General features: G+C 49.0%; 1 protein-coding gene across 1 annotated transcript; it reads left to right on the top strand.

Annotated features, from left to right (window-relative positions):
• Nucleotides 1-14,878: 14,878 nt before the first annotated feature.
• Nucleotides 14,879-60,748, top strand: slc28a1 (solute carrier family 28 member 1). The gene is made up of 18 exons (XM_078429849.1): nt 14,879-15,047; nt 16,319-16,407; nt 17,733-17,809; nt 20,237-20,328; nt 29,252-29,441; nt 32,065-32,206; nt 33,269-33,382; nt 35,962-36,039; nt 39,825-39,905; nt 41,950-42,030; nt 45,298-45,423; nt 49,092-49,222; nt 50,294-50,462; nt 53,969-54,166; nt 56,389-56,470; nt 57,035-57,133; nt 58,639-58,750; nt 60,619-60,748. The coding sequence occupies exons 2-18, from the start codon at nt 16,339-16,341 to the stop codon at nt 60,746-60,748; spliced, it is 1,971 nt and encodes a 656-aa protein (XP_078285975.1). The 5' UTR covers nt 14,879-15,047; nt 16,319-16,338.
• Nucleotides 60,749-60,948: the final 200 nt, after the last annotated feature.

The following is a 60,948-nucleotide window of genomic DNA, read 5'->3' on the forward strand; positions in this document are numbered from 1 at the left end:
ACCCGTAGTCGGGATGGAACCCGGGTCTCCGGCGCTGCATTCGCTGTAAGGCAGCAACTCTACCGCTGCGCCACCATGCTGCACTTTTGGTGTTTATGTACCTGGAGTATCACCTGGAATTACTGGAAGGCTCAAAGCCACCTCCACTGCCAAGCTGCCCAGGAGACAGCAGTGATCTTACTGCACTGTTGTACAATCATCTTCCCCATCCACCTTGAGGGCGGGAGATGACAGGAGGAGTACACTTGCATTGATAGACACAAAATGCTGGGGTAACTCAGCGGGACAGGCAGCATCTCCGGAGAGAAGGAATGGGTGACGTTTCAGGTCGACACCCTTCTTCAGTCACCCATTCCTTCTGCCCAGAGATGCTGCCTGTCCCGCTGAGTTACTCCAGCATTTTGTGTCTATCTTCGGTTTAAACCAGAATCCGCTGTTCCTTCCTACACACTTTCCTTAAGTTGGATAGGACAGGTTTGGAGGGATATGGACCAAACGCAGGCAGGTGGGACTAGTGTAGCTGGGACATGTTGGCCGGTGTGGGTAAGTTGGGCTGAAGGGCCTGTTTCCGCACTGGATGACTCTATGACCCTGACTCTGATAGGAGCAGAATTAGACCATTCGGCCCATCAAGTCTACTCTGCCATTGAATCATAGCTGATCTATCTCTCCCTCCTAACCCCATTCTCCTGCCTTCTCCCCATAACATCTGACACCCGTACTAATCAAGAATCTATCTATCTCCACCTTAAAAATATCACTGACTTGGCCTCCACAGCCTTCTGCAGCAATAAATTCCACAGATTCACCACCCTGTGACTAAAGAAATTCCTACTCACCTCCTTCCCAAAGGAACGACCTTTAATTCTGAGGCTGTGACCTCTCGTGCTAGACTCGTCTACTAGTGGAAACGTCCTCTCCACATCCACTCTACCCAGGCCCTTGTCGTTGACTGGGAAACAACAAAACAAATAATGAGCTTAACTTCTAACTCACCGTAATACATCACGGAAACTGGCCCTTCGGCCCAAATTGCCCATGCCAACCAGGACGCCCCATCTGCACTAGTCCCACCAGCCTGCGTTTGGCCCATATCCTTCTAAATCTTTCCTATCCATGTCTTTGAAATGTTGTTATAGTCCCTGCCTCAATTACCTCCTCCAGCTTGTTCCATACAGCTGTGTGAAAAAGTTGCCCCTCACGTTCCTATTAAATCTTTCTCCTCTCACATTAAACCATGTCCTTTGGTTCTTGATTTACCCTAGTCTGGGTAAAAGACTCTATGTAAAACTATTGATTTACCTTACTATTGGGTAAAAGACTCTGGGTAAAATTGATTTACCCTATTGATTTACCTTATTGATTTACCCTATTGATTTACCCTATTTACCCTATTGATTTACCCTACTCTGGGTAAAAGACGCTATGTAAACCTATGTCCTTTGGTTCTTGATTCCCCTACTCTGGGTAAAGACTCTGTGTATCTACCCTATCTATTCCCCTCATGATCTTACACACCCCCGTAAGATCACTCCTCATCCTCCTGTGCTCCAAGGAATAAAGTCCTAGCTTGCTCGACCTTTCATTATAGCTCAGGGCCTCGAGTCCTGGCAACATCCTTGTAAATCTTCTCTGCACCCTTTCCAGCTTAACAATATCTTTCCTGTGATCAACACAAGATGCTGGAGTAACTCAGCGGGACAGGCAGCACCTCTGGAGAGAAGGGATGGGTGACGTTTTGGGTCGAGACCCTTCTTCGGATTGATGTCAGGGGGCAACAGACAATAGACAATAGGTGCAGGAGTAGGCCATTCAGCCCTTCGAGCCAGCACTATCATTCAATGTGATCATGGCTGATCATCCACAATCAGTACCCCGTTCCTGCCCTCTCCCCATACCCCCCTGACTCCGCTACCATCAAGAGCTCTATCTAACTCTCTCTTGAAAGCATCCAGAGAAATTGGCCTCCACTGCCTTCTGAGGCAGAGAATTCCACAGATTTACAACTCTCTGAGTGAAAAAGTTTTTCCTCATCTCCATTCTAAATGGCCTACCCCTTATTCTGGGTGGAACAGAGATAAAATGTAGCCGGAGACAGTAAGACTGTGGGAGAACTGGGAAGGAGGAGGGGATGGAGAGAGAGGGAGCAGGATTACTTGAAGTTGGAGAAGTCAATGTTCATACCGCTGGGGTGTAAGCTGCCCAAGCGAAATATGAGTTGCTGTTCCTCCAATTTGCGCTGGGCCTCACTCTGACAATGGAGGAGGCCCAAGACAGAAAGGTCAGTATGGGAGTGGGAGGGGTAGTTAAAATGTTGAGCAACCGAAATCTATAATTTGCGCTGGTGCGTTGAAATATCTTTCCTGTAACAGTGTGACAAAAACTGACACAATACTCCAAACGTGGCCTCATTAATGTCTTGTTCAACTGGAACAAAACATCCCAACTTCTACTCGTCCACTCGTCCCTTCCTACCCAAACCACCCCATCCCCGGGCACTTTCCCCTGCAACCGCACGAGATGCAACACCTGTCCCTTTACCTCCCCCCTCAACTCCATCCAAGGATACCAACAGTCTTTCCAGGTGAGACAGAGGTTCATCTGCACCTCCTCCAACCTCATCTATTGCATCCACTGCTCCAGATGTCAACTTCTTTACATCGGCGAAACCAAGCGCAGACTCGGCGATCATTTCACTCAACACCTTCGCTCAGTCCGCCTTAACCAACCTGATCTCCCGGTGGCTGAGCACCTCAACTAACCCTCCCACTCCCAGTCTGACCTTTCTGTCGTGGGCCTCCTCCAGTGCCATAGTGAGGCACACCACAAATTGGAGGAACAGCACCTCATATTTCGCCTGGGCAGCTTGCAGCCCAGCGGTATGAACATTGACTTCTCCAACTTTAGATAGTTCCTCTGTCCCTCTCTTCCCCTCCCCCTTCCCAGTTCTCCCTCTATCTTCCTGTCTCCACCTATATCCTTCCTTTGTCCCGCCCCCCTGACATCAGTCTGAAGAAGGGTCTCGACCCGAAACGTCACCCATTCCTTCTCTCCTGAGATGCTGCCTGACCTGCTGAGTTACTCCAGCATTTTGTGAATAAATACCTTCGATTTGTACCAGCTTCTGCAGTTATTTTCCTACATCCCAACTTCTACACTCAGTACTTCTTTTCCAGTAGGAAATGCTGGCAGGTTTACAAAGAATCAGTCTTTATGACTTCATTATCAAACATTACTTGGAAGAATCCTGCACTGCACTTGCAAGGTTGATTGGCCACGGTATGTTGCCTTCAGTGGAGGTGGGTGCGAAGAGAGTAAGGGGCAGTGAATGGGAAAGTGGGGCAGAATAGCTTACAGAAATGTATGTGGGGGAATGGGGCTGATGAGATGGCTCTGTGCTAGTATAGGCTCAATGGGCCAAATGGCCTCCTTCTATCTTGTGAGGAAAGATGAAAAGTATTGGATCAAGTGACCAAGTGGACCACTAGACCAAGTGGACCTGTTGGGCCCAAACCTCTCCTGCATTAGTGCAGCTCCCTCCCCTCCCCTCACCCCCTGCCTTCCATCCACTCCCCCATCCCTTCCTCCCTCCCCTCCCCTTCCTCCCCCCACCCCTCCTCCCTCCCCTCCTCCCTCCCCTCCCTGCCCTCCACCCCCTCCCCCTCCACCCCCCCTCCCCCCACCCCCCACCCCCCACCCCCCCCCACACCCCCCACCCCCCCCCCTCCCCCTCCACCTCCCCCTCCCCCCCTTTCCCCTCCCCACTCCATCCCCCTCAACCCCCCCTTATCCTCCCTCCCCTCCTCCCTGCCCCCCTCCTCCTCCCTCCACCCCCTCCCCCCTTCCCCTCCCCTCCCCTCCCCCCTTTCCCTACCCTCCTCCACTGCCCTCCCCCCTTCCCCTCCCCCACTCCATCCCCCTCACTGCTCCCTTATCCTCCCTCCACCTATCCATGTCACCTATCGTCACCAAAACATAGGTTGGGCGACGTTTCGTGTCGAGACCATTCCTTCTCTCCCGAGATGGTGCCTGACTTGTCCCAGGGACATGTTGTGGCCAAGAGGTTGCGGCTATCTGCGGGGGTTGCCTTTTGTGCAGACTATTGCAACAGTATCTCTCTCCACCCCTGGTTGCTGTAACGCACAAGACCGTGAAAGCAGAGACTTAATTTCAAAACTCCTTCCCTCAGCTCGTGGTGTGTTTTCCCCTGGTCACACAGGCAGGCAGACGGTCGGACCTGTTCACTTATTTGCCTGTGTAGTCATTGCCAGGCTCTGCATCAAGCAGGTGAATTACTCGATTTGCTGGATCAGAGAGAGGTGGGGCTGGCTCCAAGCCACACAAAAGGCGGCTGTTTCACATCATTTCCACGGCCGCAGCCAAGTTATAACGTAAGTACAACCTTGCCCTTGTGTTTATGTACCTGCTTGTACCACGACCCAGCCCAATCTTGTCCAATCTGTGCAGGAAGCAACTGCAGATGCTGGTTTATAGACAATAGACAATAGGTGCAGGAGGAGGCCATTCGGCCCTTCGAGCCAGCACCGCCATTCAATGTGATCATGGCTGATCATTCTCAATCAGTACCCCGTTCCTGCCTTCTCCCCATACCCCCTGACTCCGCTATCCTTAAGAGCTCTATCTAGCTCTCTCTTGAATGCATTCAGAGAATTTGCCTCCACTGCCTTCTGAGGAAGAGAATTCCACAGATTCACAACTCTCTGACTGAAAAATGTTTTTCCTCATCTCAGTTCTAAATGGCCTACCCCTTATTCTTAAACTGTGGCCCCTTGTTCTGGACTCCCCCAACACTGGGAACATGTTTCCTGCCTCTAACGTGTCCAACCCCTTAATAATCTTATACGTTTCGATAAGATCTCCTCTCATCCTTCTAAATTCCAGTGTATGCAAGCCTAGTCGCTCCAGTCGTTTAAATGGAAGATAGAAACAAAAAGCTGGGGCAGTGTTAATGTGCGGGGATCACTGAAGGACGTTTCCACGGCTGTATCTCTAAACTATCTCTAAACTGTATCTCTAAACTGTATCTCTAAACTAAACTCAACTCAACTAAATTTCAACCGGGTTTTGGAATATGCAAAAAAAGACACAAAGTGCTGGAGTAACTCAGCGGGTCAGGCAGCATCTCTGGAGGTCGGGGAGAGGAGGAGAACTTCTTCAAAGTAAGCATACCCTTGAGGCCATTTCGACGAGAAGCAGTCAAGATGTGGAAGAAGGAACTGCAGACGCTGGTTTACACCGGAGTAACTCAGCAGGACAGGCAGCATCTCTGGAGAGAAGGAACGGGTGACGTTTCGGGTCGAGACAACACCCCAAAGACGTGTGGGTTTGCAGGTTAATTGGCTTGGTGAAAGTGCCACAAAAATTGTCCCTGGTGTGTGTGTAGGATAGCGATAATGTGTGGGGATCGCTGGTCGGTGCAGACTCAGTGGGCCGAAGGGCCTGTTTCCGAGTTGTATCTAAACTAAACTAAGACTTTGATGGGAGGACATTCTAGGTGAGCATAGGTGAACATTATCTGATACAACAACAGGCTGCTTAAACTGAGCCCCATAGATAGTTGCTATGCCTTCTTGGTTTGGAGTTCAAAAGGTCATAAGTGATAGGAGCAGAATCAGACCGTTCGGCCCATCGAGTCTACTCCACCAATCATGGCTGATCTATCTCAACCTCCTAACCCCATTCTCCTGCCTTCCCCCCCATGACCCCTAATCAAGAATCGATCTATCTCTGCCTTAAAAATATCCATTGACTTGGCCTCCACAGCCGTCTGTGGCAATGAGTTCCACAGATTCACTACCCTCTGACTAAAGAAATTCTTCTTCATCTCCTTCCTAAAGTGGCGTCCTTTAATTCTGAGGCTGTGACCTCTGGTATTAGACTCTCCCACCAGTGGAAACATCCTCTCCACATCCACTCTATCCAGGACTTGCAAGAGGTTGTAGGTGCTGGAAACCCGAGCAAACATATAAGCCTTCGGACTCTACAATTGAGACCATTAAAACATTTAAAAGGCTATCGACAGACTCTGGAGAAGGGTCCCCAACCCGAAACATCACCTATCCATGTTCTGCGCAGATGCTGCCTGACTCGCTGAGTAAATGCTTAGAGGGTCAAATGTGGGCAAGTGGGACGGGTTTTGGTGGGGCATCTTGGCAGGCAAGGGCAAGTAGGTGGGACTAGCTTAGATGGGCATCTTTGGTCAGCCTTGGGGGGAGTTGGGCTGAAGGGCCTGTTTCCAAACTGTATGACACTAATGGACTTTAGCCTGACAATAGAGTCTTGGCCTCAGTTATTTGACCTGCCCTTAAAAACCATGCAGAGTTGCTGTAGGTTCTTTGCCCAGAAATTCCACACAGTAATACAACGTTTGTCATTTTATCAACAGCCTAATCATGTTATTTGTGTGTGTGTGTGCGTGTTGAGAGTGCCAGAATTCTCGTCAGAATTCTCTTCGCGTGTACGATGACCATTAGCAGAGAGGTCTGCGCGCACAGAACGTCTTGCAGGATTTTGAAGGTGACCACAAATAAAGGCAGGCATAGCTGGGGCCAAAGATACTAGAGGAACAAGATAGACCACTCGACCCTAAAAACCGTAGTACGTCACGGCGGCCATTTTAGTAGGCAGAAATTTGCAGAAACATTTAAAAAGAAAAACAACAACAATCTGTGAGTTGATAGACGAGATATATTCTGCATTTTAACGGTATCATCACACAAACTGTTCCCCCAAAACACTGCGAGAGGCATAGCGAACGGCGGGTTTTGCCTACTAAAATGGCGGACGTTACGCTCCTTTGCGTACTACACTTCAGTATAGGCGATTTCAACAGAGTGATCCATCCTGCTCCTCTAGTATCTCTGGCCAGGGCCCCATGTGAGTGCCCGTGGCTACACCTTTGATTTGGAGAAAAGGAGAGGAATCAAAGAGGAAAGGACAGAGATCAAAGGTGGCGCAGCGGTAGAGTTGCTGCCTCACAGCGCCAGAGACCCCGGTTCAATCCTGACTACAGGTGCTGACTGTACGGAGTTTGTATGTTCTTCCCGAGACCGCGTGGGTTTTCTCCGGGTGCTCCGGTTTCCTCCCGCACTCCAATGACGTACTGGTTTGTAGGTGAAGTGGCTTCGGTAAAATTGTGAACTGTGCGCAGGGTAGTGCTGGTGTCAGTCGGCACGGACTCGGTGGGCCGATGGGCCTGTTTCTGTGCTGTATCTCTAAAGTCAAGGTCCTCTGAGTTACTCCGGCACTTTGTGTCTATCTTAGGCACGAGTTGTTCTTCAGCCTCTGAGAAATAACCGGGTTGATCCAACGACAAGGGTATCTTATTAATGGAAAGAAAGCGCACATTGTCAAGGGTACCCTTGAATCTGTGCCTTTGTGTATCGAGACTGTGTTCAGTTAACTGTCACGTGTACAGTGAAGAGATTTTAGTTGCGTGCTGACCAGTCAACAGAAGGACATTACATGACTACAATCGCGCCATTTACAGTGTGTAGATACATAAGGGAATAACGTTTAGTGCAAGGTAAAGCCAGCAAAGTCTGATCAAGGATAGTCCGAGGGTCACCAATGAGGTAGATAGTAGTTCAGCACTGCTCTCTGGTTGTGGTGACATCCACCAGATCTGACCATCAAACAGAACCTATTCCCCCCCATTGTTTTTCCCTACGGATGTCAAAAGAGGGGATCTTATAGAAACTTACAAAATGGGGATCTTATAGAAACTTACAAAATTCTTAAGGGGTTGGACAGGCTAGATGCAGGAAGATTGTTCCCAATGTTGGGGAAGTCCAGAACAAGAAGTCACAGTTTAAGGATAAGGGGGAAGTCTTTTAGGACCGTGATGAGAACGTTTTTTTTCACACAGAGAGTGGTGAATCTGTGGAATTCTCTGCCACAGAAGGTAGTTGAGGCCAGTTCATTGGCTATATTTAAGAGGGAGTTAGATGTGGCCCTTGTGGCTAAAGGGACCAGGGGGTATGGAGAGAAGGCAGGTACGGGATACTGAGTTTGATGATCAGCCATGATCATATTGAATGGCGGTGCAGACTCAAAGGGCCGAATGGCCTACTCCTGCACCTATTTTCTATGTTTCCATGTTTCTATTCCAGAGAAAACTTACGAGGATGTTGCCAGCACCTCAGAGCCTGAGCTCTAGGGAGAGGTAGAGCAGGCTAGGACTACATTCCTCGGGGTGCAGGAGCACCCTGAGGCGTGATCTTCAGGAGGCGTACAAGATCATGACGAGAATAGATAGATAGAATTCACTTGCACCTCCTCCAACCTCGTCTACTGCATCCGCTGTTCCAGGTGTCAACGTCTGTACATCGGCGAGACCAAGCGCAGGCTCGGTGATCGTTTCGCTCAACACCTCCGCTCAGTCCGCCTTAACCTGCCTGATCTCCCGGTGGCTCAACACTTCAACTCTCCCTCCCATTCCCACACTGACCATTCTGTCCTGGGCCTCCTCCATTGTCAGAGTGAGGCCCAGCGCAAATTGGAGGAACAGCACCTCATATTTCGCTTGGGTAGACTACACCCCAGCGGTATGAACATTGACTTCTCTAACTTCAAATAGCCCTTGCTTTCCCTCTCTCTCCACCCCCTCCCCCTTCCTAGTTCTCCCGCCAGTCTTACTGTCTCTGACTACATTCTATCTCACTCCCTTGACATCAGTCTGAGGAAGGGTCTCGACCTAAAAACATCACCCATTCCTTCTCTCCAGAGATGGCTGCCTGACCCGCTGAGTTTCTCCAGCATTTTGTGTCGACCCATGGGAATAGATAGGCTAGATGCACAAAGTCTTTTACCTAGAGTAGGGGAATCAAGAAACACAGGACATAGCATTAAGGTGAGAGGGTGGTGGTAAGGTCATAGGAACCTGAGGGGCAACCTTTTCACACCAAGGGTGGTTGGTGTATGGAACAAGCTGCCAGAGGAGGGAGTTGCGGCAAGTACCATCACAACATTGAAAAGGACATTTGGACAGATATATGGATTGGATAGGTTTAGATGGGATATGGGCCGAACGTGAGCTGGTGGGACTAGTGCAGATGGGGCATCTTGGTCAGCATAGGAAAGTTGGGCCGGTTTCCTTGACTCTATGACTCCATGGTCACCTTCTGACCGCCCGCACACCCTCATGTTGCCATGACAACATAGAACATTGTTGTAGTCTCCAACTACATTCCATCTCTGTCCCGCCCAAAGATACTAGAGGAACAAGATAGACCACTCAACCCTAAAAACCGTAGTGTGTCATGACGCCATTTTAGTAGGCAGAAACTTGCAGAAACATTTTAAAAGAAAAATAACAACAATCTGTGAATTGATAGATGAGATATATTCTGCATTTTAATGGCATCATCACACATACTGTTCCCCCAAAACACTGATTACACTGCGAGAGGCATCGCGAATGGCGTGTTTTGCTTACTAAAATGGCGGACGTTACGCTCCTTTGCGTACTACACTTCAGTTTAGGCGATTACAATGGACTGGTCCTTCTTGTTCCTCAAGTATCTTTGGTCCCGCCCACTCCCCTGACATCAGTCTGAGGAAGGGTCTCGACCCGAAACGTCACTCATTCCTTCTCTCCAGAGATGCTGCCTGTCCCGCTGAGTTACTCCAGCATTTTGTGCCTAGCCAGGAGAACAGATAGGCTAGATGCACGGGGGAAAAGTCCTTCGGCCCACAATGCCTGGGCCAAACACGATGCAAGGACCCACTCCATCCTGCCTGCAAATGGTCCACATCCCTCCATTCCCAGCAAAACATCTGCCTTTCCAAACGCCTCTTAAATGCCACTATCATATCTATCTCCAAAGGTGGAGGTTTTGCATGGGGTGGTGGAGGAAGCAGATACAATGGTAGCGTTTAAGAGACATTTAGATAAGCACACGGACAAGGTGGGAATGGTGGAACATGGATAACATGCAGGCAGATGTGTAGGAAAATAACTGCAGATGCTGGTACAAATTGAAGGTATCACAAAAAGCTGGAGTAACTCAGCGGGTCAGACAGCATCTCGGGAGAGAAGGAATGGGTGACGTTTCGGGTTGAGACCCTTCTTGTGGAATTACAGATGCTGGTTTATACCGAAGATAGACACAAAGTGGTGGCGTAGCGGTAGAGTTGCTGCCTCACAGCGCCAGAGACCCGGGTTCAAACCTGACCATGGGTGCTGTCTGCATGGAGTTTGTATGTTCTCCCCATGACCTGCGTGGGTTTTCTCCGGGTGCTCCGGTTTCCTCCCACACTCCAAAGACGTACAGGTTTGAAGGTAAATTGGCTTTGATAAAATTGTACATTGCCACCAGTGCGCAGGGCAGTGCTAATGTACAGGAGTTCGCTGGTCGGCATGGACTCGGTAGGCCGGAGCGCCTGTATCTCGAAACTAAAACGAAACTAAACAGGTCAGGCAGCATCTCTGGAGAAAATGGACGGGTGACGTTTCGGGTCAGGACCCTGCTCCAGACTGAACATAGAGAGGAGGGAACAGGAGGTAGGAAAAGGCCGGAACAAAGCAGGGCCGGCAACAGATGACCAAAGGTTGGAGCCCACAATGGCCCATGGATAGAACTTAATGTTGACTTAAGTAATGAAGGCACACAAAGCTAAATAAATATTGCCATACTCCCGGCAAGATAGTGAATTTTCTTTAATGGAATTTAAGCAAAATAGGGTTGAATGATACAATCTTATCTTATCGAAACGTATAAGATTATTAAGGGGTTGGACAGGTTAGAGGCAGGAAACATGTTCCCAATGTTGGGGGAGTCCAGAACAAGGGGCCACAGTTTAAGAATAAGGGGTAGGCCATTTAGAACTGAGATGAGGAAAAACTTTTTCAGTCAGAGAGTTGTGAATCTGTGGAATTCTCTGCCTCAGAAGGCAGTGGAGGCCAATTCTCTGAATGCATTCAAGAGAGAGCTAGATAGAGCTCTTAAGGACAGCGGAGTCAGGGGGTATGAGGAGAAGACAGGAATGGGGTACTGATTGAGAATGATCAGCCATGATCACATTGAATGGCCGTGCTGGCTCGAAGGGCCGAATGGCCTCCTCCTGCATCTATTGTCTATTGTCTATTGTCAAAGATGGATGATTGAGTTATGGTGGGCCATTAGCACATCAAGCAGTGACTCTCTCTCGCCCCGAGAATGCCCAAGTTAGAACATTTTGGATCTCCTAACATTTTGGATATGTGAAGTTAGGAAATGAGGATAAAACTTAGTGTAGAACTTTCACCAAAACCTTCGGGTTCAGAAACGTCACCCATTCCTTCTCTCCAGAGATGCTGCCTGGCCCGCTGAGTTACTCCAGCATTCTGTGTCCATGCTGAACATGATGCCAAGATAACCTGATCTCACTTGTGTTCACAATGATCCATATCACCTCCCATTCAGTTAAATGCCATTGGATTGAAGCCACTCTTAGTTAGTTTTTGCACTGAATGAGGGTGGATATTGATTTCTCTCACCTCAGGTAGCCCCGGCATTCCCTCGCTCTCTATCCCTCCCCCAGGCATGTAAATCTTCCGCGTTTCCACGGATTTCCGCGTCTTTAAAATCCGCGCTTTTTGCATGGTTTCCGCGTTTTTCACCTTGCCAAATAAACGGAGAAATCGGATCGAAAAAAAGAGAAAGAAAAACGATGTATAGACTTGTCATGAACACTAGGGTTCCGCTGGAGGTCGCGAGGGGTTCCATGGGAAATCCCAACCCCCCCCCCCCCCCCGGAGGTCTCCCCGAAAATGTGGCATCTAGGCTGGGCGAGGCAGCCAATCTCGACCTCATCGGGACTTCATGCCACAGAAGGTAGTTGAGGCCAGTTCATTGGCTATATTTAAGAGGGAGTTAGATGTGGCCCTTGTGGCTAAAGGGATCAGGGGGTATGGAGAGAAGGCAGGTACGGGATACTGAGTTAGATGATCAGCCATGATCATATTGAATGGCAGTGCAGGCTCGAAGGGCCGAATGGCCTACTCCTGCACCTATTTTCTATGTTTCTATGTTTCTTTGTTTCCATGGCCAATTTGTCAATTCGGCCACTAGAGGTCACTAGGGGTTCCATGAGAAATCCCCCGCGCCCTGGAAGTCTCCCCGAAAATGTGGCACCTAGGCTGGGCAAGGCAGCCAATCTCGACCTCATCGGGACTTCCACGGCCGATCGGTGGGTTGAATTTGCAACCTGTGGCCGGGGCTCTGGAACTCCAGCCCAGCTGGAGCCAGCACATCTATCCCCATAGCCGACTTCCTTGGCCGGCTGGATAAACCAGCAAAGCTCTGGAACCAAGAATGCCAGAAAATCAGTGGTGGAACTGTAATGAGTAAATATTAAATTTAAGTGCAAGATTATATAACTATATTAATTAATTAAGACAGGGTTAAAATATAAAACACAGCAGAAAAGCCAATTACCACCTTTTTGGGCTGATTATCAATTAATGTGCAAATATATTTCAAAATGTTATTAGTGTACAGTGACATATTCACATTATTTTGTAATGTCTGTTTTTACGTAGAAATGAACTAAAAGAGGCTAGAAACTGGTAATTTTGTGTGTAAATTTTCAAAAATTGTCCAATTTTTTGACCCCCATTGCACGCCACACACAAACGCTCAGCTCTTTTCCTTCTTTTTTGACCTCACCCACATGCCTGCTCCCCCACCCAAGTCGCACTAGCTTCTCATAGAAACATAGAAACATAGAAAATAGGTGCAGGAGTAGGACATTCGGCCCTTCGAGCCTGCACCGCCATTCAATGTGATCATGGCTGATCATCCAGCTCAGTAACCTGTACCTGCCTTCTCTCCATACCCCCTGATCCCTTTAGCCACAAGGGCCACATCTAACTCCCTCTTAAATATAGCCAATGAACTGGCCTCAACTACCTTCTGTGGCAGAGAATTCCACAGACTCACCACTCTCTGTGTGAAGAAATGTTTTCTCATCTCGGTCCTAAAAGACTTCCCCCTTATCCTTAGGCTGTGACCCCTGGTTCTCGTTTTCACCCTACAAACATCTAACGATGGCCCGTTTCCTTTATCATCGGATCAGACAAAAAGACCCAGGGAACACTCTGTGTCGGACACAACTTGTCACCAAGTTAAATATCTTTAAATCAGCAACTTGTGTGACCTTGTTTCGCGGGGAGAGACTAATGTGTCAACTATGTTTCGCGTTTTCTATGCCGGGGCGGTGAGCATACAAGAAAAGTTGCGGAGATAAGGAATCGCGATCATTTTGTTTCCGTTTTTAGTTTCAGAGACAAGGCGCGTAAACCAGCGATTCCCCCTTGCACCAGTCCAGTTTAAAGACACCAGAGAAGGAGAGTTGGGGGGGAGAGGGGAAAAGTTGGAGGGGTTTCTTCCCGTCGGTGTTGTGAACGGCAGAGTTACTGCACAACTCCTGGTTCCAGCTCCATGCAGATGTGAAGATCAGACAAGGGAATATTATAATTGTAAGAAAAACACATCGTTAACCCTCTCTCCGAATGATGTGGAACTTTAATGACTTGGATGAAGGGATTTATACATTAATGACTTGGATGAAGAGACTAAAGTACCATTATCAAATTTGCAGATGGTACAAAGCTGGGTGGTAGTGTGAACTGTGAGGAAGATGCTATGAGGTTGTAGGGTGACTTGGACAGGTTGTGTGAAGTGGGCGGATGCATGGCAGATGCAGTTGAATGTGGATAAGTGTGAGGTTATCCACTTTGGTGGTAAGAATAGGAAGGCAGAGTATTATCCGAATGGTGTAATTCAGGCGTACAACGAGATCTGGGTGTCCTAGTGCATCAGTCATTGAAAGGAAGTATGCAGGTACAGCAGGCAGTGAAGAAAGCCAATGGAATGTTGGCCATAACAAGAGGAGTTGAATATAGGAGCAAAGAGGTCCTTCTGCAGTTGTACAGGGCCCTAGTGAGACCGCACCTGGAGTATTGTGTGCAGTTTTGGTCTCCAAATTTGAGGAAGGATATTCTTGCTATTGAGGGCGTGCAGCGCAGGTTTACTAGGTTAATTCCCGGAATGGCGGGACTATCATATGTTGAAAGACTGGAGCAACTAGGCTTTTATACACTGGAATTTAGAAGGATGAGAGGAGATCTTATCAAAACCTATACGATTATTAAGGGGTTGGACACGTTAGAGGCAGGAAACATGTTCCCAATGTTGGGGGAGTCCAGAACAAGGGGCCACAGTTTAAGAATAAGGGGTAGGCCATTTAGAACTGAGACGAGGAAAAACTTTTTCAGTCAGAGAGTTGTGAATCTGTGGAATTCTCTGCCTCAGAAGGCAGTGGAGGCCAATTCTCTGAATGCATTCAAGAGAGAGCTAGATAGAGCTCTTGAGGACAGCGGAGTCAGGGGGTGTGGGGAAGGCAGGAACGGGGTACTGATTGAGAATGATCAGCCATGATCACATTGAATGGCGGTGGTGGCTCGAAGGGCCGAATGGCCTCCTCCTGCACCTATTGTCTGTTAAGCATTGGATTCTGATCGAATGCAGGAACAAACAAACAAATGAGAGTCTTAGTAGAGAGATGTGCAGGACAACATTTTTTACAGAGAGTAGAGAGGGTCAGAGGTAGTGGTGTAGGGCAGATACAATACTGTTGTTTGAGATGATTATAGATAGACATATAGAAATGCAGGAAGAGGAGCGATCTGGATCACGTCCAAGCAAAGAAGATGAGTTTCTCTTGGCATCATGTTCAGCACAGACAGGGTTAGGCCAATGAGTCCGTTCCTGTTCTGTATTGTTCTGTACAATGATGCAATAAACTCCTATATTTAATGCGCAGAGAACACAATCGGCAACAAAACATGTTGTCCAACAATAAATAATCTATTTTCGGAAATTGGCTTGAATGAAGTATTGTGCCAACCAGAGAGAGGACAGACACAGAGTGCTGGAGTAACTCAGCGGGTCAGGCAGCACCTCTGGAGAACACGGACAGGGTGACGTTTCGGGTCGGAACCCTTCTTCACACTGAAAGTAGAAGGCCGAGGAGTACTGGAGGTAGGAAAAACCAGAACAAAGCAGGGCGGGCAACAGGTGACCAAGGCAGGCTGGAGCCCACAATGGTCCATTGTTGGCTGGGGTAGAGGTGAGAATGAAGGGATACAGTGGAACTAGTAGGAGGTCAGGGCTGGGGTGGGGGGGGGGGGGGGGAGAGAGGGGATGCAGGGGTTACTTGAAATTAGAGAAATCAATGTTCATACCACTGGGGTGTAAGCTGCCCAAGCGAAATATGAGGTGCTGTTCCTCCAATTTGCGCTGGGCCTCACTCTGACAATGGAGGAGGCCCAGGACAGAAAGGTCAGTGTGGGAATGGGAGGGGAAGTTATAATCTCTGGCAACCGGGAGATCAGGCAGGCTGAGGCGGACTGAGCGGAAGCTTATCACTGATTAGCTCAATGTAGTTTTGTTTATTGTCACATGCACCGAGGTACAGTGAGAAGCTTCTTTGTTGCGTGCTATCCAGTGAGCGGAAAGACAAAACACACAATTACAATCAAGCCATCCGCAGAGCAGAGATGCAGGATAAAGGGAATAATATTTAGTGCAAGATAGAATCCTGCAATGTGCATTAGCTGGTTCAGAGTTGAGAGAAGGTATCACAAAAAGCTGGAGTAACTCAGCGGGCCAGGCAGCATCTCAGGAGCGAAGGAATGGGTGACGTTTCGGGTCGAAACGTCACCCATTCCTTCTCTCCTGAGATGCAGCCTGACCCGCTGAGTTACTCCAGCTTTTTGTGATACCTTCGATTTGTACCAGCATCTGCAGTTATTTTATATAACCATATATATCCATATAACAACTACAGCACGGAAACAGGCCCGTTCGGCCCTTCCAGTCCACGCTGACCACTCTCCCTGACCTAGTCTCATCTACCTGCACTCAGACCATAACCCTCTAATCCCCTCTTATCCATATACTTATCCAATTTACTCTTAAATAATCAAATCGAGCCAGCCTCCACCACTTCCACCGGAAGCCCATTCCATACAGCCACCACCCTCTGAGTAAAGAAGTTACCCCTCATGTTACCCCTAAACTTTTGTCCCTCAATTCTGAAGCTATGTCCCCTTGTTGGAATCTTCCCCACTCTCAAAGGGAAAAGCCTACCCACGTCAACTCTGTCCGTCCCTCTCAAAATTTAAAAAACCTCTATCAAGTTTTCCTACGCAGAGTTGCGAGGACGGAGGTCAGTGACTTCAACTTACTGTTAACTGTTTACATTCTGAAATATGACTGTTCTAATCACAGACTGCCTTTTGTTGTACAAGCATCGAAGTGAATACAAGAAATGGAGAAAATGGATTTGCCCGACAATAACCACATCTACTGTGCGGACAACGCAGGATTTGAAATGGAGGTAATTTTCCAGATGTCTTGTATACAAAAACAGGGATGTAATGCTGAGGCTCTACAAGGCGCTGGTAAGGCCGCATTTTGAATATCGTGAGCAATTCTGGGCCCCATATCTAAGGAAGGACGTGCTGGCTCTGGAGAGGGTTTGCAATAATGATCCCATGAATAATTGGGTTAACGTACGATGAGCGTTTGTCGACACTGGGCCTGTACTTGCTGGAGTTAAGAATGGGTGGGAGGGACCTCATTGAAACGTACAGAATAGTGAAAGGCTTGGACAGAGTGGATGTGGAGAGGATGTTTCTACTAGTGGGAGAGTCCAGGACTAGAGGTCACAGCCTCAGAATTAAAGGATGTTCTTTTAGCAAGGTAATCTTTTTGTGGTGGTGAATCTGTGAAATTCTTTGCCACAGAAAAGTGTGGAGGCCAAGTCAGTGGATATTTTTAAGGCAGAGATAGATAGATTCTTGATTAGTACGGGTGTCAGGGGTTATGGGGAGAAGGCAGGAGAATGGGGTTAGGAGGGAGAGATAGATCAGCCATGATTGAATGGTGGAGTAGACTTGAAGGGCCGAGTGGCATAATTCTACTCCAATTCCTTATGACCTTATGTGTTTGATACAGCCCAGTCAAAGTGAGATAGCATGACACCCACAGGTCTTCTCCAGCTTTAACCCACTACTACAATTAGTCCGAAGAAGGGTGTCAAAGCAAAATGTTGCCTATCCATTCCCTCCAGAGATGCTGGCCGACCTGCTGAGTTATTTGAGCAACTTGGCTATTTTAAACAAGCATCTTTAGTTTAGTTTAGTTTTGTTAATTATTATTGCCACATTACGGTGCTGGCTCGAAGGGCCAAATGGCCTCCTCCTGCACCTATTTTCTATGCTTCTATATTTCTATTACCGAGGTGCAGTGAAAAGTTTATTTTCTTGCGTGCTCTCCAGTTACAATCGAGCCGTCCACAGTGTGCAGATACAGGACAAAGGGAATAACTTGCAGGAAGGAACTGCAGGTGCTGGTTAAAGCCGAGGATAGACACAAAATGCTGGAGTGACTCAGCGGGTCAGGCAGCATCTCTGGAGAGAAGGAATGGGTGACGTTTCGGGTCTGATAAAGCAAATAACATTTGCTGTCTCGTTGGTGATAGAACGGTTCAGTTGCGTGATAACTGCGGGAAAGAAACTGTCCCTGAATCTGGAGGTGTGCGTTTTCACACTTCTGTACCTCTTGCCTGATGGGAGAGGGGAGAAGAGGGAGTGACCGGGGGTGGGACTGGTCCTTGATTATGCTGCAGGCCTTGCACTGAGTATGCCCTTTGTATTGCAGGAGGATGTTCCGACCAAACCTACAGATAAAAGCTCGGCAGTGTCTACCGACAAGAAAGAGAGTTCCAAGGTTGTAAGGTACAGGTCAAAAATAATTCAGATTGATCTTCTCAACAAAACAAGAAACTTTTCACCCATTTCTTTCCGAGAGAAGTAACACAGCCATGTTCTGTTCAGTTCAGCTCAGTGTCACGTGTACCGAGGTACAGTGAAAAGCTTTTGTTGCGTGTTAACCAGCCAGCGGAAAGACAATACATGATTACAATCAAGCCATCCGCAGAGTGCAGATACAGGATAAGGGAATAACGTTTAGCGCAAGGTAAAGTCAGTAAAGTCCGATCAAGGATAGTCCAAGGGTCACCAAAGAGGTAGATAGTAGTTCAGCACTGCTCTCTGGTTGGTGATAGGATGGTTCAGTTGCCTGATAACAGCTGGGAAGAAACTGTCCCTGAATCTGGAGGTGTGCGTTTTCACACTTCTGTACCTTTTGCCTGATGGGAGAGGGGAGAAGAGGGAGTGGCCGGGGTGAGACTGGTCCTTGATGATGCTGCTGGCCTTGCCGAGGCAGCGTGAGGTGTAAATAGAGTCAATTGAAGGGAGGTTGAGAACCTTCCTAACTATAGTAGAGTCATGGAGTCCTACAGTACAGAAAGAGGTCCTTGATTATGTCCATGCTAGCCATTAAATAACTCTATACCAAACCCATTTGCCAACAATTACTCTGTAGACCACTGTACCTTGGTGATTCAAGTCGTTGTCTCAACATGTCTTAATAGACAATAGACAATAGACAATAGGTGCGGGAGTAGGCCATTCGGCCCCTCGAGCCAGCACCGCCATTCAATATGATCATGGCTGATCATTCTCAATCAGTACCCCGTTCCTGCCTTCTCCCCATACACCCTGACTCCGCTATCCTTAAGAGCTCTATCTAGCTCTCTCTTGAATGCATTCAGAGAATTGGCCTCCACTGCCTTCTGAGGCAGAGAATTCCACAGATTCACAACTCCCTGACTGAAAAATGTCGTGTGATTCTCTGCCTCCAACACCTTTCGGTTACCGAGCTTTGCCCCACTCTCTCTCTCTCTCGCTTCCACCTTTCTCCCTCCTACTCCATCAGTCTGAAGAAGAGTCCGGACACTTCAAACCTCACACGGACCCGAGCAAACTCCACGCAGACAGCACCCGAGGTCATGATTGAACCTGGGTCTCTGGCGCTGTGAGGTAGCAGCTCTACCAGCTGCGCCACCGTGTCGCCTTGGAGAGTCTGTTCTCCAGAGGGTCTGAAGAAGGGTCCAGACCCGAAACGTCACCAATCCAAGTTCTCCAGAGATGATGCCTGACCCACTGAGAGACTCTAGCACTTTGTGTGGGTTTTTTTTTTTTGTAAACCAGCATCTGCAGTTCCTAGTTTCTACATCTGGACATGGCTAAGTTGTGCTTTAAGTTTAGTTTAGTGTAGTTTAGTTTAGTTTAGTGATACAGCGCGGAAACAGGCCCTTCGGCCCACCCAGTCCTCGCCGACCAGCGATCCCCGCACACTAACACTATCCTACACACACTAGGGACAATTTACATTTATACCAAGCCAATTAACCTACAAACCTATGACCCAGGAAATCGAAGATCTTGGAGAAAACCCATGCAGGTCACGGGGAGAACGTACAAACTCCGTACAGACGGCACCCGTAGTCAGGATCGAACTTGGGTCTGGTCTGTGAGGCAGCAACTCTACCACTGTGCCACCGTGCCGCCCGTTTTTATTTTATTTACTGCGTTTACAGATCTATTATTATGCTGCTGCTGCAAGTAAGGATGTAATTGTTCCATTTCGGAGAAATGCATGGGAGAATTAAGCACTTTTGATTCTCATTAATTACATTGAATGGCGGTGCTGGCTCGAAGGGCCAAATGGCCTACTCCTGTGCCTAGTGCCTAGTGCCTGTCATATGTTGAAAGGCTGGAGCGACTAGGCTTGTACACACTGGAATTTAGAAGGATGAGAGGAGATCTTATCGAAACGTATAAGATTATTAAGGGGTTGGACACGTTAGAGGCAGGAAACATGTTCCCAATGTTGGGGGAGTCCAGAACAAGGGGCCACGGTTTAAGAATAAGGGGTAGGCCATTTAGAACGGAGATGAGGAAAAACTTTTTCAGTCAGAGAGTTGTGAATCTGTGGAATTCTCTGCCTCAGAAGGCAGTGGAGGACAATTCTCTGAATGCATTCAAGAGAGAGTTAGATAGGAGTCAGGGGAGAAGGCAGGAACGGGGTACTGATTGAGAATGATCAGCCATGATCACATTGAATGGCGGTGCTGGCTCGAGGGGCCGAATGGCCTCCTCCTGTGTCTATTGTGCCTAGTGCCTATTGTCTCATTCAACAGAACATCTCAACTCACCTGCACTATTACTGACCTAATTTATCTGAGAGTGTGTCTATAATAACTTGAAATATTTCACTCTGAATAATGAGTTGGAAACTTTCATGCTTATGTTTTCCAGAAAAATAACCAAGACTGCTTCAAGAGTAAACCAGGTGTACACCACCCACCTCACACTAATTAAACGTATTGTCCTTGGTCTCCTGGCCGCAGGTAAAAATTACTAGTTGGGCTGCTGGTTGACATGGTTTAGCATCGATCACTTATGGTCATGGAGTCATACAGCAAGGAAACAGGCCCTTCGACCCAACTTTGCCCGTGCCGACCAAGATGGCCGCATCTACACTAGTCTCACCTCTGCTCTGTGGGGAAAATTCCTCCCTTATCTAAGACCGTCATAGTTTTCTTCTCAATCAAATACTCTCAGCTCCTCTACTCCAAGGAACACTGATACCAAGGCTCCTCTGTTTAGGGGTTGCCAACTTTCTCACTCCCAAATAAGGGGCAAAAGGTGACGTCGCCGCCCCGCGCCCCACGTGACCTCACCCAGCCAACGGCCACGCGCTCCCGCTCCACCAATGGCGACCGCCCGGGCCGGGAGGTGGGTTGCTATGCAACCTCCGTTAGGCGGCGCCCGGGCCTCCGGGCCTACACTGTCCGGGCCCACAGCGGCCCCCGGGCCTACAGTGTCCGGGCCTACAGCGGCCCCAGGGCCTACACTGTCCGGGCCCACAGTGGTCCCCGGGCCTACAGCGGCCCCCCGGCTAATATGGGACAGTTGGCAACCCGGCCTCTGTTGCTCAATACTCCATAGGCCCCTGCTATTTTTTTGTCATGGAGTCATGCAGCACGGAAACAGGCCCTTCTGCCCCACTTTGTCCATGCTGACCAAGGTGCCTCCATCTACACTAGTCGCACCTCTGCTCTGAGGAACAGTTTCCTACCTTATCAACGACTGAGGGTCGTGGTTGATAGTTGTTCTACCCCGTGTGAATGAGCAATGTTTGTAGGGATTCAGGCAAACCTGGGACTGATGGGGTTGCTCTGCTGGGAGCTAGCATGGACGCGATGGGCCAAATGTACTCCCTCTACATGGTGCTCAGTAAACGATTGACCGCTGCCCCACCTTGGTGGACCTGCCTCTGGAGTTCCGTGCAGCTGAGGTACAGGCCCTGGTGAGACCACATCTGGAATATTGTGTATCGTTTTGGTCTCCTAATTTGAGGAAGGACTCCCTTGTAATTGAGGCAGTGCAGCGTAGGTTCACGAGATTGATCCCTGGGGTGGCGGGACTGTCACATGAGGAAAGATTGAAAAGACTAGGCTTGAATTCACTGGAGTTTAGAAGGATGAGAGGGGATCTTATAAAGACATATAAAATTATAAAAGGACTGGACAAGGTAGATGCAGGAAAAATGTGCCCAATGTTGGGGGAGTCCAGAACCAGGGGCCACAGTCTAAGAATAAAGGGGAGGCCATTTAAAACTGAGGTGAAAAGGAACTTTTTCACCCAGAGAGTTGTGAATTTGTGGAATTCTCTGCCACAGAGGGCAGTGGAGGCCAAATCACTGGATGAATTTAAGAGAGAGTTAGATAGAGCTCTGGGGGCTAGTGAAATCAAGGGATATGGGGAGAAGTTGGGCACAGGTTACTGATTGTGGATGATCAGCCATGATCATAATGAATGGCGGTGCTGGCTCGAAGGGCCAAATGGCCTCCTCCTGCACCTATTTTCTATGTTTGTATGAGATGTGCAGGCGTGAGGTTAAGCAGATCAATTGACTTTGATCTCCCCATTCCCTAGTCAACTCCAGTGCCACTTGTGGAAACAAGACCTAGCGTTCGAATGATGAACCAGAGAGACCATTCAGCCCATCATGCATGTTCTAGCCTTCTCAAAGAGTCCCATGATGCCGCTGTTGCTTCATCGTCCTGCGAATCGTTTAAGTACATGTCCAGAAACGGAAGGAACTGCAGGTGTTGGAATCATAGAAGCATAGAAAGTAGGTGCAGGAGGAGGCCATTCGGCCCTTCGAGCCAGCACCGCCATTCAATGTGATCACGGCTGATCATCCAGAATCAGTACCCCGTCCCTGCTTTCTCCCCACTTCCCTTGATTCCGTTAGCCCCAAGAGCCTTATAGGTTCTTCAATTGCTGTTGAATCTTGTACACAACACGAAATGCAGGAGGAACCCAGCAGGTCAGGCAGCATCCGTGGAGGGACATGGGCTGATGATGTTTCGGGTTGGGACACTTCTTCAGTATATATCTACTTCCCTTTGGAATGATGTCCTTGATTCTGTCTCCACTGCCATTTTATAAAATGTACCCTGGGTTTCAATAGTGTGGCAAGAAATAGCTTTTCCTCATGTTGGCTTCATTGTACTTAAGTCGATCAGAAATTCTGGATACTGTTCCTCAGTAAGAGTAGTTGTAGTGGATTGTTGTTGGACTAGCTGGTTCACTATAGTCCTTTAGAGAAATTATTCACCCATATTTACCTGGTGTGTCCAAACGATGCCTCCAAACACACCAAACAGTTGACTCTCAACAGTTGGGTAGGATGGAACTGCAGATGCTGGTTTAAACCGAAGAAAGACACAAAAAGCAGGAGTAACTCAGCAGGACAGGCAGCATCTCTAGAGAGAAGGAATGGATGACGTTTCGGGTCAAGACCCTTCTTCAGAAACGTCACCCATTCCTTCTCTCCAGAGATGCTGCCCGTCCCGTCCAGCTTTTTGTGTCTATCTTCGGTTTAAACCAGCACCTGCAGTTCCTTCCGACATGACCTACCAGTCCGTTTGTCTTTGGGATGTGGGAGAGACCAAGGGCAACCCATGCCGGCACCGGGAGAACGTGCAGACTCCACGCAGACAGCATCCGAGGTCGGTATCGAACCCTGGTCTCCACAGCTGTGAGGCAGCAACTCCTCCACTACACCACCGTAGTCTGAAGAAGGGTCTTGACCCAAAACGTCACCCATTCCTTCTCTCCACTTGTATTGAGGTACAATGATAAGCTTTTATTGCGTGCTAACAAGTCAGCAGAAAGACTATTCATGTTTACAATCAAGCCGTCCTCAGTGTCCAATAGACGATAGGTGCAGGAGGAGGTCATTCGGCCCTTCGAGCCAGCACCACCATTCAATGTGATCAAGGCTGATCATTCTCAATCAGTACCCCGTTCCTGCCTTCTCCCCATACCCCCTGACTCCGCTATCCTTAAGAGCTCTATCTAACTCTCTCTTGAATGCATTCAGAGAATTGGCCTCCACTGCCTTCTCAGGCAGAGAATTCCACAGATTCACAACTCTGCGTTTTTCCTCATCTCCGCTCTAAATGGCCTACCCCTTATTCTGAAACTGTGGCCCCTGGTTCTGGACTCCCCCAACATTGGGAACATGTTTCCTGCCTCTAACGTGTCCAATCCCTTGATAATTTTATATGTTTCAACAAGATCCCCTCTCATCCTTCTAAATTCCAGTGTATACAAGCCTAGTCGCTCCAGTCTTTCAACATATGACAGTCCTGCCGTTCCGGGAATTAACCTAGTGAACCTACGCTGCACGCCCTCAAAAGCAAGAGTATCCTTCCTCAAATTTGGAAACCAAAACTGCACACAGTACATCAGGTGCGGTCTCACTAGGGCCCTGTACAACTGCAGAAGGACCTCTTTGCTCCTATACTCAACTCCTCTTGTTATGAAGGCCAACATTCCATTGGCTTTCCTCACTGCCTGCTGTACCTGCATGCTTCCTTTCAGTGACTGATGCACTAGGACACCCAGATCTCGTTGTACGTCCCCTTTTCCTAACTTGACACCATTCAGATAATAATCTGCCTTCCTATTCTTACCACCAAAGTGGATAACCTCACACTTATCCACATTAAACTGCATCTGCCATGCATCCGCCCACTCACACAACCTGTCCAAGTCACCCTGCAACCTCATAGCATCTTCCTCACAGTTCACACTGCCACCCAGCTTTGTGTCATCTGCAAATTTGCTAATGTTACTTTAATATATAAGTCATTAATATATATTGCAAATAGCTGCGGCCCCAGCACCGAGCCTTGCGGTACCCCACTGGTCACTGCCTGCCAATCTGAAAGGGACCCATTCATCCCCACTCTTTGCTTTCTGTCTGCCAACCAAATTTCTATCCATGTCAGTACCCTACCCCCAATACCATGTGCTCTAATTTTTCCCCACTAATCTCCTATGTGGGACCTTGTCGAAGGCTTTCTGAAAGTCGAGGTACACCACATCCACCGGCTCTCGCCTGTCCATTTTCCTAGTTACATCCTCAAAAAATTCCAGAAGATTAGTCAAGCATGATTTCCTCTTCGTAAATCCATGCTGACTCGGAACGATCCATTTACTGCTATCCAAATGCTCCGCAATTTCATTTTTTATAATTGACTCCAGCATCTTCCCCACCACTGATGTCAGATTAACTGGTCCATAATTTCCTGTTTTCTCTCTCCCTCCTTTCTTAAAAAGTGGGACAACATTAGCTACCCTCCAATCCACAGGAACTGATCCTGAATCTATAGAACATTGGAAAATGCGTCCACAATTTCTAGCGCCACCTCCTTAAGTACCCTGTGATGCAGACCATCAGGCCCTGGGGATTTATCAGCCTTCAGTCCCATCAGTCTACCCAACACCATTTCCTGCCTAATGTGGATTTCCTCCAGTTCCTCTGTCACCTTATGATCTCTGGCCACTAGAACATCTGGGAGATTGTTTGTATCTTCCTTAGTGAAGACAGATCCAAAGTACCGGTTCAACTCGTCTGCCATTTCCTTGTTCCCCATAATAAATTCCCCCGCTTCTGTCTTCAAGGGACCCACATTTGCCTTATTTTTTTTTTTCCTCTTCACATACCTAAAGAAGCTTTTACTATCCTCCTTTATATTATTGGCTAGTTTACCCTCGTACCTCATCTTTTCTCCCCGTATTGCCTTTTTAGTTATCTTCTGTTGCTCTTTAAAAGAGACCCAATCCTCTGGCTTCCCACTCTTCTTTGCTAAGTTATACTTCTTCCCTTTTATTTTTATGCTGTCCTTGACTTCCCTTGTCAGCCACGGGTGCCTCTTACTCCCCTTGGAATCTTTCCTCCGCTTTGGGATAAATTGATCCTGCAACTTCTGCATTATTCCCAGGAATACCTGCCATTGCTGTTCCACCGTCTTCCCTGCTAGGGCCTCCTTCCAGTCAATTCTGGCCAGCTCCTGCCTCATGCCTCTGTAATCCCCTTTGCTATACTGTAATAATGACACTTCCGATTTTCCCTCTCAATTTGTAGATTAAAACTTATCATATTATGATCACTGCCTCCTAATGGCTCTTTTACCTTGAGTTCCCTTATCAAATCAGGTTCATTACACAACACTAAATCCAGAATTGCCTTCTCCCTAGTAGGCTCCAGTACAAGCTGTTCTAAGAATCCATCTTGGAGGCACTCCACAAACTCCCTTTACTGGGGTCCATTACCAACCTGATTTTCCCAGTCTACCTGCATGTTGAAATCTCCCATGACCACCGTAGCATTACATTTGCGACACGCCAATTTTAGCTCCTGATTCAACTTGCACCCTCTGTCGAGGCTACTGTTTGGGGGCCTGTAGATGACTCCCATTAGGGTCTTTTTATCCTTACAATTCCTCATCTCTATCCATACTGATTCAACATCTCCTGATTCTATGTCACCCCTTGCAAGGGAGTGAATATCATTCCTTACCAACAGAGCAACCCCGCCCCCTCTCCCCACCTGTCTGTCTTTTCTATACGTTGTGTACCCCTGAATATTCAGTTCCCAGCCCTGGTCCTCTTGTAGCCATGTCTCAGTGATCCCTACAACATCATACTTGCCAATGTCTAACTGAGCCTCAAGCTCATCCACTTTATTTTTTATACTTCGCGCATTTAAATACAACACTTTAACTTCGGTATTCACCTTCCCTCTCACACCGGTCACCATTGGCCCTGACCTTACTCTCATATCCCTTCTAGAACTTTCCTTCCCATTTATTCGAGTCTTTTGCAATTTCTCCTGTATTCACTTCCCCTTTAACTCCATCTTCATATTCCCAATTTGTCAACCCCTCCCCCCCACTACTTAGTTTAAACCCACACGTGCAGCACTAGCAAACCTGCCCGCCAGAATGTTGGTCCCCCTGCTGTTAAGGTGTAACCCGTCCCATTTGTACAGGTCACCCCTACCCCAGAAGATATCCCAGTGGTCCAGAAATCTAAATCCCTGCTCCCTGCACCAGCCTCTCAGCCATACATTCATATCCCCGATCTCTCTGTTCCTGCCCTCACCAGCACGAGGTACAGACAGCAGTCCAGAGACAACCACCCTCGACATCCTACTTCTCAGTCTTCTTCCTAACTCTCTAAACTCACGTTGCAGTCAGTATCTCCTTCCTCTTCCTCCCGACGTCATTTGTGCCCACGTGCACAACTACTTCTGGTTGATCGCCTTCCCTCGCTAGGATGTTCTGAAGCCGGTCCGTGATGTCTTGAACCCTGGCACCAGGGAGGCAACAGACCATCCTCGAGTCCCGCCTGCCGCCACAGAATCTACTGTCCGTACCTCGGACAATGGAGTCTCTCACTGCTATGGCTCTTCCTGACGTCGGTCTCCCCGGTCGAGTCTCCTTGCCTGGATTGGATCCGCCGACCTGTCCGCCGCTCGGACTGGAAGCGTCTTCTGCCCCGACAGCTCCCAAGAGGGTGTACCTGTTTGCAATAGGCACAGCCACCGGGGTCTCCTGGAGTCCAAGTTCACACCCCTTTGAAACGGTCTCCCACCTTCGCTCGACCTGGACCCTTGGCATGACAGCCTCACAGTAGGTCCTGTCCAGGAAACTCTCGCATTCCCGGATGGCCCTGAGGTCATCCAGCTGCTTTTCCAACTTCACCACACAACATGTCCATATTCAGGAGCTGCACCTGGACACAGTTCTTGCAGGTGTAGCTCCCAGAAGCCCCAGCTGAGTCCCTACCTTCCCACATCCTGCAGGAAACACACTGCACCCAACTTGTCCGCCATTACTTTAGTGCCAAAAACCAAATCAGGCTCAAAACCAGTGCAGCCTCCTCGACAAAGCCTCGCACTTTTCTCACAGGGCTACACCCCTTGAGCACGCCTTGTTTATATCAGTTACTAAATTGACTAATTGGCCAATTTACCAAGCTTCTAATTTAATTGCTCAGCCAATCCCCACACTCACTCCTACGCTGCCTTCCTCTGACGAGATTGGATGTGTGCCCTTCACTGAGTGACTGCTAGTAGTTTGGGCAAAGAGGGTTTCAGGTGGGCCAGCATTGCAAAGGTGGAAGAGCTAAAGCCACAATGAACTGCAGATGCAATAAACCTGAGCCTAACACAAAGTGCTGGGGGAAACTCAACAGGACATGCAGCATCTCTGGAGGGAATGTACAGAGGACTTTTACCTGCAATTCACACTTACTTTCAGCCAACGGTCGTCCTTGCTGCCCCTGCTCCTGCTGCTGCTGCTCTCCCGACCTTTACTGAACCCAGATACATGATACAGGGAATAACGTTTAGTGCAAGATAAAGTCCGAGGGTCTCCAATGAGGTAGATGACAGCTCAGCACTGCTCTCCGGTTGTTGATAGAATGGTTCAGTTGCCTGATAACAGCCGGGTTGGAAACTGTCCCTGACTATAAACTTGCATTGCACGAGACATATCAAGCCAGCGACTAATAACTCTTCTACCTGTAGAAGTTTGAAGAAGGGCCCGGACCCAAATGGTCCTCTGTACATTCCCTCCAGAGATGCTGCATGTCCTGTTGAGTTCCCCCAGCACTTTGTGTTGGGCTCAGGTTTATTGCATCTGCAGTTCCTTGTTTCTTTAGCTCTTCCACCTTTGCACTGCTGGCCCACCTGAAACGCCCTTTGCCCAAACTACTAAGCTATTAGTAGGGCGGTCACGGTGGCGCAGCGGTAGAGTTGCCGCCTTACAGCGAATGCAGCGCCGGAGACTCAGGTTCGATCCCGACTACGGGCGCCGTCTGTACGGAGTTTGTACGTTCTCCCCGTGACCTGTGTAGGTTTTCTCCGAGATCTTCGGTTTCCTCCCGCACTCCAAAGACGTACAGGTATGTAGGTTAATTGGCTGGGCAAATGTTAAAAATATTGTCCCTAGTGGGTGTAGGATAGTGTTAGTGTGCGGGGATCGCTGGTCGGCGCGGACCCGGTGGGCCGAAGGGCTTGTTTCTGCGCTGTATCTCTAAATCTAAAAAAAATCTAAAGATCTAGTCGTTGCCCAAGAAGGAACCTTAAAATTTGGAGTATTGTGAGCAATATTTGGAGGATTATGAGCAATTAAGGGCCCCATATCTGAGGAAGGATGTGCTGGCTCTGGAGGGGGTCCAGAGTAGGTTTACGAGAATGATCCCAGGAATGAGTGGGTTAACATATGATGAGCGTTTGTTGGCACTGGGCCTGGACTCACTGGAGTTTAGAAGAATGAGGGGGGACCTCATTGAAACGTACAGAATAGTGAAAGGCTTGGATAGAGTGGATATGGAGAGGATGTTTCCACTAGTGGGAGAGTCTAGGACCAGAGATCACAGCCTCGGAATTAAATGAGGATGAGGAAGAATCTATTTCATCAGTGAATCTATGGAATTCATTGCCACAGAGGCTGGGGAGGACGTCAATGGATATTTGTTGAGGCTTTCAGAAAGATTCTTGATTAGAATGGGTGTCAGGGGTTTTGGGGAGCAGGAAGGAAAACGGGATCAGGAGGCAGAGATCAGCCATGATTGGATGGTGGACTAGACTCGATGGGCCGAATGGCCTGATTCTACTCCTATAACTTGTGAAGTCATAAATATGGATATTTTTAAGGCAGAGACAGATAGATTCCTTGATTAGTGCGGGTGTCAGGGGTTGTGGGGAGAAGGCAGGAGAATGGGGTTGGGAGAGAGAGATAGATCAGCCGTGATTGAATGGCGGAGGAGACTTGATGGGCCGAATGGCCTAATTCTACTCCTATCACTAATGAAGTTATGAACTGCCAAGCCATTGACCGAGAAGGGACCCTAAATTGAGCGGAGTTTCATGTTGTTTGCCCCCTCTGTTCCCCACCACAGCCTTTCTCGGATTCCTCATCACCGCCTGTGTGCTGGATCTCCGGCGAGCCCTTGCTCTCCTCGTCATGACCTGCATTGTGGTCTTCTTCATCGTTTACGGCCTGGTCAAGAGGCTGTTTGGGAAACAGATCCTCCACTTCTTCTCGCCTGCGTGTTCACTCCTGCAGAGATACAGCAAGTGGTTCAAATGGTAGGTGGCTTGTGCCCGATCGGCCTTGTTAACGCGCCCATTCTTCATGCTTTGGCAGCGTTTACGATACGATGCGATGCGAGAGAACTTTATTTATCCCAGGAGGGAACTAGGTCATAAAATACAACAAGATACATGTAACATGAAACTAAAGTGATGAGTGGAAAGGATTGTGGGGATGTGCAAATATTGGGTTGGAGGGGAGTCAGTCTCAGTCTCAGTCTCAGTCTACCCCACGACAGAAGGGGGAGGAGTTGTACAGTTTGATAGCCGCAGGGTAGAAGGATCTCCTGTGGCGTTCTGTGCTGCATCTTGGTGGAACCAGTCTGTTGCAGAAGGTGCTCCTCAGGTTGACCAGTGTGTCACGGAGGGAGGGGGGGAGCTGTATTGTCCAGGATGCCCCACAGTTTGAGGAGCATCCTCCCCTCCAAGACCACCTCCCGTGAATCCAACTCCAACTCCGCCCCCAGGACGGAGCCAGCCTTCCTGATGGGTTTGTTGGTCCTATTGGCATCCGCGGCCTTCGCCCTGCTGCCCCGGCACACGGCAGCGAGGAAGATGACCCTTCTTTTATCCTTGTTGCACCAATATGATGTGTTAACAAAAGGAAGAGATGAATGACGTTTCACCATTCCTGGCCAGTTTAGTTTAGTTTAGAGATACAGCATGGTAACAGGCTCTTCGGCCCACCGGGTCCGCGCCGACCAGCGATCCCCGCACACTAACACTATCCTACACACACTAGGGACAATTTACATTTATACCAAGCCAATTAACCTACAAACCCGTACGTCTTTGGAGTGTGGGAGGAAACCGGAGATTTCGGAGAAAACCCACGCAGGTCACGGGGAGAACGTACAAACTCCGTACAGGCAGCACCCGTAGTCGGGATCGAACCCGGGTCTCTGGCGCCTTTAAGCGCTGTAAGGCAGCAACTCTACCGCTGCGCCACCGTGCCGCCCTAATGGGCGTGGGCAATTAGGACGAACAATAAATACTGGCACGGCAGGTCATGTACAAATGCTGTAACTGCCACGGGTGGCTCAGCGGTAGAGTTGCTGCCTCACAGCGCCAGAGAGCCGAGTTTGATCCTGACTATGGGTGCTGTCCGTACGGAGATTGTACGTTCTCCCCGAGACCCCGTGGGTTTTCTCCAGGTTCTCCGGTTTCCTCCTACATTCCAAAGACGTGCGGGTTTGTAGGTTGATTGGCTTTTGTAAATTGTCCCTAAAGTGTAGTGTTGAAATGGAGCTGGTGGGCCGAAGGGCCTGGATCCACACTGTAACTCTAAAAACGAAAAAGACCAATAACTCTGCGATCGGTAGAAGTCTTATTGAAGAATCCCAACCCAAATCATCACCTGTGCATGCCCTCCAGATGCTGCCTGACCCGCTGAGTTGCTCGAGCTCTTTGTGTTTTGTTCTGTGGGATTGTCATGTTAAGTGCCCATGGAACACATGGACTGAAATCTTCCTTGATCTCCATTCCCTCTGTCCTATTTTCACGCCTGACACTTCCTTATCTACATACCTCCCTCTCCCCTGACATCGGCCTGAAGAAGGGTCTCAATAGACAATAGGTGCAGGAGGAGGCCATTCAGCCCTTCGAGCCAGCACCGCCAATCAATGTGATTATGGCTGATCATTCTCAATCAGTACCCCGTTCCTGCCTTCTCCCCATACCTCCTGACTCCGCTATCCTTAAGAGCTCTATCTAGCTCTCTCTTGAATGCATTCAGAGAATTGGCCTCCACTGCCTTCTGAGGCAGAGAATTCCACAGATTCACAACTCTCTGACTGAAAAAGGTTTTTCCTCATCTCAGTTCTAAATGGCCTACCCCTTATTCTTAAACTGTGGCCCCTGGTTCTGGACTCCCCCAACATTGGGAACATGTTTCCTGCCTCTAACGTGTCCAACCCCTTAATAATCTTATACGTTTCGATAAGATCTCCTCTCATCCTTCTAAATTCCAGTGTATACAAGCCTAGTCGCTCCAGTCTTTCAACATATGACAGTTCCGCCATTCCGGGAATTAACCTAGTGAACCTACGCTGCACACCCTCAATAGCAAGAATATCCTTCCTCAAATTTGGAGACCAAAACTGCACACAGTACTCCAGGTGCGGTCTCACTAAGGCCCTGTACAACTGCAGAAGGACCTCTTTGCTCCTATACTCAACATTCCATTGGCTTTCTTCACTGCCTGCTGTACCTGCATGCTTCCTTTCAGTGACTGATGTACCAGGACACTCAGATCTCGTTGTACGTCCCCTGTTCCTAACTTGACACCATTCAGATAATACACTGCCTTCCTATTCTTACCACTAAAGTGGATAACCTCGCACTTATCCACATTAAACTGCATCTGCCATGCATCCACCCACTCACACAACCTGTCCAAGTCACCCTGTAACCTCATAGCATCTTCCTCACAGTTCACACTGCCACCCAGCTTTGTATCATCTGCAAATTTGCTAATGGTACTTCTAATCCCTTCATCCAAGTCTCGACCCAAAACGTCACCCATTCCTTTTCGCCAGCGATGCTGCCTGACCCGCTGAGTTACTCCAACTTCTTGTGTCTATCTTCGGACTAATAGTTTTGTTGGGTTTCCTTCTGCCAGGCTGGTTGCCCTGTTGGCGGTGGTGGGCCTAGTTGCCTGGCTTGGCGCGGACACGGCAAAAGTACCCAGCCAGTTGATCTCCTTTGGAGGATTGTGTACGCTCGTCACTTTGCTGTTTATCTTCTCCGCGAGGCCGCAGGCGGTGAGTCGATCCTCCGGTCCACCCCCCGCGCTTGTCCTGTCACCGCACTTCACAAGTTATAGGAATAGAATTAGGCCATTCGGCCCATCGAGTCCACTCCGCCATTCAATCATGGCTGACCTCTGCCTCCTAATCCCGTTTTCCTGCCTTCTCCCCGTAACCCTTGACACCCGTTCGAATCAAGAATTTGTCTATCTCTGCTTTAAAAACATCCACTGACTTGGCCTCCACAGCCCCCTGTGGCAATGAGTTCCACAGATTCACCACCCTCTGACTAAAGAAGTTCCTCCTCACCTCCTTTCTAAAAGAGCGCCCTTTAATTCTGAGGCTGTGACCTCTGGTCCTAGACTCTCCCACCAGTGGAAACATCCTCTCCACATCCACTCTATCTATGCCTTTCATTATTCTGTACGTTTCAATGAGGTCCCCCCTCAACCTTCTAAACTCCAGCGCGTACAGGCCCAGTGCTGTCAAACACTCATCATATGCTAACCCACTATTCCTGGGATCATTCTTGTAAACCTCCTCTGGACTCCCTCCAGAGCCAGCACATCCTTCCTCAGATATGGGGCCCACATTTGCTCACAGTACTCCAAATACGGCCCGACCAGTACCTTGTAGAGCCTCAGCATCACATCTATTATTGTATTCCAGTCCTCTTGATATAAATGCCAGCATTGACTGTATATGCTATGAACAAGCTTCAATATCCTCTGCTATACTTTAATGCTAACACCTAGGAGGGCCAAATGCACCAGGTGAGGCATCGGCCAAACCATGCCGACCTCCCATGCCTGAAGGATGGCACGGTGGCGCAGCTGGCAGTGATCCCCGCACATTAACACTAACCTACACCCACTAGGGACAATTTTTACATTTACCAAGCCAATTAACCTACAAACCTGCACGTCCTTGGAGTGCGGGAGGAAACCGAAGATCTCGGAGAAAACCCACGCAGGTCACGGGGAGAACGTGCAAACTCCGTGCAGACAGCGCCCGTAGTCGGGATCGAACCCGGGTCTCTGGCGCTGCAAGTACTAACTGTGGCCTTCCTCTGCTCAGGTATCTGGGAGAGCGCTGTTTGTGGGACTGGGATTGCAATTTATTCTCGGCATCTTCATCATTAGGACGGAGCCTGGCTTTCAGGCTTTCAACTGGCTTGGAATCCAAATCCAGGTATGTGCTGAGGGAAAATGTCGTCAAATCAAGTCCATTGTCAAATGCACAATGTTTACAGGTACAGGTACAACAAATATCCTGCTTGGAGCAGCATCTACCCAGCTGCTTCCCAACTATTATCGGGCAACTAGACTGTCCTCTCACCAACCAGAGAGCATAGAAACATAGTAACATAGAAAATATGTGCAGGAGTAGGCCATTCGGCCCTTCGAGCCAGTACTGCATATATATATATATATATATTAGTCTGAAGAAGGGTCTCGACCCGAAACGTCACCCATTCCTTCTCTCCTGAGATGCTGCCTGACCCGCTGAGTTACTCCAGCATTTTGTGAATAAATACCTTCGATTTGTACCAGCATCTGCAGTTATTTTCTTATATATATATATACACCGAAGAGCCAAAACATTACGACCACTGACAGGTGAAGTGAATAACATTGATCATCTTGTTACAATGGAACCTGTCAAGGGGTGGGATATATTAGGCAGCAAGTGACCAGTCAGTTCTTGAAGTTGACGTGTTGGATGCAGGAGAAATGGGCAGGAGTAAAGACCTGAGCGACTTTGACAAGGGCCAAGTTGTTATGGCCAGACGACTGGGTCAAAGCATCTCTGAAACGGCAAGGCTTGTGGGGTGCTCCCGGTCAGCAGTGGTGAGTACCTACCGAACATGGTCCAAGGAGGGACAAACCACAAACCGGCGACAGACAGGGTGTTGGGCGCCCAAGGCTCATCGATGCGCGAGGACAACGAAGGCTATCCCGTCTGGTCCGAACCGACAGAACGTCGACTGTGGCACAAGTCACAGAAAATGTTAAAGGTGGTCACGGGAGGAATGTGTCACAATACACAGTGCATCGCACCCTGCTGTGTATGGGGCTGCACACGGAGGACCAACAGCATATTAGGCAGGTGGTCATAATGTTTTGGCTCATCAGTGTATATACACACACACACACACACACTATACACACACATACTGCTATATATATATATATACACACACACACGCATATATATATAGATTATATATATATATATACACGCATACCCACATATATATAGATTATATATATATGTACACATATATATAGATTATATATATGCACGCATATATAGATTGTATATATATATATACACACACATATATATACACACACTCAGTCTGAAGAACGGTCTCGACCCGAAACGTCACCCATTCCTTCTCTCCCGAGATGCTGCCTGACCCGCTGAGTTACTCCAGCATTTTGTGAATAAATTGATTTGTACCGGCATCTGCAGTTATTTTCTTATACACACACATGTATTGATTGTACACACGCACACACACACACACACACACACATATTATATATATATATACACATATATATATAGATTATATATATATATATACACACACATAATCTATATATATGTGCATTTGTGGGTATGTGTATAGATATACACATTAAATTGTTTTCTCTCTCGTTTATCATTGTTTCCAGTGTACTATGTTTACATATTCTGTTGTGCTGCTGCAAGTGAGAATGTCATTGTTCTATCTGGGACATGTGACAATAAAACACTCTTGACTCTCATAACCTTGGTTGGCCAGAGGGCAGTTGGGTACAGTCTCTTCGAGAACAACTAGCCACAAAAGCTGGCTGTGAATCAGATTTCCAACTGAGTGCCAGCAAGGTAGTGGGTGGGTGTATGGAACGAGGCAAGGCAGGGACCATCCCAACGTTTAAGAGAGAGTTAGACGGGTACATGGATACGACAAGTTTGGAGAGATATGGACCAAGCGCAGGCAGGTGGGAATAGCGTAGCTGGGACATGTTGGCCGGTGTGGGCATGTGGGCTGAAGGGCCTGTTTCCACGCTGTATCACTCTATGACTCCAAACATTTTCCTCCATAGACCCACTCAGCTCCTCCAGCACTGTGTTTTGTTCAGGAGATACAGAGGTATGACAACATATACCTTCAGATTCAGCGACTGTTTCTTCCCAGCTGTTATTGCCAGTGGTGTCATGAACATCGAATTACAAGATCATTAGCGATAGGAGCAGAATTAGGCCATTTGGCCCATCAAGTCTACTCTGCCATTCAATCATGGCTGATCCTAACCCCATTATTCTCCTGCCTTCTCCCCATAACCCCTGACACCCGCACTAATCAAGAATCTATCTATCTATGCCTTAAAAATATCCACTGACTTGGCCTCCACAGCCTTCTGTGGCAAAGAATTCCACAGATTCACCACCCTCTGACTAAAGACATTTCTCCTCATCTCCTTCCCAAAGGAACGTCCTTTAATTCTGAGGCTGTGCCCTTTGGTCCTAGACTCTCCCACCAGTGGAAACATCCTCCCCACATCCACGCTATCCCGGCCTTTCACTAGTCGGTAAGTTTCAAATAGGTCCCATCTCGTCCTTCTAAACTCCAGCGAGTACAGGCCCAGTGCGTTTCACTCAATGGAGCTGGTCTACTGTGTTCCTCCTCATGATGATAAGAACTGTGAGGGATCTTCAACACTGTAAGTCTTACTTCCCTGCAAATAATAATTCCTCCAGCTTGCTTTTCCTTGCAGACTTTCCTGAATTACACGACTGCAGGGTCCAAATTCCTCTTTGGAGATCAGCTGATCGACGGCATTTTCGCCTTTCAGGTCAGTCCTCTCTGTCCGCCCGTTAATTCTGTTGCATTTGGTGCCAGGTTTAACAACATTGTGATCAACCTGTTATTGCCAATAAGATGGACGTTGTATGGACGTTGTATGGACGTTGTATGGACGTTGTATGGACGTTGTATGGACGTTGTATGGAGGACACAATGAGAGGTTAACCTGATGAAACGATTAATTCTTAATCTGTATACTAAAACTCTCGTTTGTTTGTTTGTTTGTTCCTGGCCTACAGCCAAAACGGTACACGATAGCGCGACAATTTTGGCCCACCTTACTCACCGTCGCCCCTTTGGTGCTAATGGAAGAAGTTTCATTGAAATCGGTGTCATATTTTTAAAGTTATTCACATTTTAAAGTTTAAATCTATCTCCTAGGGAGGGAGGGGGGAGGGAGGGAGGGGGGAGGGAGGGAGGGAGGGAGGGGGGTGGAGGGAAGGGCGGGAGGAGGGAGGATAAGAGGGAGTGGGGGGGAGGGGAACGGGGGAGAAGGGGAGGATGGGGGAGGAGGAGGGGGAGGGGAGGGAGAGGGGAGAGGGGATGGGGGGAAGAGAGGGTGTTGCACCAGTGCAGGAGAGGTTTGGGCCCAACGGGTCCACTTGGTCTAGCACTTAATAATACTTAGCTCAACCACAATTCCAGATCTGAGGGAGTTGACTGGCATAGATCTAAGTAAATTTTTGTTTGGACACTGAAAGGAGAGAGTCTATATTAGGTAACACTGAAAAATGTAGAAACTAGGGGGGCATGGTGGCATTGCAGCAGAGTTGCTGCCTCACAGCGTCAGAGACCCGGGTTCGATCCCGACTACGGGTGCTGTCCGTACGGAGTTTGCACGTTCTCCCCGTGACCCATGCGGGTTTTCCCCGAGATCTTCGGTTTGCTTCCACACTCCAAAGACGTACAGGTTTGCAGGTGAATTGGCCTGGTGTAAGTGTAAAATGTAAATGTAGAATGCAGAAAGGAAAAATGTTCCCAATGTTGGGCGAGTCCAGAACCAGGGGCCACACACAGTCTAAGAATAAAGGGGAGGCCATTTAAAACTGAGGTGAGAAGAAACGTTTTCACCCAGAGAGTTGTGAATTTGTGGAATTCTCTGCCACAGAAGGCAGTGGAGGCCAATTCACTGGATGAATTTAAAAGAGAGTTAGATAGAGCTCTGGGGGCTAGTGGAATCAAGGGATATGGGGAGAAGGCAGGCACGGGTTACTGATTGTGGATGATCAGCCATGATCACAATGAATGGCGGTGCTGGCTATAAGGGGCAAATGGCCTCCTCCTGCACCTATTTTCTATGCTTCTATGTCCCTAGTGTGTGTAGGATAGTGTTAATGTGCGGAAATCAGTGGTCGGTGTGGACTCGGTTGGCCGAAGGGGCTGTTTCCGCGCTGTATCACTAAATCTAAACAAGGAAATGCAGATGCTAATTTACAAAGAAACTGTCACAAAGTACGAGAATAACTCATTGGGTCAGGCAGCTTCTCTGGAGAACATGGATAGGTGACATTTCAGGTTGGGACACTTCTTTCACTGAGTCTGAAGAAGGGTCCCGACCCTAAACGTCACCTATCCATGTTCTCCAGAGATGCTGCCTGACCCGCTGAGTTACTCCAGCACTCTGTGAAACGTCACCTATCCATGTTCTCCAGAGATGCTGCCTGACCCGCTGAGTTACTCCAGCACTCTGTGAAACGTCGCCTATCCATGTTCTCCGGAGATGCTGCCTGACCCGCTGAGTTACTCCACCAATTTGTCACTTTTTAGTTAAGAATGAGAACACTCAGGAAGGTCGAACGTATGATTTAATTTTCCCTCCAGTTTAAATAAAGGTATTCAGATGATTTGGCGAAGGTGCTCCAATCGGGAAAGTAGATTTGTTCTCGGTAGTTTGGAAATGCTTGATTGAACATGGGGATGTAAGGGTCGATGGGTTCGGGTGGAATTGGATGAAATTTCAGCTCATCCAGGACTGAATGTGGAGTTTGTAGCCATGGAGGGCTGAGGAAAGCCGTGCTGAGGGTCAGCACTGTGGCGCAGCGGTAGAGTTACTGCCTCACAGCGCCAGAGACCCGGGTTCCATCCCGACTACGGGTGCCATCTGTACGGACGTTCTCCCTGTGACCTGCGTGAGTTTTCTCCAGGAGCTTCGGTTTCTTCCTACACTCCAAAGGTTAGGTGAGTGGACAAATGCATGGCAGATGCAGTATAATGTGGATAAATGTGAGGTTATCCACTTTGGTGGCAAGAACAGGAAGGCAGACTATTACCTGAATGGTGGCCGATTAGGAGAAGGGGAGATGCAACGAGACCTGGGTGTCGTGGTACACCAGTCATTGAAAGTAGGCATGCAGGTGCAGCAGGCAGTGAAGAAAGCGAATGGTATGTTAGCATTCATAGCGAGGGGATTTGAGTACAGGAGCAGGGAGGTTCTGCTGCAGTTGTACAGGAGGTTCTGTCATGGGCCTCCTCCAGGGCCATAGTGAGGCCCACCGGAAATTGGAGGAACAGCACCTCATATTTCGCCTGGGCAGCTTGCAGCCCAGTGGTATGAACATCGACTTCTCCAACTTTAGATAGTTCCTCTGTCCCTCCCGTCCCCTCCTCCTTCCCAGATCTCCCTCTATCTTCCTGTCTCCACCTATATCCTTCCTTTGTCCCGCCCACCTGACATCAGTCTGAAGAAGGGTCTCGACCCAAAACGTCACCCATTCCTTCTCTCCTGAGATGCTGCCTGACCTGCTGAGTTACTCCAGCATTTTGTGAATAAATTGATTTGTACCAGCATCTGCAGTTATTTTCTTATAGGTTCTGCTGCAGTTGTACAGGGCATTGGTGAGACCACACCTGGAGTATTGCGTACAGTTTTGGTCTCCTAATCTGAGGAAAGACATTCTTGCCGTAGAGGGAGTACAGAGAAGGTTCACCAGATTGATTCCTGGGATGGCAGGACTTTCATATGAAGAAAGACTGGATAGACTCGGCTTGTACTCGCTGGAATTTAGAAGATTGAGGGGGGACTCTTATAGAAACTTACAAAATTCTTAGGGGGTTGGAGAGGCTAGATGCGGGAAGATTGTTCCCATTATTGGGGAAGTCCAGAACAAGGGGTCACAGTTTAAGGATAAGGGGGAAGTCTTTTAGGACCGAGATGAGAAAGTTTTTTTTCACACAGAGAGTGGTGAATCTGTGGAATTCTTTGCCACAGAAGGTAGTTGAGGCCAGTTCATTGGCTATATTTAAGAGGGAGTTAGATGTGGCCCATGTGGCTAAAGGGATCAGGGGGTATGGAGAGAAGGCAGGTACGGGATACTGAGTTGGATGATCAGCCATGATCATATTGAATGGCGGTGCAGGCTCGAAGGGCCGAATGGCCTACTCCTGCACCTATTTTGTTATGTTTCTAAAGACGTGCAGGTTTGCAGGTTAATTGTCTTCTGCAAATTGCACCTTGTCCCTGATGCGTGCGGGATAGAACTAATGCATGGGGGGGGGGAGATCGCTGATCGGCGTGGGCTCGGTGGGCCGAAGGTCCTGTTTCCACGCTGTATCTCTAAAACTAAAGCTAAACCAAGATGCCCATTTCCCAATAGGGCCTTGAGGACGGTCACATCTCCTGACGTGGTGTGGGGTCACGAGACCTTGGTTCTTTGGCCATTTCTCTGACCGTTCTTGGCCGGCCCATGGCTGGTTGTGAATTGGAATCCTTGCCGTAGTCCCTGCGTGAGTTCCGTCTGCAGAGTTTGACTTGTTGTCCCATCTCCCCATCCGCAGGCCCTGCCAATCGTTGTCTTCTTCAGCTCCGTGATGTCCATCCTCTACTACATTGGCGCGATGCAGTGGATAATCCTCAAGGTAATAGTAACAAGAGTCCTCGGTGAGTATGGCTGGACGCACAGCGCTGTGCCATCAGTGCTTGGTGTTGTGCTTCTGAAGGCCGTTTATCAACTTCAACGGAGCAGAGTTTGAATCTGAATAATCTGAATTGCCTTTATTGTCATTCAAAATGAATTGAACGAAAACCATTTGCCACACAGCCACAACAGTACAGAGTAAAAAAACACAAGACACACAATTTTAACACAAACATCCATCACAGTGACTCCTCCAGGCACCCCCTCACTGTGATGGAAGGCAAAAAAAAATCTTCTCTCCTCCCCCATGCTTCTCCCACGGACAGATAGTTCGACTTCTGCCGAGGCTCCCGACTCGCGCAGCCCCCGCAAGGAGATGGTAGGTCCCGTGGCCGAGCTGCGCTGGGCGATGGAATGTCCCGCGGCCGAGCCGCGCCGGGGGCTGGAAAGTCCCGCGGTCGAGCCACGCCTCGAGGAAGAGTTGTTTTTTTTTAAAGAAAGGTTTCCCCCACCCCCACCATCCTCCCCCGCCCCCACCACCCTCCCCCACATATACACTGCTAAAAATAAACTACCACACAAAACTAACACTAACACAGACAAAAAAAAGAAAAAGGACAAACACACTGGAATTGGAGGCAGAGAATTGGAGCCGCAGCCATCTTGGAATTGGAGGCAGAGATACATCACTCTGAAGGTAACACGTCTCATCTTATGCTTCCCCCTTTGTGTCGGCCCTCCACACTCTCTCACCTCAACCTTGCCATATACACTGACTTGTTATGTTACGAAGACTCACGCAAAAAGCTGGAGTAACCCAGCGGGACAGGCAGCATTCTCTGGAGAGAAGGAATGGGTGACGTCTCGGGTCGAGATCCATTCCTTCTCTCCCGAGATGCTGCCTGTCCCGCTGAGTTACTCCAGCTTTTTGTGCCCATCTTCGGTTTAAACCAGCATCTGCAGTTCCTTCCTACACAGACATGCAATGGAACATTCTGGCACTTTATTTGTCTCATGTAACGAGGTACAGTGAGATTCATTTTTGTATACAGTTCAGTTCAAGTATCACTGTACATAAACACTCAGAAACATCTTAGATAAGCATCTCGGATACAGTACAAATGTACAGCAGTAGTCCACTGAGACAGTGTAAAGAGATGCCATATTTTGACGCCATTTTCAAGTCCCAGGGATCTTGACCTGACCATGAAGGTCTGTTGTCCTGGCGATGTTTCACGGTCGGCCTGGCCGGTTGTCGTGGTGTCCTCCACCGCTGCTCCACCGCAGTAGGCCACGTGCCTCTTGGAGCGGGGCACGGTCGCCCGAGAACCAGGGTCTCCAGCAGTGCCCGATCTAATGGAGCCCCAGGCTGCTGCAGGACCTCCAGTGGCCCACTCCCCCCTCGAGGCCGTGCACTCCATCCTGCAGCTCGCCTGCACACCGGCCCTCCAAGTGCATTCCCGTTAGGGTTGCCAACGTTCCCATTAGGGTTCCGAATGATGTCCCGGGATGTATTAGCCGGGACATCCCGTGTATTGGGCTAAATTGGTTTGTCCCTTACGGGACCACCCTTGTCCCGTATTAGGCCCGGGGGGCGCTGTAGGTCCGGACACCGTAGGCCCGGACATCGTAGGCCCGGACACCGTAGGCCCGGACACCGTAAGCCCGGACACCGTAGGCCCGGACACCGTAGGCCCGCACACCGTAGGCCTGCACACCGTAGGCCTGGACACCGTAGGCCTGGGGGCCGCTGTAGGCCCGATGACCCGGGCGCTGCCTAACGGAGGTTGCATAGCAACCCGCCTTCCGGCCCGGGCAGCCGCCATTGGTGTAGCGGGAGCTGGGTGAGGTCACATGGGGTGCGCGGCGGTGACATCACCCTTTGTCCCTTATTTGCGAGTGGGGAAGTTGGCAACCCTACTAATACAGGATAAGGGCGGTCCCATACAGGAGAAACGAATTCAGTCCAAAATACGGGATGTCCCGGCTAATACGGGACGGTTGGCAACCCGAAGTCCGCATGAACTGTGTTGCTGTTTCTCCAGATTGCGTGGTTGATGCAGATTACTATGGGCACGTCCGCAACGGAGACTCTGAGCGTCGCTGGCAACATCTTTGTGGGGCAGGTAGGTCGACAAGCACAGATAACTCCCTCCTCCGACTGTGTTGCACCTTTATTCCTGCCAACCTGCTGTGGCTTTGACCTTGTGCGTAGGGGAGAGGGTGGGGCTGAGGATGTCCCGGTTGTGTTGCTCCTGGGCCTGGCCAAGCTGGCCATCCGCGAGTCACGGCGCCAGGCGGGAGAGGGCTCTGCCCGAGCCGGCTGCCTACCCCTTTTCCGGGGTTACGTCCGCGCCTGGGTGGGGTTAGAGAGGGACCGCGCGCTGCCCACGGGCACCCTGGGGGATTTCCGGGACCGCTGGGGGGTTGGATGCATCATTGACAAGGAGCGTAAGATAGTTGTACAATAGTTTATTGTTTGTCTTGTATTGTGGTGGTGGGCTCTGTTTTGGTTTTATTGTATTGAATATATTATTTTAATATTTGAATAAATATTTTTGATTAATAAATAAATAAAAAACCTGCTTTGGCTGGGCGGACAATGGCATTTCTCCTTCTCGAGAACATCAGAGCAAGATGTCCCCACCATTGTATGTCTGTCAGGACCAACAGGCCAATGTTTGGACAGCTTGCATAGAAACATAGAAATAGGCGTAGGAGTAGGCCATTCGGCCCTTCGAGCCAGCATCGCCATTCAATATGATCATGGCTGATCATCCACAATCAGTACCCCGTTCCTGCTTTCTCCCCATCTCCCTTGATTCCGTTAGCCCTAAGAGCTACATTTAACTCTCTTGAAAACATCCAGTGAATTGGCCTCCACTGCCTTCTGTGGCAGAGAATTCCACAGATTCACAACTCTTATTCTTACACTGTGACCCCTGGTTCTGGACTCCCCCAACATGGGGAACATTTTTCCTGCATCTAGCCTGCCAATCCCGTAAAAAGTTTAAATGTTTCCATAAGATCCCCTCTCATCCGTCTAAATTCCAATGAATACAAGCCCAGTCGACCCATTCGTTCATCAAGAATGAATGATACGAACATTGAAATCTCCAATTTTAGGTAATTCACTTTAAAACCCCCACTTCCCCTCCTGAATCACCCCCCCCCCCCCTCCCTCTCACTCTTCCCTGTGCCTCATCTGGACTTGTACCCATTTCTCCCCTTCCCCTCCACATCCACCTCTATTCCCTCATCTGGCTTCACAATTCAGACTTCTAGTACATAGAAAATAGGTGCAGGAGGAGGCCATTTGGCCCTTCGAGCCAGCACCGCCATTCATTGTGATCATGGCTGATCATCCACAATCAGTAACCCATGCCTACCATCTCCCCATATCCCTTGATTCCGCTAGCCACTCGAGCTCTATCTAACTCTTTTAAATCCATCCAGTGAATTGGCCTCCAATGCCTTCTATGGCAGAGAATTCCACAAATTCACAACTCTCTGGATGACAAGATTTTTCTCACCACAGTTTTCAATGGCCTCCCCTTTATTCTTAGACTGTGGCCCCTGGTTCTGGACTCCCCCAACATTGAGATCATTTTTCCTACATCTAGCTTGTCCAGTCCTTTTATAATTTTATAGGTTTCTATATGATCCCCTCTCATCCTTCTAAACTCCAGTGAGTACAAGCCCAGTCTTTCCAATCTTTCCTCGTATGACAGTCCCGCCATCCCAGGGATCAATCTCGTGAACCTACGCTGCACTGCCTCAAGAGCAAGGACGCCCTTCCTCAAATTAGGAGACCAAAACTGCACACAATACTCCAGATGTGGTCTCACCAGGGCCCTGTACAACTGCAGAAGGACCTCTTTACTCCTATATTCAGATCCTCATTCGATCCTTATCTCCCACCAACTTGTCTTTCCATCTATGGCCTTTGTCCAACCATCTGCCTATCAACCACCCTCCTCACTTGTATCCACCCATCACTCGCCAGGCTTTGTCCTGCCCCTCCTCACGTCCAACGTTCTCATGCCCCCACCACCCACCACATTCAGTCTGAAGAAAGTCTAGGTAGATCAGCCATGATGGAATGGCACAGTAGACTTGATGGGCCGAATGGCTTAAGTCCCAGCCCGAAATGTTACCCGTCCATGTTCTCCAGAGGTGGGCACAAAATGCTGGAGTAACTGAAGGGAAGGAATGGGTGACGTTTCGGGTCGAGACCCTTCTTCAGACCGAAAGTCACGGGTAAAGGAAACGTGAGAGTCTGAAGAAGGGTCTCGACCCAAAACGTCACCCATCCCTTCTCTCCCGAGATGCTGCCTGACCTGTTGAGTTACTCCAGCGTTTTGTGAATAAATACCTTCGAGAGATATAGACGATGATGTGGAGAGATTAAGAACAAATGAATGAAAGATAAGCAAAAGAAGTAACGACGATAAAGGAATCTCTCCAGAGATGATAAAGACATCTCTGGAGAGAAGGAATGGGTGACGTTGCAGGTCGAGACCCTTCTTCAGACTGTCTTCAGCATATCCAGAGATGCTGCCCGTCCCACTGAGTTACTCCGGCATTTTGTGTATTTTTTTTAAATGTTTGCCAAAGTCACTGGTTGTCTGTGCCTGCCAGCAAGCAGAGGCTTCCTTCCAGAGAACTTACTTCCTTGTAACAACCTGAAGGGGTAAACAAAATGCTGGGGTAACTCAGCGGGACAGGCAGCGTCTCTGGAGAGAAGGAATGGGTGACGTTTCGGGTCGAGACCCTTCTTCAGACTGCAGATGCTGCTTCACAAAGGAGGACACAGAGTGCTGGAGTAACAGCGGGTCAGGCAGCATCTGTGGAGGACATGGATGGGCAATGTTTCTGGCTGGGACCCTTCCTCAGATTGATTGTAATGGAGGGCAGGAACCTCTAAAGACAGGACAAATCCTGGCGAGTGATAGGTGGATACAGGTGAGGTGGGGGTAGTATTGGTAGATGTTTGGACACTGGTCAGAGATGAAAAGACGAGAGGCTGTGAGATAAGGAGATCAGGAGATAAGAAAAGAAATGTGAAGCCAGAGGAAAGGATTTAGGTGCAGGAAGGAACTGCAGATGCTGGTTAAACTGAAGATAGACACAAAAAGCTGGAGTAACTCAGCGGGACAGGCAGCGTCTCTGGAGAGAAGGAATGGGTGATGTTTCGGGTCAGACTAAAGAAGTGTCTCGACCCGAAACGTGATCAGTCTGAAGAAGGGTCTCGACCTGCAACGTCACCCATTCCTTCTCTCCAGAGATGCTGCCTGTCCCGCTGAGTTACTCCAGCATTTAGTGTCTGCCTTCGATTTAAACCAGCATCTGCAGTTCTTTCCTACAAGACCTGAAGGAATGTTTCTTTTCAGACGGAGGCTCCTCTTCTCATCCGACCCTATCTGATGGACATGACCAAATCGGAGATCCACGCTGTGATGACCGGAGGCTTTGCCACCATCGCCGGCAGTGTGCTTGGGGCCTACATCTCCTTTGGGGTAAGTGCCCTGCAGTCTTGAAACTCCCCCGGCATCAATGACCTTTGACGGCCGTCTACTAGCTTGAAACTTTCATAGAATTATGGGCGGCACGGTGGCGCAGCGGTAGAGTCACGGCCTTACACCACTTGCAGCGCCAGAGACCCGGGTTCGATCCTGACTACGGGTGCTGTCTGTACGGAGTTTGTACGTTCTCCTGTGGAATTCTTTGCCACAGAAGGCGGTGGAGGCCAAATCAGTGGATCAGTGGAGAATGGCGGTGCTGGCTCGAAGGGCTGAATGGCCTACTCCTGCACCTATTGTCTATTGTCTATTGTCTATTGTCCCCGTGACCTGCGTGGGTTTTCTCCAGGTGCTCCGGTTTCCTCCCACACTCCAAGGACGTACAGGTTTGCAGGTTAATTGGCTTGGTATTCGTGTGTGTAAATTGTCCCCAGTATGTGTAGAGTAGTGTTGGTGTGCGGGGATCGCTGGTCGGCGCGGACACGGTGGGCCGAAGGGCCTGTTTCCGCGCTGTATCTCTAAACTAAACTAAACTAAAGAAGGGACTGCAGAAACCAAGAAACCACCGGCCAAAATTGAAGAGGCTGACGTTCAAGACCAATTCAGGCGGCAAGATGGCGCAGGTGTTAGAGCCGACGCCTCACAGCGCCAGAGCCCCCGGTTCGATCCTGACCTCGGCCGCTTTCTGTGCGGAGATTGCACCTTCTCCCCCCGTGACCGCGTGGGTTTTCTCCGGGCGCTCCGGTTTCCTCCCACATCCCAACAAGACGGGCAGGTCCAGAGGCCAATTGGCCCTCTGTAAAACTGCCCCTAGTGTGTAGAGAGTGGACGAGAAAGGTGGGATAATGCAGAACAACGTGAACGATCGATCAGTGGTCAGCATGGACTCGCTGGGCCGAAGGGACTGCTTCCATGCTGTATCCATAAACTATGCATCATGTTTTTGACCTTGTAGTTGACTTAACTACAAGGTCCAAAACATGATGCATAGTTTGTTAAAAGCTGGTGCTAAGACTTCGAATTTTATAGCCTCAGAATTAAAGGACGTTCTTTTAGGAAGGAGACGAGGAGAAATTTCTTTAGTCAGAGGGTGGTGAATCTGTGGAATTCTTTGCCACAGAAGGCTGTGGAGGCCAAGTCAGTGGATATTGTTAAGGCAGAGATAGATAGATTTTTGATTAGTGCGGGTGTCAGAGGTTATGGGGAGAAGGCAGGAGAAGGGGGTTAGGAGGGAGAGATAGATCAGCCGTGATTGAATGGCGGAGTAGACTTGATGGGCCGAATGGCCTAATTCTACTCCTATCACTTGTCACCTTATGACCTGATGTCGGTGCCGAGAGTGATGCCTGCACACATGCCTCCATATCCGTGTGCCTATCCAAAAGTCTCTTAAATGCTCCTATCGTACATGCCTTCACCACCACCCCTGGCAGCTCGTTCCAGGTGCCCACCACCATCTGTGTAAAAAAACTTGTCCTGCGTATAAGATTATTAAGGGGCTGAACACGTTAGAGGCAGGAAACATGTTCCCAATGTTGGGGGAGTCCAGAACCAGGGGCCACAGTTTAAGAATAAGGGGTAGGCCATTTAGAACTGAGATGAGGAAAAACTTTTTCAGTCAGAGAGTTGTAAATCTGTGGAATTCGCTGCCTCAGAAGGCAGTGGAGGCCAAGTCTCTGAATGCATTCAAGAGGGAGCTAGATAGAGCTCTTAAGGATAGCAGAGTCAGGGGGTATGGGGAGAAGGCAGGAACGGGGTACTGATTGAGAATGATCAGCCATGATCACATTGAATGGTGGTGCTGGCTCGAGGGCCGAATGGCCTCCTCCTGCACCTATTGTCTATTGTATCTTCTTTAAATTTTGCCCCCCTCATCTTCAACCTAAGCCGTCTAGTATTAGATAGTACCAACCAGGGGAAAGGATTCTCGCTGTCTGCCATATCTAGGCCTCACATAATAGATGCACAGAGTCTCTTGCCCAGAGTAGGGGAATCGAGGACCAGAGGACATTGGTTCAAGGTGAAGGGGAAAGGATTTAATAGGAATCTGAGGGGTAAGTTTTCCACACAAAGGGTGGTGGGTGTGTGGAACAAGCTGCCAGAGGAGGTAGTTGAGGCTGAGACTATCCCAACGTTTGAGAAATAAATGTATCCAGATACAGGTTTGGAGGGATTTGGACCAAGCGCAGGCAGGTGGGACTAGTGTAGCTGGGACATGTTGGCCGGTGAGGGCATGTTGGGCCGAAGGGCCTGTTTCCACACTGTATCACTCTATGACTGTGACTCTAATTGCCCATGCCAGCCAACATGCCCCATCTACACTAGTCTGTGTAGCCTGCATTTGGCCCATTTCCCTCTAAACCTATCCTATCCATGTACCCCTCTAAACGTGGTGATAGAACCTGCCACAACTACCTCCTCCAGCATCTCGTACTATACACACACCACCCATTTTGTGAATGAAAGTTGCCCTGCATGTTCCTATTAAATCTTTCCTCCTTCACCTTAAATCTATGTCTATCGTCTATTGTCTATTGTCTATTGTCTATTAGAAGGATGAGAGGGGATCTTATCGAAACATATAAGATTATTAAGGGGTTGGACACGTTAGAGGCAGGAAACATGTTCCCAAATGTTGGGGGAGTCCAGAACCAGGGGCCACAGTTTAAGAATAAGGGGTAGGCCATTTAGAACGGAGATGAGGATAAACATTTTCAGTCAGAGAGTTGTAAATCTGTGGAATTCTCTGCCTCAGAAGGCAGTGGAGGTCAATTCTCTAAATGCATTCAAGAGAGAGCTAGATAGAGCTCTTAAGGATAGCGGAGTTAGGGGGTATGGGGAGAAGGCAGGAACGGGGTACTGATTGAGAATGATCAGCCATGATCACATTGAATGGCGGTGCTGGCTCGAAGGACCGAATGGCCTCCTCCTCCCCCTATTGTCTATTGTCTATGTCCTCTGCTCCCTGGTCCATATACTCTGGGTAAAAGACTTGTAAATGTAAGATTGGTGTAAACATTTGGAGTGGGTGGGGGGTTCATAAATCCGTTCCCATGTACAGCACCGGAGACCCGGGTTCGATCCTGACTACGGGTGCCATCTCTACAGAGTTTGTACGTTCTCCCTGTGATCGCGTGGGTTTTCTCCGGGTGCTCCGGTTTCCGCCTACACTCCAAAGACGTGCAAGTTTGTTGGGTAATTGGCTTCGGTAAAATTGTAAATCGTCCCTAGTGTGTCGCATAGTGCTAGCGTGCGCGGTGATTGCTGGTGGGTGCGGACTCGGTGGGCCGAAGGGCCTGTTTCCACGCTGCATCTCTAAAGTCTAAACGTAAAGTACCATAAAAACATACTAATTTAGTTGGAGTAACTCAGCAGGTCAGGCAGCATCACAGGAGAGAAGGAATGGGTGACGTTTCGGGTTGAGACCCTTCTTCAGACTTCAGATCTCGACCCGAAACGTCACCCATTCCTTCTCCCCAGAGATGCTGCCGGTCCCGCTGGGTCACTCCACCATTTTGTGTCTGTCTTCGGTTTAAAGCAGCGTCTGTAGTTCCTTCCTTCACATCCTGATTTCGTTTTTAATTCATCTTCCAAGAAATTGGCAGGGATTCTCCCGGGTTAGTTGTTCTCTCCATTAATATCTCCGTCCTCGCCTTGCCTTCCAGATCAATGCGTCCAATTTGATCGCGGCATCCGTGATGGCGGCGCCCTGTGCTCTCGCGCTGTCCAAACTCAGCTACCCTGAGGTCGAAGAATCCAAGTTCAAGACCGAGGAAGGAGTGAAACTAGACAGTAGGTGCGTGCGTCCAGCTCTGCTCTGTATGTGTCCAAACTCTCCGGAGTCTTGAACGTCTTGGATCATAAGTGATAGGAGCAGAATTAGGCCAGGTGGCTCCTCAAGGTGGGACAAGGGTAGCTGGGACATGTTGGCCAGTGGGGGCAAGTTGGGCCAAAGGGCCTGTTTCCACACTATATGACTCTATGACTGTTCACAAGTGATAGGAGCCGAATTAGACCATTCCACCCACCAAGTCCACTCCGCCATTCAATCGTAGCTGATCTATCTCTCCCTCCTGACCCCATCCTTCTGCCTTCCCCCCATAACCCCCGACACCCGTACTAATCAAGAATCTATCTCTGCCTTAACAATATCCATTCACTTGGCCTCCACAGCCTTCTGTGGTAATGAATTGCACAGATTCACCATCCCCTGACTAATGAAAACCCTCCTCATCTTCCTAAAGGAACGTCCTTTAATTCTGAGGCTATGACCTCTAGTCCTAGACTCTCCCACTAGTGGAAACATCCTCACCACATCCACTCTCTCCAAGCCTAGGATACTAGGCTCATTAGAAATTGGGACTTGAAATTGGGAAGTTGGGCTGCACAGTGACGCCCAGTCTGCAGTGGTATAGTTGCTGTATCACACGGAAACAGGCCCTTCGGCCCACCAAGTCCATGCCAGCCAACGATCACCTATACATGAGCACTATCCTGCACACTAGGGCCAAATTACAATTCTACCAAAGCCGACTAACCGACAAACATGGACGTCTATGGAGTGTGGGAGGAAACCAGAGCACCCGGAGAAAACCCACGCGGTCACGGAGAGAACGTACAAACTCCGTACGGACAGCACCCGTAGTCTGGATCGACGGGATTTTAATGTGATAATTGTTTAATTTGTAAACTGCCGATACAGGCGGCTTTTGTTTGATCACATTTTGCTTAGTATGTTTGTATGTTTTTCTTTGGAATAAAACTTTTATATCAAAAAAAAAAAAAAAAAAAAGTAGTCTGGATCGAACCCGGGTCTCCGGCGTGTTTGAAGTTAACCGTTTCTTTCTTTCATTTATTCCCCCTCCAGCGGAGAACAGAATGTTCTAGAAGCTGCAAGTAACGGCGCCTCTGCCTCAGTGTGTTTGGTTGCCAACATCGCCGTGAACCTGCTGGCATTTTTAGCTATTCTGAAGTTTCTGAACGCGGCTCTCTCTTGGTTTGGAGGTATGGTGGACTACCCTCAGCTCAGCTTCGAGGTATGATACAACTTTACATCTCGGTCTCTCCACCTGTGAACCCCACACCCATATCCACACACACCTGCCCCGTCAAACCTCCAACCATGACTGCAAGAAATTGCAGCAAATTGTGGACGCAGCCCAGACCATCGCACCAACCAACCTCCCTTCCATTGACTCCATCTACACCTCACGCTGCCTCGGCAAGGCCAGCAGCATCATCAAGGACCAGTCTCACCCCGGCCACTCCCTCATCTCCCCTCTCCCATCAGGCAAAAGGTACAGAAGTGTGGAAACGCACACCTCCAGATTCAGGGACAGTTTCTTCCCGGCTGTTATCAGGCAACTGAACCATCTTACCACAACCAGAGAGCAGTGCTGAACTACTATCTACCTCTTTGGTGACCCTCGGACTATCCTTGATCAGACTTTACTGGCTTTACCTTGCGCTAAACATTATTCCCTTATCATGTTTCTGTACACAGTAAATGTCTCGATTGTAACCATGTATTGTCTTTCTGCTGACTGGCTAGCACGCAGCAAAAGTGTTTCACTGTACCTCGGTACACGTGAAAATAAACTAAACTCAACCTGTCACAAAGCAACAACCTTACTCACTCCAATCCAGTGACCTGTTCAGTATCATGTTGGTAGCTACAGCATGTTAGTCTACCTAAGTGACAGGTAGATGAGAATGTACAAGGCGTGATTCGTATGTTTGCAGATGACACTAAAGTGGCTAGTTTAGTCTAGTTTAGTTTAATGTTGTTTATTTTAGTTTAGATTATTTTATTTTAGATTATTATATTTCATTTTCATTTACTTTATTTTAGTTTAGTTTAGTTTAATTTAGATGATTACTGTCACTAACACTAACACTACCCTGCACACACTAGGGACAACTTTGCATTTATAACCAAGTCAATTAACCTACAAACCTGTACGCCTTTCGAGTGTGGGAGGAAAGCAAAGATCTCGGAGAAAACCCACGCAGGTCACGGGGAGAACGTACAAACTCCGTACAGACAGCGCCCGTAGTCGGGATCGAACCCGGGTCTCTGGCGCTGTCAGGCTGTAGCTCTACCACTGTAACATAAATAATCATAAGATCATAAAGACATAGGAGCCATTCGGCCCATCGAGTCTGCTCCATCATTCAATCATGGCTGATCAATTTTTCACTCCCAACCCCATTTTTCACTCCCAACCCCTGCCTTCCCCCCATAACCGTTAAAAAGAATGTACATGATTACACTCCTTAGGTTAAGAAACTACTCCTCAATTACCACCCAGGAAAATTAGTCTTTCCAGGTGAGACAAAGGTTCACCTGCACCTCCTCCAACCTCATCTATTGCATCCGCTGCTCCAGATGTCAACTTATTTACATCGGCGAAACCAAGCGCAGGCTCGGCGATCGCTTCGCTGAACACCTGCGCTTGGTCCGCATTAACCAAACTGATCTCCCGGTGGCCGAGCACTTCAACTCCCCCTCCCATTCCCAGTCTGACCTTTCTGTCATGGGCCTCCTCCAGTGCCATAGTGAGGCCCACCGGAAATTGGAGGAACAGCACCTCATATTTTGCCTGCGCAGTTTGCAGCCCAGTGGTATGAACATCGACTTCTCCAACTTTAAATAGTTCCTCTGTCCCTCCCGTCCCCTCCTCCTTCCCAGTTCTCCCTCTATCTTCCTGTCTCCACCTATATCCTTCCTTTGTCCCGCCCCCCTGACATCAGTCTGAAGAAGGGTCTCGACCCGAAACATCACCCATTCCTTCTCTCCCGAGATGCTGCCTGACCTGCTGAGTTACTCCAGCATTTTGTGAATAAATACCTTCGATTTGTACCAGCATCTGCAGTTATCTTCTTATACCACCCAGGCATATTATTTACAGCCTCATAATTATCATTGCTAAGTTTCTTGCATCTACTTTCCCAAACTCTTCACAACTTTCACAAATTCACAAGTTCACAAGATACAGGAGTAGAATTAGGCCATTCGTCCCATCGAGTCCACTCCGCCACTCAATCATGGCTGATCTCTGCCTCCTAATCCCATTTTCCTGCCTTCTCCCCATAACCCCTGACACCCGTTCTAATCAAGAATGTGTCTATCTCTGCCTTAACAATATCCACTGACTTGGCCTCCACAGCCCCCTGTGGCAATGAGTTCCACAGATTAACTACCCTCTGACTAAAGAGGTTCCTCCTCGCCTCCTTTCTAAAAGAGCGCCCTTCAATTCTGAGGCTGTGACCTCTGGTGCTAGACTCTCCCACCAGTGGAAACATCCTCTCCACATCCACTCTATCCAAGCCTTTCATTATTCTGTAAGTTTCAATGAGGTCCCCCCTCAACCGTCTAAACTCCAGTGAGTACAGGCCCAGTGCTGTCAAACGCTCATCATATGCTAATCCACTCATTCCTGGGATCATTCTTGTAAATCTCCTCTGGACCCTCTCCAGAGCCAGCACATCCTTCCTCAGATATGGGGCCTAAATTTGCTCACAGTACTACAAATACGGCCTGACCAGCGCCTTATAGTGCTTTAAAGGCTCCAAAGAGCTTTAAGGGCTTCCCTCTGTCATCGTTCTGCCGGAATACATCGTGCAATCCTCCCTGACTGCTTTGAGCTTGGAGGCCATAAATTACGCCTGCTCTACACATCCATAACAACATCGGAACTCAATAACAACATTTAAAAGACACTTGGATAGTACATAGATGGGAAAGGTTTAGTGGGATGTGGGCCAAATGCATGTACATGGGTGGCACACTGGCACAGCGGTAGAGCTGCCAACCTCATAGCGCCAACGACTGTCGGGATCTACAGCATCGGGGCCTACAGCGTCGGAGCCTACAGCGTCTGGGCCTACAGCGTCTGGGCCTACAGCGTCTGGGCCTACAGCGTCTGGGCCTACAGCGTCTGGGCCTACAGCGTCTGGGCCTACAGCGTCGGGGCCTACAGCGTCGGGGCCTACAGCGTCTGGGCCTACAGCGTCTGGGCCTACAGCGTCGGGGCCTACAGCGTCGGGGCCTACAGCGTCTGGGCCTACAGCGTCTGGGCCTACAGCGTCGGGGCCTACAGCGTCGGGGCCTACAGCGTCGGGGCCTACAATGTCCGGGCCTACAGCGCCCCCCCCCCCCCCCCAGGCCTGATACGGTATTAGGCCCGAACGCTGTAGGCCCGACAGTTTAGGTCCTGACACTCTAGATTTACGACATTTTAGCTCCGGACAGTCTAGGCCCGGAGGTCCGGGCGTCGCCTAACAGAGGTTGCATACCAACCCGCCTCCCGGCCCGGACGGCCGCCATTGGTGGAGTGAGAGCACGTGGCTGGGTGAGGTCACGTGGGGCGGTGACGTCACCTTGTCCCTTATTTGGGAGTGAGGACGTTGGCAACCGTATTAATACGGGACAAGGGCGGTCAAACCAATTTAGCCCAAAATACGGGATGTCCCGGCTAATACGGGACAGTTGGCAACCCTAGTTGTGGATATTGAGGACTCTTTTGTACCGTTTATGTAGGTCATTTGCTCTTATGTCTTCATGCCTCTGGCCTTCATTATGGGAGCAGACTGGGAGGATTCGTTCCTCGTTGCTGAGCTGATTGGAATCAAGCTCTTCCTCAATGAGTTTGTGGCTTACCAGAATCTTTCCCAGTACAAGACCAAGCGGTTAGCAGGAGTATCTGAATTTATCAACGGCAAGAAGCAATGGATCTCAGTGAGTATTGCACCAGGCTTCGTTTAGTTTAGTTTGGAGATACCGCGTTAAAACAGGCCCTTCGGCCCACCGAGTCCACGTCAACCAGCGAGCCCCGCACATTAACTCTATCCTACACACACTAGGGACAATTTCACATTTATAAACAATGCAATTAACCTACAAACCCTGCATGTCTTTGGAGTGTCAGAAGAAACTGGAGATCTTGGAGAAAACCCACGCAGGTCACGGGTAGAGAATGTACAAACTCCGTACAGACAGCACCCATAGTCGGGATTGAGTTGTGAGGGGGGCCGGTCCTCACCCTGTCACGGTGGGTGTCGAGGAGAGGCGTGTGCGTGGAGCGATTCCGACCGGGCTTACCCCCGCTCCGTCGGAATTGTTCATCGGGCCCACGGCACGGGTCCCTTCCCGAGAGCCGGCCCCACGCAATATGAGCCGCCTTTCCCAGATGCCCAGCGTGTCGTTCCGTGACGCGGAGAGGCGCGTTTTGTACAGGCTGCTCCTGCACACTCTCCACTTCCTCGCTCTCGTCTTCCGTCCGGACACGCCCTGGCGGTCCGTGTTACCACCTGACGGCGGGAGCGGTCCCCAGTGGAGGTCTCTCTATAAGGGGGTCCTCCCGCTTTACATCGGGGACCTGGGGTGGAGAGTGTTGCATAAGGCTATAGCCTGTAACAGGTACTTGAGCCGGTTCACGGTCTCGTCTGCCGCCTGTCGCTTCTGCGGCGAGGAGGAGACCGTGTACCATTTGTATACAGAGTACGTGAGGTTACAGCCCCTGTTCCAGTATCTGAAGGGGCTGCTCCTCAAGTTCTGGCTCAATTTTAGCCCTACGCTTTTAATTTTTGGGCACCCGGTACAGAGGGGGGAGGGTCAGGAGGGAGGAGGGGGTCTCCCTGTCGGTCTGCTCCTGGGCCTGGCCAAGATGGCCATCCGCGGGTCCAGGCAGCGGGCAGTCGACGGCCTCACAGAAGTCGGCTGCCTACCCCTGTTCCGGGCTTACGTCCGTGCCCGCGTGTCCCTGGAGAGGGAACACGCGGTGTCCATGGGGACTCTGGAGGCCTTCCGGGAACGCTGGTCGCCGCGGGGGGTCGAATGTATTGTTGACAGAGTTGGTGGGATTTTAATGTGATAATTGTTTAATTTGTAAACTGCCGATACAGGCAGCTTTTGTTTGATCACATTTTGCTTAGTATGTTTGTATGTTTTTCTTTGGAATAAAACTTTTATATATATATATTTTTTTTAATTAAAAAAAAAAATAATAAAATAAAAAAAGGAAAGTTGGGATTGAACCCGGGTCTCTGGCGCAGTAAGGCAGCAACTCTACCGCTGCGCCACCGTGCCGAATAATGAGAAAGTCAAAAGTGAAGTTTCAGCCAACAAGTAGCCAAGGAACTGCAGAACGGATGTGAAATTGGGATTACAAAGGACTAATGTGAACGGGCGATCAATGGTCGGCGTGGACTCGGTGGGCCGAAGGGCTGTATCTCTGTATCTCTAACCTAAACCTAAACCTAAACTAGAAGGCTACAGAGGCCTCTACAAAGTCTAAGGCAAGTTTGGTAAATGGGATTAACGCAGATGAACATTCGACAATCAGTACAGACATAGTGGGCCGATGGACTTGTTTCTGTGCTGTACGACTAGGGTTGACAACTATCTAACTCCCAAATATGGGACAGGGTGACGTCACTGCCCACGTCCCACGTGACCTCACCCAGCCAGCGGCCATGTGCTCCCGCTCCACCAATGGCGGCCGCCCGGGCCGGGAGGCGGGTTGCTACGCAACCTCCGTTAGGCGAACACACTCGGCCCCGCTCCCCGAACACACTCCGTTAGCTTACACTGTCCGGGCCTAGAGAGGCCCCCGGGCCTACAGTGTCCGGGCCTACAGTGGCACCCGGGCCTATGGTGGCCCCCGGGCCTACAGTGTCCTGGCCTACAGTGTCCGGGCCTACAGTGGCACCCGGGCCTACAGTGTCCTGGCCTACAGTGTCCGGGCCTACAGCGTCCAGGACTACAGCGCCCCCCAGGCCTAATTAAGGACAATGGCGGTCCCGTACGGGACAAACAAATTTAGCCCAAAATATGGGATGTCCCATGGGACAGTTGGCAACCCTTTGTACGACTCTTTGACAAACTGAGAACTTTAATCACAACATCTGAGAGGTGGGTGGGATGGATGGACAGGGTTTGATTTCTGTTTTTATTTCCAGCCTAGAGCAGAAATGATATCCACCTACGCTCTCTGCGGCTTTGCTAACTTCTCCTCGATTGGTATCATGCTCGGGGGACTCTGTAAGTAGCCAGTCTCTGTCTCCGTGATAAAAGCCCTTCAATGTGACAAGGTCGCCTTAGAGACATAGAGTGACACAGCGCGGAAACAAGCCCTTCGGCCCATTGAGTCTGCGCTAACCAGCGATCCCCGCACACTAACGCTATCCTACACACACACGCTAGGGACAATTTACATTTATACCAACCAATTAACCCACAAACCCTGTACGTCTTTGGAGTGTGGGAGGAAACCGGAGCACCCGGAGAAAAACCCACGCAGGTCACAAGGAGAACATACAAGCTCTGTACAGACAGCACCCGTAGTCAGGATCGAACCCGGATCTCTGGCGCTGTAAGGCAGCAACTCTACTGCCGGCCCAATCAATAGTTTGACAACAGGGCATTAGCAGTCGGGCAATTAGCAATGGCCTTCTTTCAAAACCCACTGAGAGCTCTGTGATGTCCTGAAATTTGGCAAAGATTGGTGTCGATTCATAACTTCTCGACAATAACTACTTCTCTCTCACGCTCTCTCTCTCTCTCTCTCTCTCTCTCTCTCCCTTTCCTCCCCTCCGCCCTTTACAGCTGCCATAGCTCCAGGCCGTAAGAGTGACTTTGCAGAGATAATCATCCGAGCCCTTATCACTGGGTTTGTGACTTCGCTGGTGAATGCCTGTGTTGCAGGTAACGAACGGGTGGTTCAGACCATGTCTACTCGACAAAACTAAAATACCTCAATTAGGTTCAATGGTTCAATGGTGGTTTACTATCGCCCGTGTGAAGTGCAAATGCACAATTAAATCCTTTTCTTGCCAAACTATCCCCGGTTAGCGATTGCACAGAAGTAGCCCACCGAGGGTAGACACCAAATGCTGGAGTAACTCAGCGGGTCAGGCAGCATCTCGGGAGAGAATGGGTGAGTTTCGGGTCAAGACCGTTCTTCAGGAATGGGTGACGTTTCGGGTCAAGACCCGTCTTCGGGAATGGGTGATGTTTCGGGTCAACAATAGACAATAGGTACAGGAGGAGGCCATTCGGCCCTTCGAGCCACCACCGCCATTCAATTTGATCATGGCTGATCATTCTCAATCAGTACCCCGTTCCTGCCTTCTCCCCATACCCCCTGACTCCGCTATCCTCAAGAGCTCTATCCAGCTCTCTCTTGAATGCATTCAGAGAATTGGCCTCCACTGCCTTCTGAGGCAGAGAATTCCACAGATTCCCAACTCTCTGACTGAAAAAGTTTTTCCTCATCTCAGTTCTAAATGGCCTATCCCTTATTCTTAAACTGTGGCCCCTTGTTCTGGACTCCCCCAACATTGGTCTCGACCCAAAACGTCACCCATTCCTTCTCTCCTGAGATGCTGCCTGACCCGCTGAGTTACTCCAGCATTTTGTGTCTACCTTCGATTTAAACCAGCATCTGCAGTTACTATAGCCGACCGAGTCTGCATGCAAGTGACACCATGTTTCCCAGCCATTTTCCAAGTGCAGTCCGAACTCCAGTGGTTATGAGCTGTGCCCAAACCAGGCAAGCCCCAGGCTTATGCAGGCCTCCCAGCGGTCTCCTTCGGACTATATCTATACACTTTGTACTGGAATCATACTTTACTGGGCTTCGAAGAAGGGTCTCGACCCGAAAAAATCACCCATTCCTTCTCTCCAGAGATGCTGCCTGTCCCGCTGAGTTACTGCAGCATTCTGTGTGTCAGTAGTTTAATTATAGATCACCATAAGACCAGTCAATACGCCTTCCAACCCCACACAGTATTACCTCATTGTTTAGTTTCGTTTAGCTTTGGAAATACAGCATGGAAACAGGCCATTCAACCCACCGGGTCCGCGCCGACCAGCGATCCCCGCACACTAACACTACCCGACACCCACGAGGGACAATTTTTACATTTATACCAAGCCAATCAACCTACAAACCTGTACGTCTTTGGAGTAAACCAAAGATCTCGGAGAAAACCCACGGGGAGAACGTACAGACAGCACCCGTGGTCGGGATCGAACCCAGGTCTCTGGCGCTGTGAGGCAGCAACTCTACCGCTGTAGGCAAAAAAATAATTTCACTATCTGTACACGTGATAATAAATAACCATCAAACCATTGAACCATTGAAATAATGTGAGTTAATAACGGATTATATATTTGGAGCCTGTTTACCTTTGCTTTCTGTGTTTTAGGGATTCTGTATGTGCCAAGGGACAGTTTGGACTGCATCAGTTACCTCAATAGTAGTGACTTCAGTTTGACCAGTGTTAGCCTGCAAACCTGCTGTAACAGTGTCTATGAGAGGTGAGTTCCATTGCTTAGTTTAGCTTAGTTTTATTTCAGTTTAGTTTCGATTAGTTTAGTTTCATTCAGAGGAAACCGAAGATCTCACGCGGGTCACGGGGAGAACGTACAAACTCCGTACAGACAGCACCCGTGGTCAGGATCGAACCCGGGTCTCCGGCGCTGTGAGGCAGCAACTCTACCGCTGCGCCACCGTGCTGCCCCGAGCTTGGTTGAAAACTATAGTCTTTCTTTAGAACATAGAAACATAGAAAATAGGTGCAGGAGTAGGCCATTCGGCCCTTCGAGCCTGCACCGCCATTCAATATGATCATGGCTGATCATCCAACTCAGTATCCCGTACCTGCCTTCTCTCCATACCCCCTGATCCCTTTAGCCACAAGGGCCACATCTAACTCCCTCTTAAATATAGCCAATGAACTGGCCTCAACTACCCTCTGTGGAAGAGAATTCCACAGATTCACCACTCTCTGTGTGAAAAAAAACTTTCTCATCTCTGTCCTAAAAGACTTCCCCCTTATCCTTAAACTGTGACCCCTTGTTCTGGACTTCCCCAACATCGGGAACAATCTTCCTGCATCTAGCCTGTCCAACCCCTTAAGAATTTTGTAAGTTTCTATCAGATCCCCCCTCAATCTTCTAAATTCCAGCGAGTACAAGCCGAGTCTATCCAGTCTTTCTTCATATGAAAGTCCTGCCATCCCAGGATCAATCTGGTTGATAATGCAGCAATCTGGAACATAGTGCAGCACACAAGCAGGCCCTTCGGCCCACCGAGTCCGCGCCGACCAGCGATCCCCCGACAACCCAGCACTATTCCACACACGAGGGACAACTTACAATTTACAGGTCAATTAACCTACAAACCTGTACGTCTTCGGAGTGTGGGGGGAAACCGGAGAGCCCGGTGAAAACCCACGCAGGTCACAGGGAGAACGTACAAACTCCGTGCAGACACATAGAAGTGCAGGGAACAGAGGGACATGGATCATGTACAGGCAGATGAGATCATGTTAACAATTTAGCATTTAAGGGATCTTTGGATAGCTATATGGATACTGAATGGAGGGACATGGGTTATGTACAGCAGGGAAGAGTTGGTGTATGGGCATCATGTTCGGCACAGACATTGAGGGGCCGAAGGGCCTGATTTTGTGCTGTACTGCACTATATTCCAAAGAAAGACCATAGTTTTCAACCAAGCTCGGGGCAGCACGGTGGCGCAGCGGTAGAGTTGCTGCCTCACAGCGCCAGAGACCCAGGTTCCATCCTGACCATGGATACTTGTCTGCACGGAGTTTGTACGTTCTCCCCGTGGATTTTATCTGGGATCTTCGGTTTCCTCCCGCACTCCAAAGGCGTGCAGGTTTGTCGGTTAATTGGCTTGGTGTCAATGTAAAAATTGTCCCTAGTGTGTGTGTGTGTGTGGGATCGCTGGTCGGTGCGGACTCGATGGGCCGAAGGGCCTGTTCCCGCGCTGTATCTCTAAACTAAACTAAAGTCAACTCAAGTCAATGTTATTTGTATAGCACATTTAAAAACAACCCACGTCGACCAAAGTGCTGTACATCAGTTCAGGTACTAAGAACGAACATACAATGGCACACACACATAACAGCACATACTCTGCTGAGTTACTCCAGCACTTTGTGAATAAATACCTTCGATTTGTACCAGCATCTGCAGTTATTTTCTTATACAGCACATACATAAACAGTTTTACATACACAAAACTAAACAATGAGGTAATACTGTGTGGGGTTGCAAGGAATGTTGACTGGTCTTTCGATGATCTATAATTCATTGTGTTATGATTTATCATTTTCTATTGGAACTAATTTCCCACTCCCCCCCATTTCTCTCCTCAGCACCATTGCGACTGGAAATGAAACCGTTATCTTCGAAGGACAATGGACAAATGTCAGTCAGAGTGTTACCTTCTTGCAAAGCTGCTGTGATGTCTACAACACCAGTTCACCCTGCGAGCAATTCTACTAGTGTTCCTCTCGATATTTATATATATTTTTTTAATTCACTGTGTCCTCTTATGGTGTTATCCTTGGATGGAGAGATGGTTCTCAATCCATTCTCCACAGAACAAAGATTGGAGTTGCAGCTTTTGATGCTTGTACACACGATTTGTAAGAATTGGCATCAGAGGTCTGCTCTTCCTAAAACAATCCTCCTTAACAATCCCA

This window comes from Rhinoraja longicauda, chromosome 38, assembly GCF_053455715.1.
Source record: "Rhinoraja longicauda isolate Sanriku21f chromosome 38, sRhiLon1.1, whole genome shotgun sequence".
Lineage (NCBI taxonomy): Eukaryota > Metazoa > Chordata > Chondrichthyes > Rajiformes > Arhynchobatidae > Rhinoraja > Rhinoraja longicauda.

What these genes read in the sequence shown, in the direction of transcription:
- slc28a1 (XM_078429849.1), top strand. Translation starts at nt 16,339, where the DNA reads ATGGAGAAAATGGATTTGCCCGACAATAACCACATCTACTGTGCGGAC. An exon ending in GCAACATCTTTGTGGGGCAG is followed by an intron (nt 42,031 to 45,297) that starts GTAGGTCGACAA and finishes GTTTCTTTTCAG; the next exon opens with ACGGAGGCTCCTCTTCTCAT. An exon ending in GGGCCTACATCTCCTTTGGG is followed by an intron (nt 45,424 to 49,091) that starts GTAAGTGCCCTG and finishes CTTGCCTTCCAG; the next exon opens with ATCAATGCGTCCAATTTGAT.